This window comes from Ammospiza nelsoni, chromosome 8 (genome assembly GCF_027579445.1).
Source record: "Ammospiza nelsoni isolate bAmmNel1 chromosome 8, bAmmNel1.pri, whole genome shotgun sequence".
In the NCBI taxonomy this organism is placed as follows: Eukaryota; Metazoa; Chordata; class Aves; order Passeriformes; family Passerellidae; genus Ammospiza; species Ammospiza nelsoni.
The window spans coordinates 10353079-10424027 of NC_080640.1; the positions used below are offsets into that span (position 1 = coordinate 10353079).

The window sequence follows — 70949 nt, forward strand, 5'->3', positions numbered from 1 at the left end:
TGATGTGAAAATATCTTTTCTTACAAGATCATCACTCTTCTGGAATGAGGTTCCTATGCAGAATACCCATCAGTTTGTCATTATTAATTCTATCAGAAAGGAAAGCAAATTAGTCTAAATTTCAGTGCTCAATGAGTCAGAACCAGTTAGAAGTCACCTCTGGGTACAGAAACCTTAACAATGTGGCTCTGTAATACCAGGCACTCAGTAACAACCTAGAAGCTCTTCCAGACATCAATATTTTCCCTTCTGTTTTCCGCTTCCTTTAGCACATTTTTAGGAGATGGGAATGAAGTCTTTTTTTACCTTTATTAAATAAAGAACTTGATGAGGAAGACAGAATGGGAACACATTTTGGCCACCAGACAATGCAGTAAGGTATTTTTGAGTGGTGGCTTAATTCATTTTAAATTACATAGAGACATCAATATCACATTGATAGTCTGTCCACAGTGATGCTTGTTATTTCTGCCCTGAGCTGGGTCCAAGGTAGAGAAAGTTAATAAAATTCAATCCTCCTGGTTTGTTCTCCTCTCTTGCTGAGGCTGTAGGAGGAGGGAGGACAGACCTGCCTTCACACTGTAGTTGTTTTCCTTGGACTGGCTGTGGACAGGCAGAATGGCATCTCTAGACCTGGAGCAACTGGGGCAAGTTCTGTGAAAATGCTGAGCTTTCCCCTTCCCTGTCCTCCCCCTGGTACACTGGGATCTGCCAGCAGCTTGAGTATTTCATACTGTGCACGCTCCCCAAGTCACACTCCCACATACAAGAAATATTTTCTTTCCTCCCTGTATTTGATTGCCACTGCTCCCACGGACCATGAGCTAGCCCAAAGTGATATAATAATGATTTGCTGGTAAAAAATAATCAAACAAACAATTTCACTGGCACAGGCTGATTACCTTGTGTTTAGCCTCTGTCCTAAATTCAAACAAACTGAAAATGCTGCAGAACAGGAGAGGAGAAGGCATCCCCACTTGGAGAGCTGCAAAGGCATATGACAAATATTTGAAATGTTTTGGACTGATCCTTTTCCCTTCCCTGGGCTGGTGCACAGCTCTGGCAGGTGCAGATTTCCACAACCCTCTATTAAGAGCCACAGCCAAATTCAAAATCTAACCCCAAATTATTATTATTACTGTTATTGTGAGTCAGAGGAGGCTGAAAGGAGTATTTCACAACCCTGATTGGATTCAGCTGCAGAGTTCACCATCAGCACATGATGGTGATCATCGTGCCAATGTTGCACTGCTTTTAAAATGTCCTGACACGTGCTTGAGTATGAACATCACTGGATTCTGGCTGGTTTCCAAGAAATTAATCTCAGCAAATATTCTGCAGGGTGAGCATAATGTGGTCTGTAACACAAATGCAAAACACGGCTGTAGTTTACCCCGAGGGGGACACTGATGTGTGATGAACTAAATGGGCCTTTTTGGCCCAGACTGCCAGGATTGTAGGAGTCCCCTGTGGGCAAGGCTGAAAGATAAGGTGAGAATAATCGAGAAACAGCAATTAGCTTCACCCAAGGAGGTTAATGAGGACAGAAATTTTCCTGTTATAACAGTCCTGGTCACCAGCCTCTCCCTCCCCTCTCTCTTGTCCCTCCTCAGGGACAGTTTGCAATCCCAGCCCCTGCCAATGACCCTTCCCAATGCTGGGATGCTGGTTGCAAACAGACCTTTTATTCTCTTCTGTCGGATTACAAGTTTTGCTGTGCTGTGTTGTACCCTACATTGTATTCCAGGGATCTGCAGTGTGGAGCACACCACAGTTGCTGGCCAGGCCTGACTGCAGGGGAGCTGGAAATGCTGAGTCTGGAGAACAGTCTGAGAGAAAAAGAAGCCAGACCCTTTCCAGATGTGCACAGCAAAAGGTCAAGGGGCAAGCTGCAATGCAGGATATCTGCTTGGGTATCTGAAATAAACCTTTTTGCTCTAAGGTGGTCAGCGCTAGCACCAGCTGCCCAGGGTGGCTGTGCTCCTTTCTTGCAGATACTCAAAACCCAGAAGGACAGTCCCTACACAACCTTGGAGATACTCAAAAGCCCAAAGGACAGTCCCTATGCAACCTGCTCTAGCTTTGAAGCTGGCCTGGTTTTAGTAGAGGGCTGGACTGGAGACTTCCAAAAGCCCACTGCTGCAGGCAAACCCCTCTTGTCTGGGCACAGTCACAAAGCAGAGCTTTTTCTTTTGCTGTAGCTTTCTTGGTGGTGATCTTCTCACATCTGCATTTCTGTAACAGCCTCCTGTTTCTGTCAGTAGGGTTCAGTTACAGCTTATGATACTCTGCCAGGACAGAGCAGGGCCGTGGAAGGTATTTTCATTAGGAAGCATGCACGGCAAATGACCAGATTTTCACAGAATCATTGAATAGTTTGGTTGGAAGGGACCTTAAAGACCATCTAGTGTCAACCACAGGCACTGGACCACGTTGCTCAAAGTCCCATCCAGCCTGGCCTTGAGCATTTCCAGGGCTGGAGCATCCGCAACTTCTCTGTGCAACCTGTTACAGTGCTTCATCACCCGCACAGCACAGAATTCCTTCACAGTATGGAATTTCAACCTGGTGCTGGGGGAGCCGGTGTGCGCCCGCAGCCCCTGCTGTCCTGCCCCGGCTCCTTCTCCGCCCGCCTTGGGCCCGGGCCCGGGGCCGGGCGCGCTCGCTGCTCTGCCTCCATCGCTGCTCCACGCTGGGTTTTGGAAGTTCAAGGGCGAAGCGGATCGCGGAGGCGAGCGCAGACCGGGGTGTGGGACAGGCGCTTCGCTCCACTCCGGTCCGGTCCTTCCTTGACGGCTGCAGCGCACTCCGGTGCCCCGGACTCCACAGCGCCTTCCCCTCAGCGGGACACGGAGCCCCGCGCCCCGTCCGGACAGCGCCGGATGGGACGGGGGGTCACGCCGGGCAGCGCGGCGGTGGCGGTGCCAGGACTGATTCTGATTCTGATCCTGATCCCGGGGCCGGGGCCGGTCTCGGTGCCGGTCTCGGTCTCGGTCGCGGTCCCGCCCGCGCTCCGTGACATCGGCGGTGACGCGCTGGGGGCGGCCCTGGCGGCCCACGTGGGCGCTGACGCGGCGGCGGCGGGCGGGCCGGCGGCAGGTGAGGCGCGGCGAGCGGGGCAGCCCAGGGTGGGTGCCCCGGGCTGATGGCAGAGAGCGGGACCTGTGCCCGGGGCCCGGCCATGGCTTTCCCCTCCAGCCGGTCCCCGGCGGGTCTCCAGGCCCAGTCCGGGCGCTCAGGCCCCGCAGGGGATCCGGCACTGACAGCCGGGCCCGGCCGGGGTGGCCAGGCCCACGCGGCTCCGCCAGTCCTCTAGAGGGCTGGGGGAGGCTTTTAGCCCAGGTGGGCACGAACATCTCCCTTACGAGGAGATCCGGTGGGAGCTGGGCCTGTTCAGTCTGCAGAAGAAAAGACTGAGAGGGGATCTCATCAATGCATGTAAATGGTTTGAAGGTGGGTGCAGGAGGATGGTCCAGGCCCAGCGATAGGATGAGGAACAATGGCCGTAAACTAAAACACAAGAAGCTCCACCTCAACATGAGGAAGAACTTCTTTACATTGAGGGTAGCAGAGCACTGAACAGGCTGCCCAAAGACGCTTTGGTGTCTCCTTCCCTGGAGACATCCAGAACCCACCTGGGTGTGCTCCTGTGTTACCTGCTTCAGGTGACCCTGCCTTGGCAGGACTGGACCAGAGGTCCTTTTCTACCCCAACAATTCTGCCATTCTCTTTGGTGAGTTACAGGTGCAGCATGGTTCTGTGGAGAGGGGACAAGCAATGGGCTTGTCCCTCAGTGCATGGCTGCCCTGTGTGCAGAGCAGCCTGGCTTTGAGGTGGTGCTGCTGGCTCCCAACTATCCAAGCCAATGTGCTTATTTTGAACGAGATTGTTCATAAAAGAGAAAGCGGAGAGGAAGTTATCACAAGGACGAGCGTATCTGAAGAAAACATGACATAAACAGAGTCGTTTACACAGCAGCCACAGGCAGACCCAGCTGCAGCCAGAGCTGCTGACCTCGCCTCCCTTCCCCAGTGTGGCACTGGCACACACCGTGACACAGGATGCCTGGTGGCCCTGGCCATTGCTGCTGTCCATTTCTGTGCATGCATGTGGGAGGCAGGAGGACGTGTCTGCTTCCTCCAGCAGCATTTTCCTGGTTGCTCTTTGCCCCGTGTGTCTGATGGAGAGGCTGTCCAGGCAGGATCTGGTCTGGGCTCTTGGAGAGCTGCCTCCTGCAGTCTGAGTGAGGTGTAGATAATATATGTCTAGACAGTGGCAGATTTTGGGATCCAGCTCTGTCTCTTGTCATGCTGCAGTGGTACTTTGCATGTTAGTCCTGCTCTGCCTTAATTTCCCCATCTGCAGTATGGGGAGTGGCCCCTGATAGAGTGACTGAGAAGAAAAATTGGCATAAAGCAGCACACGCTTGCAAGATTTAATCATAAATCTTGACAAGCAAATGCCTGACCCTTGACGTTCCCTGTTCCCTCATGGTTCACCCTCAGTGCATCTCTAATCTTACCACCAAGAACTCAGTGTTCATGCATGTTCAGCTCCTGGCTGGGGCATGAGAATGTTTTATGGGCGGGCAAAGTTTGTTAGCCACTTCAGTTTTGCCCTTTGCTTTCTCCGGCACAGTGGAGCTTATGAAGGCCCAGCAAAGAGCTGGATGGTATTTTGTGTGAGCACAGACAAGTGACATCCAGACAAGGGGAACTGCAGAGACAGGTAACAAGGGAGCCTGGTACCTTGGAAAAAATTAGGGCAGGAAATGGGGGTGGTTCTTGCACTGCTACAGCCACTAACTTAATTAAGCTGTGTGTCATTTTTATATCTGTATTGATTAAATAATGATAGAAATAGTGATAGAGAAGCTGTTTTAACTTTGTAGAGGCTTGTAATGGTGGCCAAGGGAGGAAAAGTCACCTGTTAAGACTTATAGGGCTGACCACAGTAAATGGCTACCAACTATCTCTGAGAAAATGGCTTCTGTTTCTCTGGAAACTGAAGACAATTTTTATTGTGAAGTTTGTGATGAATCTTTTGAAGACCATTTCTTATATTGTGGGCGTTATCCAAGGTAGAAGTACTCCTTAAGTTGGGTTTTGTTGCTAATCTACCTTAGTTGTGTTTTTAATATCGAAAGCAAATCTTTCAACAGTGAGAATACTTTTAAAATTATTTTTTTTTTTGTCCTTTGTTATCTTGCTAACAAAACCATGGCTTGTCAGCAAGGAGCTTCATTAAAAAGCAAAGCCTTGTCATGCCTTGCCTATTTATATGAGACTTCTGGACTCCTGGAGACAAAGCACAGGCCAAGAAAGGAAGCTGTGTCCTTATGAGTTTGTAGAAGGAGATTCTTTTCTGCTGGCTTGTCACTATGTTGTTGTTCTCTCTCCTGTGTGTTTCACCCTATCTGAACATAAATCAGCAGCAATGTTATAGAGTATTACAGCAGCTCACTGTGGAGGACAAACAGAAACAATCACAGTATTATAAAGTTCAGTGTAGCTTGCAAACACTGTATAAAGCAATGACATTTGTGCTGGAAATAAATCTGAGGTGTAATCCCCTGCAAAGGGATGAGATACCAGTTTGAGGATACACTAGTATAGTGCCTTTTGAGATTGATTTCCTTTTTGTGTTCTGGGTTTTAAAAGACAGTTTACCTGTGTACCTGACTCTGTGGGCAGAGTCAGTCTCACACAAGTCTGGTGTGCTCTAAACTTCCTGTGATGAGACATGTGAATGGTTGTCTTGGGTTTTCTTTACACCTGAACGCACCAGATCTTGGTTCAGGTTGTGATTTGGTCACAGGGCTACTGTGTGACCTCGGTCAAATCAAACCTTGTGAAAGGGAGGCAGCTTTTCTGCCTTCCTGTTCAGATGGCAAACATCTCAGGGCAGGGACTGTGCCTTACTGTGCTTTGCCATAAGAGTGTAATGTCATCTGGGACTCCTGGTAGCTACTGAGGTGTAAATAGAATAAGTGCCTGGATAAGCAAAAAATGTTTGAGACTTGCATGCTGTTTGCATCTCCCCTCTATGACCTGTTTGTATATATGGCTGTGAAACGAGCTGTGAAATTAACTGGTCAGAATAAAATACTTCATGGCATGGCCTTCAAGCAGCACATAACCCACCTTGCTCTGGAAAGTGACAGCATTAAAGTTATGAGTTCTTAAAAATGTGAGAGGACTGGGGAGAAAACCAGGAAGGGGGTTATCCCACTTTGGGCATGCTTTGGAGATATGAGCAAAGAAAAAGGTGGAGAACCTCTGAGGTTTAGGCTGTTTGATTTTCCTAGTTTTTCTGGCCAGTCATCCTCTGCGGCCAGCATGTGCCTCCCACTGCAGCCATCTCCTGTGCCAGCACAGCAGCAGGGCTGGCACGTTGCTGTGCCGGGCGCTCACAGCGGGCACTGCCTGGTCAGGGTTTGGGGGAGCTCCTGGAGAGGCTGCTGTTCACTGCACTGCCAAAGGTACATCCATTGCAAAAACACACCCAGGGAGTCTGGCCTGTGCCCTTGGTTTTCCATCTTATCTGCTGTGTGCCATCCAGGCTGTGCCCCACCCCTGCCTGACACCAGCTGAGATCTGCAGAGCATTTGCCAAAGGTCTTTAGAGAACATTCCCATGAGCATCCTTAGTTGTCCTCTGGCAGTCACTTGTGAGAGCTCAATGGACTGTTCCTCCTGTTACAGTTGGGTTCTTGCTAGGTGAACTAGTCTGCAGCCCTGAGGTCAATGTAGCCAGTGAATACATCCCTCTGAATGTCCTTGGGAGCAGATTTCTTTTGTCTGAGTTAATTCAGTCAGTAGTTCAGGATGAAACTCTGGGCTACAGTAAAACCTCTAAAAGTTACATGTATAACTGGTCCATATCTGAGTTCCAGATGTGCATGTCTTCCTCTCCACAGCATCCCTGGCCCTAAAGTGAAAAGACTGAGAGTTTCTCTCAGTGCACTTGGTAGGTGGGGCAGTTCTGATCTGTGGGTACTTGGCTGTCATGCCAGGACCTTTCCTGGCTGTCACAGGTGCTTTGTTCCTGGTGCTTCCACATGCAAGAAGGGGTTGACCAGTGCATTATCACCACAGGGCATGCCATCCTTCACCAGGTGGGAAAGATCCTTTCCAGGACAGGCCAGCTTCAACTCTCTGGCCTTAACCTGCTTTCTTGTTCTCAAGAAATGTAGGGACAAGACATGTGAAATTCTGGTCTGAGAGGGATGATGTTGGCACAGTTGTCCTCAAGGGGAGTTTCTAGTGGAAACAGCTTCCTCCAGCCTGTGCACATGGGTGACCTGAGATGGCTGGGGAGACACTGAAGTTTTGTGCTTTGTTTTAGTTGCAGGTAGGAAGATGAGTCCGAAAATTACAACAGAGCTGCTGAAGCACCTGCGGCAGGTGATGAAGAACCCCAGATATGTACAGGAGCCTGTCCAAGCCTACATAGTGCCCTCTGGAGATGCCCACCAGGTATGGATGGATACATTATGGGAATGGTCATACTTTCATTCCCTGCAAAAAATAAAAGCCAGGTATAACTAAAATTGTCCTTTGTTTAACCACTTTAATGGTTCTAGCATAAAAGTCTGGGAAACCTGAGAAATATCATATTGGAAAACATTTCTGGGGTCTGTTCAGGAGATGGAGGTCTTTGTGTTCTTGTAACAAAACAGGGTGGATGTTCCACCAACAGCTTTTCATCACGTTGTCTTCAGGGAGCTCACACTGCAGAAAAGGGAGCTTGCCAGGGCACTTGCTGTGCCCATCCTGGCTGTTGGGAAGAATGGGTTTACTGGGGGAGAAACAGGCCTTATCTGGGCTTTACTTTCCCCAGTAGCATCTCCTGATCAATACATACTCTTAAGGAAGGTAGCAAAGGTTTAGATGCAGAGTTTTCTCTTTGCTGGATCCAGTTCTTGATGGAATTTGTTGCCTTATGCTAGAGCCCTTCAGATCCCAGATGAAGGGGCCTTAGGAGGGGCAGGGAAGGAACAGGCCACAGTGACACTTGCCTTTCCATGCTGCTCTGCATCACATTCTGTGCATTAAAGACAGGAGGCAAGTTGGGCCCAGGGCGGTAACCCATGGCAGTAACTGTTGTGTGCTGCTTCCACTCTTAGGAATTTTGTAGTCCGTGACATAAATTTTAAATTGCTGAACTGCCTTTTACCTCCCCTGCTTGCTCATGTGTAAGGTTCACTCTGTTAGGAGACCCAAGAACTGCTGAGGGTTTTCCCCTCCTCAGCTGTTTTCAGGAAACAAAAGACCTGAAGTTTTACTGGCACACACCCAGAGCTCCCTTTTACCCCGGGGTGCACAAGAGCAAAATGCAACTGAATCAGAACCTTTGCCCTTGACTTGGCACTGGGGTGAGCTGGGTCCAGACTTGCCTGTGCCCTGGGACCATATGTGCAGCATCGTGTTTCCTCATAGGGAGATCCAAACTTGGGCAGGTAGGGGGAAGGCGTTTTCTGCAGCTGCTATTGTCTGCTGCATTCCTGCCTCAAGCTGCCTCTGTCCATATATAACTCTGGTTTCATTTCACTAGACATTAAATGCTGTCATGTGAGTTGAAGAATGTGACCCTCAGGACTTCTGGGTTTTTCTGTTGCTTTCTTTTCCTTGACAAAGTGCAGTTAAGCAGAGAACCCCATGTTGCTATTTCCTGCCAGGCGAGTTGGTCAGGTTTCTCTGCAGAGGGAATCTATCTGAATAGGAACGATTACTAAAAACTGCTGATTCTGGTGCCTCCTGAATAGCTGGTGCAGGGTTTTTTTCTGTCAGGGTTGGAAATTGATGCAGTTTTTGCCAATGACAGAAACCTGTTGATCCCAGAACAGCCTTATTGATTCCAGGTAAGTTGTGATGACCTGTGATTTGAAACTTCTCCATGTTCCAAGCAAGGGTTTGTTTCCTGTGTGCAAACAAGAACTTTACAGCCTTGCAGTCAGATTTTGCTCTTAGGCACCTCCCTCCATGAGTCAGAATACTGTAGTTAATTGATACCCAAGTGTTTGGTGGCCTAAGCCATTTCCTCCCTGCAGTCCAAACAAGATATGTATTACTGTCCTTGCCTCTCTCAGCTATTCCTGAGGCTGTCCTGGCATCTGCATCACAGAACTTGTCAACAAATAGGGCTTTCCTTCCTGTGGTGTTGACAGGGTTTAGGTTGTGGGATTCTTTATTCCCTTCTGGGTTGCAAAGGAACCCCTGGATTGGACTGATGGTGCTACACCCAGATGCTGCAACTTGCTGACTAATTTCACTTTGTAACACTGGGGATGTTGATGAGCTCTGAGTTCTGTGATGCTTTTAATATTGGTTTTCCTGCAAGGCTAGGTGGCTTAGATTATCATGCTGCCAGGAGTCTTGCTACCAGTTGTATCCTTTGCTTTCCATGTTTAGTTGTGTAAGAACTGAAAGACTTGCAGAGCTTCTCAAACACACCTGCCTCTGACTCAGACTTTACCAAGGCTGCCTTGGATTTGTGGCTCTTGCACTCAGTCCTGGATGTTGGCTGGCTGCTTTAATTTTTGAAAACTTGGATGCTGGTGATAAGAAGTCAGAGAAACAGACTCTTTCCTTGGGGGCCAGGGTGGTCCAGAGGCTGATGAGAAAGGAGGACAGTCCCAGCCAAAAGTGGAATGAAACCCAAAGAGTCCCACTTCCTTCCGTGAGTGCTGGGTGGCTACAGGTGCCCAAGGATCATGAAGGGATGAAAAGCCATGCTTTTAGGAATGAGGTGCCTAAACCCTTTGTGGTTTGGCTTAAAATGTCAGAGCTTTTGGGATGTTGCAGTGGTAAAAGCAGGATCCATTTTTATGTAGAGTCAATGTGTGTTTACATTGAATCTGGAGTTTGCCCATATGGGACTATTCAGAGACTGGAAGAGCTGCTTCTTAATGGGAGGGAATGAGGTTTGGATTAGAGCTTGGGTTTGGAGCCAGTCACAGCTTAACTGCAGCTGGCTTCACCCTCCAGGCCTTGACTCAAAACAAATTTGGTCAAATTTGGCTGGTTGTCCACATGAAGGAAGCACCTGCCCAGCTTAGGGCCCCATGTTTGGCTTGGCAGAGGTGCTGTCTTCTCCTCAGGGCTGGCTCCTCTGACACACACTTGTGCTAAGCTGAGGAATCAGCCAGGTTATAAAGCAGGAGGTGGCTTGTGCACAGGTTGCTCTGGCGTGCTCCAGCTCTTACCAATGCAGTTTGGTTTTTGGCAGTGAATCCCTCCCTCCCTCCAGGTTCACTGCAGTGTTTGTTCTTTAATGACACCAGTGTCGTGCCTCTAAGGGTAGCCAGATGCACTTTGCATTGCTGATCTTGGTTGACAATAGACTAAAATGAGCTTCAACATGTTTACAGCACAACCATGCAGGCTCTGGGGATAAGCAGCACTGATTTTTGGGGGGTTCTTCCTGGCTTAGATGAGGGTTTTTTGTGATGTAGCCCCCAGTTTTGTCTGTGTGACTGACAGGTGCAGTGAGAAGCAGATGGGCAAGGACTGAGGAGGGCCAGGCTGAAGGCCATCAAAGCTGCAAGACAAGACCCAGGGAAATACCTTGTTCTCACTGTGCTGTGGTCTGTGCTTTGTGTGGCACACACAGGTGTTCCCCATGTAATTTTAGCTTGTGCAAAACATGGGCTCATCTTTACACAGTGGGGGTTGCTGCATGGAACAGAACAGGTGGGTGTGCAAGAATTCAGACTGACAGATGAATGAACTGTCTTTCCCTCCAGATCCCTGGTACTCATTTTTAAAGCCCTTCTGCCTCATTGTAAACACTCAGAACACTCCCTGGTCTGTGAATGGGAGGTTTTCACAAGCAAACTAGCCTGTAGTCTCTGCTGTGTTGGTCAAGAGAAATGGAAAATAAATCACTGCTCTCATTTATACTTAAGTACATCATTTGGGATGTATTTAAGTGATGTGATCCATGATGGAGAATTTCCAGGATCTCCTGTTGGCAGTGGACCCTGGGAGAGGATGTCCTACCTTTGAGCTGGGAAGTGTAGGAGATGGGAGTCATAGCAGTCAGCAGGCTGAATAGTCTCTAGGGAGTGTTGAAATGAGGAATCCTCAGGTCTGGCATCACTCTGCCTTCATGTTCTGTCCTGCTGCTCTGAGGCAGGCAGTGGGGAAACAGACACTTGATTCTGTTCCCTCAACAGCTCTGTCCACTCTGTCTGCTGATGCCTTTGCCATTATTTTAAAGAGGCTCACGGGGGGAAATGTCTCTGCTTGCTTGGGATGGGTCCATAGGTTCTTCCTCTTCTCCTTTTTTCCTGGTGGCCACTTTGGGAATGAAGTTGTTAGCCAGAAAAAAGAAAGTTCCTGTTGATCATGTGCTGTGTGGGGCTGAGGGATCCACCCCATCAGCTGGAGCTGTGCTGAGGCCACTCATCCTTTCCCAAGGTGGCTGTCCTGACCTCCCCTCTCCCCACAGGGGACATGTGACATGCTGAACATGTTACAGCCCTATGGGGCTGGACAAGAAAAGGCACAGGAAACTAACTGGGCCCTCATGGTCTCCATACCCCCCTCCTTTCTGCCAACTTTCACTAGAGTTTGGATAAAATGGAAGATTTCTTTGGGGTATGTACCAGGAATCTTCCCTGGCAATTTGGAGCAAAAGCCACTCGACAAGATCCTCTTTTGGGCCATAAGATTTGCTGTCCCAAGGTTCAGTTTCAAAATGTTAGTGGTAGATGGTTGCTTGGCTTCTCCCAGGAGGGGACAGACATGGCTGTTGTGGAAGGGGTTTGATGATGGAGTGATTTGGAGCAGAAATAAAGGTCCCAGGTGCTGTAATTTGTGCTGCTTGCTCACTCCTGTGCTTTGAGCCCTCTGTCTTCCTTAGAACCGTGAAGAGTAACAGATTTGAAGGGAGTATATTTTAACAATCAGGTGATTCTTTCACAGTAGGGACTAAAAGCACCTGAGAATTGGGCTGTGATTTCTTAGCTCAGTTCCTAAGATGTTTCTGTTGCCCCAGCACAGCTGGAGGCAGAGAAACAGACTTGAATTTCAGGCCATTTGTAAGGTACAAATCCAGGGGTTTTGCAGCTCAAACGTCAGTGCTGTCAGCCTGGATTAAGCTGATTTGCTGATTTGCACTAGTTCATTAACAGGCCTACTCAGCAGTTCTGACCTACAAACTTGCCAGAATGGAATCCCATAAAAAAGTCATGTGGGTCATGTGAAGGTTCAGTTGTTCTTTTAATTTTGGCAGTTCCTGTTAATATCAGGTGTCTGTGCATTCTCAGGTTCTTCAACATTTTGAAACGATGTATCCAGAAACACAGGTTGTAACAGGTTTAGGATGAAGATGGGCTCTTATTCCCTCTCATCTATCAAACCATGCTTTTGTGGTTTTGGCTGTAGTCTGATTTTGACTGGGCAAGGAAGAAGTGAAAGCATCAGTATCTATTTGTCCCAAGTGTTAAATTTTTTACAGTCTTACCACCTTGATGATTTTCTTTCAGTGTCACTATTGCAGGAAAAAAAAAAGTCTTAAAGGAATTCTTATAAATGCGTATAAAACGAGGGGACTTCAGTGGACATAGTGAATTTTACAGATTTTATGTGCTGATTACCTTAAGAACAAGGGGTGCTTCTGGTTTCCCTTCCCTTCACGTTGCAGCTTCAAAGGCATGATTTGTTTGTTGCTCAAAGGGGAGGCTGAATGTGAAATAAACGTCTGCAAACTCTGAAGCACTTCAGTGTTTACAGATGTTTGTGGGAGAAAAGTGCTGCAGCTTAAAAAAACCCACCAGTTAAACAAAAATACAGTATAATCACAGTGGGATAGAGCCCAGGAATTTTTAACTAATTTTCTTCTCTCTGTGGTGTCCTTTAGGAGAAAAAGCTTATCAAAGTATTTGTCATCAGCTGATTGTTTTTTTCCCCTGCTGCTATAAATAATTGCTGCCTCTTTTGTTTTCTAGAGCGAGTACATTGCACCCTGTGATTGCAGAAGGGCGTTCATCTCTGGATTTGATGGCTCTGCAGGTACCTTTCCAGAACTTGGGTTCTTGCACAATTTTCCTCTAAAGAAATAGTTCCTTTCATGGCATAGAGGCAGGATGGAAAAGAAAATCTATCCAGCTTGTTTGGACTGTTTTATTCCCATTTCAGCATCTGCAGAATTATGTCTTGGCTACCCACTGGAATTATGTAATATCAGCAGAATAACAAGTTTTCACAAAATGTTTGACCCCTAAATGAACCTCTCATAAAGTAAAATCCTGTTAACTGTTTAATGTGGTGCCTGTAACCTGTGGTCATTTCTTTTGATGTGCAGCCAGTATGAACAGATTTTTACGTTGCCCGTTTGGGCTGGGTGAATAGTGGATGGGCTTTAGCTGGCCTTTCTGTTTGAACAGAACCAGGGCCAGAAACTCTGCATTTGGAAACTGAGCACTGTGGAAAAGTTTGCTTATCTTGCCGAGACAGGATGTTTTCTTGGCTGTAGGATAGGTCTGTGTTTCAAGAGACCTCATTTTTACCCTAGCTCTACCCTAAGCTGTGCAAATTACTCTGTTCTGTGGTTATTGGAAAGTCACTTTAGTCTGCTGAAGTTATTTTCCTCTCTAATTGTATATAATTATAATAAATACTGGTACCTACGTTTGGAGGGTCAATTCATCAGTTCCTATGAGCTCTGGGGCCTCATTTGGAAGGTGATTAATCCAGGGCTGTGGCCTGCTGTTAATGGCTAACATGAATCTTGTATTAATTCTGCTCCTTCTGCGCAACGTCTTCATAACCTTCCTCTCTAATTGTGCCCTTGTTATGTACTTGGAAGGTCTGTTCCCAGCCTGATGCACAGTGAGGTTTCACACAGGGGCTCACCTTGTGTTTCTTGCTTCATCTTTTCAGGCTGAAGCAACTTAAAATGGGGTTTGTGTTGGGGGAATTTGGTAGAAGACAATGAGTTAATAATTGGAAACTCTGCTCTGCTAATCTGAGTATCAGTTTTTTTTGTGACAGAAAGTATTGTCAAGATGCAGACTCCAATGACTTGGATTCAGTTTCAGTTTGTGCTATGGTTTGTTTTGTTTTGTATTGTCAAGGGCAAAGCAGCTTGAGTTCCTTGTTGGGATGTCACTGCCCCTCAGCTGTCTGTTTGCATCCCTCCATCTGGAGTCAGTGGATTGGGACAGACAATGAAAGCAGCAGAAGTTTATATTCATGTTTCCTGTTCAGCCATCTCTGCTAGAGCTGTAACATTTGGGAAAGGGGTGCAGCTGACAGCTGGGGGTGATACCCATGTCTGCAGCCCTGCTATCAGCTGTGTTTTGTGGGTGGCCAGAGCCCAGGCTTCCTCTCCAAAAGAGGCTAGGATGGAATTCAGAGATGTACAGTATATGTTACTGTGACAGCAGCCAAGTTACACCACAGTCTCTGTTACAGAAGGTTTGGAAAGCCCCACTTACCCAGTTCCACTGGCTGGCTGAGATTTGCTTAAGTTGAGTTCATCTGAGGCAATTCATGAAGGTGCATCCTTGTGCATACTGTCTCCAGTAGGATTTGGAAGGTCACAGGGCAGGGGAAACAGTGAATATCTCCACTGGAACAGGAATAACTTTTGAACAGCGATCAGAGGTGCCTTTTAGGGAATTAGGGTGAATTTCAAACCCTGTCCCTGCTGTGTGTGTCTCTGCATGGTGGCTGCCCACCCTGAATCCCTTTCTGCCTCCCTGCCTAGGTACTGCCATAGTGACCGAGCAGCACGCTGCCATGTGGACTGACGGACGCTACTTCCTGCAGGCTGCACATCAAATGGATAGCAACTGGACACTCATGAAAATGGGTATGCAGGAGCCTGGGGTACTGCTCCACTGATCAACAGAGAACAGTCACTTCCCACTAGTACAGCTTGAGCTGTAGGGATATCCCATCATGCAGGGACTTTGGGACATGTTGCATACACAGCTTCTGCTTTAGTGTCCTGTGAGAACTCTTGCCTGTGGGTCTAGACATTCATTAGCAGACATATCTAATGCATTAGCTTGGACTTTTTGCATAGTGTGGGAATGTTTCAATGTGACTGCTTCTTTGAACCTTTTTTTTTTTTTAATCCTTGAAGGTCTGAAAGATACACCAACTCAGGAGGATTGGCTAGTGAGTGTCCTCCCAGAAGGCTCCAAGGTGGGAGTGGACCCTTTCATTATTCCAGCAGGTCGGTTTTACTTTATACTTATAACTCTGGGTAGTGCAACTGGATTTTTCTTCCTTTCTTCTCTGCCTGAGCTGTTGTGTGATGGTGTGCAGCTAACCATGTTTCAGATGTAGTGCTGGTTAAACTGTTATGCAAAACAGGCTGGATTTTTGTTTAGCCATATATCACAAGAGTTACGTTGCAGTGCATTGACTCCAAAGCACGAGGGATGAGAACTGCTTTCTAGGCTTGCAGTGACTTCACCTGAAAAGCAGAATTCTGATCACCTCTTTTTGTCTGTGCTTTGGCTTGTCATGGGCACTTCAGTACAAAGGTTCTGAATGCCTTGGTCAGCATGTGAGCCAGAACACCCAGGCACAATTCAAGCTGTTACTCCTGCTTGGTGGCCTTGGGATCTCTGCAGCTTTCCCTGTAGGAAGCACAGGGAGAAGTGTCATTTATATCAAAGTATCCATCTATTCATGCTTCAAAACATGAGGCACAATGCAAAGGTCGCTGGAGGCAAGGGGAGATACTTGCTTGTTCAGATGGATTAAGGACCTGTCTTGTGGCTGTGTGGAAGTAACTCTTATCTTGTCTAGCTTAGATCTAGCATGGTTCTGCACTGGGGAGAGGACACCCTTAGGGCAGCTTCTGCTGTGGCTTCTTCCAGAGACTTCTGTCTCCCAGCTGGAGCAGTTCTTCAGCTCAAGCATGAAGCTTCAGGACTGTGAGGTTCTGTACCTGCCACTGGCTACTGTGGCATGTTTGTGGAACTGTAACTTCAGTAGATTTTGCTGTCTTTCTTAAGGGAATGGGAAAAGGAGAGGCTGGAAGAAAAGGAGAAGAATGATTTTTGAGTTTGACCTTTGTGAAGAGAGCTGTTGTTGAACATATGTGCACTCCTTAAAGCCCCCACTCTTGACTTTCTTCCCTTTGACAGACCAGTGGAAGAGAATGTCCAAAGTCTTGAGAAGTGCTGGCCATGACCTTGTGCCTGTCAAAGAAAACCTGATTGATACAATCTGGACAGATTGTCCTCAACGCCCCTGCAAGCCTCTCATCACACTTGACCTGAGTTATACAGGTGAGGAGCTGAACTCCCAATAGACATGGGTTGTTCCTATTGCCCTAAATCCCCCTTTTGCTCTTCTCTTACAGAGGAGAGTTAAACAGTACCACAGCACAATGTGGTCACTGTGAATAATGACCCCTCTGTCCTCAAAACTTCAAATAACCATTTTCTAGAAGTTGAATGACTTCAATACAAATCCATGGGCATCTAGAAGGCAGCTCATTTGAGATAGTTCATATCAGTTATTAGAAAGGAGTGAGGAGCACAAGCATGATATGTTGGTCTGTGTTTACATCATCATCCCCAGCAAAGTTAGGGAATTATGTGGCTTTTCCTGTTGTGTTTTACAGGAGTCAGCTGGAGAGACAAAATTGTAGCCCTTCGTTCAAAAATGGCTGAGAGGAAAGTCATGTGGTTTGTGGTAACAGCCTTGGATGAAGTAGCATGTAAGTCTTTGCATCTCCTTTCTCTGTTCTTTCTACAAAATAAATGTTCTTCCTGGCCTGCAAAGGAAGAATCATGCCAGGGTGAGAGGCCCTTATGAAAGCATGTTCGTTAGACATCAATTAACTTCTTATCAAGTGCAGTGGTGGTAGCAGGTCACAAACAGCCAGCCTGTATTTCTGCACAATGCCTCATTACACCAGTGCAGCTCCTGAGTACAGTTTTGGCCCAGGAAATGCAGCAAATCACCACCTTTGAAAAACAGCCCAGGCAAAGGGAGAAGGTCACAAAGCCTGAGGCAGTGTGATGGAAAGAAAAAGACCTGTGAGATTTTCTGGCTGTTAAATATCCTGATGCTGCCTCACCCATTGGAAAAATGGAGACTGTTTTCTGCTGTGGAGTCTGGGCTATAAACAAAGCAGTGCAACATGTGGCTTTGTATACATAAAGCAAGGGTGGGGTACACCACATTCACAGTAATCTTCCTAATTGTCACAACTTCTTAAGTCAGTCTCTACCTCTCCAGTGTTCAGCCAATGCTTTGGTTAAAACAAGTGTGTCAGGGCTCAACTTGTTTTTCCAGATCATTTCAACCCAGGGTCTTGCTAGAGTCCCCTCTGTGTTTGGCTGGGTCTCTACACCCTGGCTCCCAGCCCAGTGTGTAGGAAGGGAGAATGGCCAGAAACAGCAGTGATTTCCCCAGAACTGCTGTTCCTAGGACTGTGTGTCCTTTTTGCAGAAATCACCAGTGCACACACTGCTGTAGGGGAATGTAACCCGGGCAGGGTGTGAGTGCTGCTCAGCCTGTGCCCCATCTTTGATCTGGAAAGATAGAAATGGGAGTGCTGTTTTCCTCACTCCAGCACTGCCAGCACAATGTCCCTGGCACTGGGTGAAGCCAACTTGATGAGGTCCCTGGGCTGTTCTGGATCTGGGGCACTGAGCAAAGAGCTTTTTTTGTGAAAGAACTACTTCTGAGAGTGGTGAATATGACTCCTCCCTGGGGAGGCCTGCATGAGCAGAGATTGTATGTCTCACCTTTTCAGGCACATCTCCAATTAAATTAATGATAAATTGGTGCCCTGAGGTGGTTTCAGATTAAATGTCTCCAGCAAAGTGAAGCTTGGTTATGAATCAAGAGTGTTAAGATGAACCAGAGAAGGTCACTAGAGCAGCTCATTTTCGGGTGCCTGGTTGATTTCTTATCCTACAGGGGGAAGGGGAGAAGTTGTTTTAATTTTATCTAATTCAGTTCTGTGTTAAACTCCAGACAAGTTTCTAGGGACAGAAAAAGAGCCACAAAGGAGATTGTTGCCTTCTTACTGCATTGGGAGTTGGCTGAGCGAGGAAGTTTGTGCCCATGAAGTAAAAAGTTCTTTGTGGCTCTTTCCTGCATTCAAGTGACCTGCTGCTTCCCTGGAGAGAATTAAGCTCTATTTTTACTTTCATGGCAGAATTTGCACAGTTCAATGAATAAAGTGCTGGGTTGTAATTTAGGACATGTTGGTTCTTTTCCCAGCTGTCCTGCTGGCTGGCCTTATTGGCTTGAGTAACTTATTTCAGCTAATTGGATACCCTGGAGTTTTTATTTGACCCTAAAATCTAAAATCAGGATTTTAGAGATGCTGGACATCTACTTCTCCTCTTGACTTTGTCTGGAGTTGTGTGGGACAAAATCTTTCTGAAAAATAGCTAAGACTGTACAGTCTGAATCTGAGATATTGGAGGGGCCCAAATAAGAGGCCTTTTTGAGGTATTGTAGTCTTGCCTATTGTGTTTTCCTCTTACCTCAAATGTCAAAAGGATTGGAATGAAATGACAATTTGTAACCTTGAAGTTTTCTGGTTGTTAAAAAGTGAGCTTTTATTGCATTGCACGGACCAGAAAGGACAGACCCTACCTTTGGTACGTGTCCTTGTCTTTCCTTTTCTGCGCCTGCTTTTTTCCAAGGCAGCCCTCCTTTAGAAGTTAAACACCAGTTTAAACACCCGGGTGTGTTCATGCTGTGGTTCTGGTGCCATCTCCTGGCATAAATTTAGGATTGCCAGAAATGAAGCAGGCTGTGGGATAGCTGCACATCACAGCCTGTACCTGCGATGTCTCATTGCCTGCCTGTGTTTTTGTGAGATTGTTTTTGGCTTTCTCTAATGTTGCAGAAGATGACCCAGGACTGTGATTCTTGGTGTTTTTATTTTTCAGGGCTTTTCAACCTCCGAGGCTCTGATGTCGAGTACAATCCTGTGTTTTTTGCATACGCCGTCATAGGAATGAACACAATCAGGTGCTTGTATTCCCTTCCCCAAGACGTGTTTTCTGGGGGAGAGCTGTTCTAGCAAAGTCTTTTCAAAACCACCTATGCTTGGTACTTTAGTGTCCTTTCTGAGCTCTTTTGTCCAACACTCGTTACCCTCCTCCCCTGATCAGAATTAGCTGAGAGGCAGCCAAGAGCTCTGCTGCACTCCTCAGCACCTTGGCTGGCATGCTGGGTGACCTTGGGCACGATGGCAGAGTCCTCTGTCTGCCACCCTGAGATAATGTGTAGGGCCTTTGGAGCTCTGGGTGAAATGTGCCTGGCCTGGACATTACAAACTTTAGGGAAAAGTCTAATTGCTGAGTCACTTCAAAACTGCAGGGACAGTGCAGGAAAGTTTCAGGGCTTATAATAGAAGGCTTCTTTCCTGTGACTGCCCCATATATTGAGCCTCAGCAAGCACAGTTCCTTTGCAGGCATCTGTAAGCTGCTGCCTAGATCCATCTAAGGTAAAACCTGGCTGGGTGGGTGAGTACAGGCTGTGTGAAGGTTGAGCTGAACTTTTCAACTCAGTGGAAGTGAGAGCAATGTGATACTTAGAACTACAGTAGCTTTTCTCTTTCCAGATGGTGCCCTTAAAAGTTAGAGTGGCTGTTGCTTGCCTCTGTTACTTTCCTGTTTCAAGCACAGTGATGGGATGTAGCCATTTTGACTGTCATACAAATAGAAATTCTGTCAGCTCTTTCCTCTCATTGGGGTGGTACATCCTAATTTCAAGCTGGGATTTAAACTGTGTGAAAGCTGGTAGTTAAAATGACATAGGACAAAGTAGAGTGCATAATTCATGATTTCCTTTCTCCCTAAAATGTTGCCAGAATGGTTTTTCCTTCCCTCCTTTATTCCAGCCACTGTTAGATGTGATCTCACCTATTTGATCTCTCCAATTTGTTTCTCAGGCTCTTCATTGATGGTGACAGGATGATGGACCCAGCTGTGAGAGAGCACTTACAGCTTGACTCCACCCTGGAACCCGAGTTCAAAATCCAGGTGATGCCCTATGGATCTATCCTGTCGGAGCTGCAGGCTGTTGGTGCAGGCCTGTCACCCAAGGAGAAAGTGTGGCTCAGTGACAAAGCCAGCTATGCTCTGACTGAGGCCATTCCCAAGGTCAGTGGCCCTAGCAGGGGAAAATGCTTTTCTCTTCTCTGCTCTTTGTGGTTAGCAAGGGTGTTAATGAGGGCAGCTGGCCTCAGTTTCCCCTCTGCAAAGCCCAGTGCAGGCTGGAGCTCGTGCAGAAGGGTTCCAGCCATGCTGAGGTATCGAGGGGTTGTTAATCCAGGGGTTGCTCCTGCTGGAGCTGCCCTTCCAACTCGCTAAGCCGATTTATCCAAAGAATTGTCAGCTTAAGATAAAACAAGTTCAGTGAGAGAGGGGAGGGAAGAGGCAGCAGGGTGAACTCAGGTCATTCTGCCCATGGGTGGAGCATCAGCCTCATGTGGACGAGCAGCAAGAACTGGTAACTTGCAGAAATTGAAGCAGGAAAGTTGAGCAGGACTTCTGGGAGAGTGCATTTGGCTTTATTGAGTGTCTGAGGGTGGTTGCCCTTATTTAGTTCAGTGCCTTGAGGATATCAGGCAATATGTGATGTCCTTTACTGAAGGCAGGAGGGAGAAGATGACAGTTGTTGTAGCAGGGAATCTTGTGAGGACACAGATAAAACCTGCAGGCACTGGTTGTCCATGCACTTAGTGCATCTGCTGAGGGGCAGTTGTAGCATCAGAATAATTTCTGCACAGCCATACATGCTGTATCTTGCTATCCTTTTGAACTTGCTGCCTGGGACTCCCTCTGTCCACCTAATATTCTAATAGGCATGAAAAATACCTGGGGAAGGAAGGACACAGCAACTGTGGACAAATGAGCTGGTTTCCATGCATCTTGTGTACATCTCTTGTTTGCTAGAGATCACATTCTCTGGAATACCATCCAGTTTACAGTGATGTCTAGTAACTAACAGATACTGTGAGTAAATATACAGGTTTTTGTCCCTGCCCAGGGTTAAATATTCAGACACCATCAGTCTATTTCTAGGCCTCCTAATACAAAATACTGACAACATAGTGTCTATGGAGCATTCAGGATAAATTGTTGTTCTTTTGACTTCAGAGTGGAAAGCTCCTTGCTGTAGTTGCAGTCAGTGGTCTATCCCCAGTTTGGGTAAGCTGCTGTAGTTGATTTATGTAGAGTATCCATATGGAGAAGTACAGAAGGGCTGACCTAGAGAAAGGAATATAATGAGTTGGAGTGACATTATTTACCCTGTGAGTGCTGGAAGTTTTGGCTGGTTCTGAGTCATTACAGTGCTGCATGCCCTGTGTGCAATGGGGAGAGTCCCTGCCTCAAGGAGCTCTGTGCAATAGAAAGCAGGCAAGCAGGACTGAAATGTCTTGATTAAAAGCCACTTAGAGAGTCACTGAAAGAGCCAGAGTTTTTCTAGTTCCTCCCTGGCTCTCCACCACTTCAAAGCACTCCAGGCCAGCTGCTCAGCTGGTGTGAAGAACACCAGTGCTGGAAGTCCATCTACTGTCTGTCTCCATCAGAGCCAAATATTGACACTGGCAAAAATCCATTCCATTATTAAACACAGATCTGCAAACCCTTTACAGATTTGTTTACAGCTGCATGTAAATATACTTTTCACAAAAGATTATTAGTACTTACCAGTATCTATAAAGGGCAAGCCAAAATAAGAATCTGACTATTTATTCTGACTGATAAAAGGACTTTTCTGACTTTCTTGTGACTTCTGTAATTTAGTTTCTGCATTATGTAGTGTAGTTGTTTTGCTGTTTTTAAGAATTTGGAAATTGTAAGCCTGTAGGATTTATGTGAATTTAGTCTTTGCAGAGGATCTACTGGGCCTTTCCTTGAATTTGAGGGATATATATTTGTATGCTGATGCATTTAAAGTGGGAAACAACATGTTGCTTGGGCTGTGCTTCAGTAGGTGCTCATCCCATCTCCTGATATGTAATGGGTAGAGCAGAGAACTGAGCAAAAGACTTGGTTCTTCTTCTGATGCCAAGTGTGATGAGTTTTGGGCAAGTCACCTCAGCTGGTGAATTTCTGAAGATGTGCTGAGACCAGCCAAGCATTCCTGCTAATCTAAGGACAGCTGGTGTTTGAGGAAGTGTGCAGTAGTAAGGGATCAGTTACTAGTTGTTAATGCAGGGTCACCCCATCCAAGCACAGGAGAGCTTTGTCTCAAACCACTGATGTAAGCTCCTTTCAGAACTGACAGCGTGTAAAGCTGAGCTTTGCAAAGGCCTTTCATGTTTCCTCAGTTCTTGATGTGTTTGTCAGTGCTGCTGATCACTAACAGTGGTGATGCTCAGTGCTTGGTACCTGGGCTGGGTACCTTTGCTCCCTGCTACTTGAGGGTGGCTGTCAGGTAATTTTAGGTCATTTCCACAGCCTAAGTTCTATCATAGCATCAGGGATTAGTGTTTCTCATTGGCCTCTGGGCCTTTAGTGTCCATCAGCAACAGGAATCTATGGCTCAGGCATTGATATAGATATATGATATTTAGGATATCCAGGACTTCACCCTGCTTCATGACAAGCTGTTGTTTAGTTCTTTGGATTTCCCTGTGGCTGTTCTTCCTTCAGTCAGGGACTGTTTCTCCTCTCTGTTCCCCAGTGCACTAGGCTGACTGTTGGCAACCAGCATCTCACAGTGCTGAAGGTTGAGAGAGGCTGCCAAAGTACAAATTGTGGCCAGGCTGAGTTATAAATCTGTAGGATTATGTAGTCTGACTAATCCACAAGTAATCCCTGTCCTTCTGCTGCAGGCTTACCGATACCTCACCCCATATACCCCCATCTGCATTGCAAAAGCTGTGAAGAATGCAGCAGAAACAGAAGGCATGAGAAGAGCACATGTAAGTGAAGCCTTGAGTGTCTCCTTGCACATGGCAACAGGTTTGCTTTACTTTGAGGGAAAGAAACAACATTTTCCTTTCAGTTTTAATGTTTTGGATAAAAAGCAAATAAGAATTTGGATGGGAGGATAAAAAAGGTCTTCTGTCAGACATCTACTGCTGTTGAAGCAGGTTTTTTGCTTGTTTTGCCTTCCCTTGAAGAACAACATTTGCAATAGTGTGAGGAAACAGCCTTGCTCTGTGGGAAGACTGTGCAGACTTGAGAAATGTTGTTTGCAGTGTGGGCCCTTAAAGGGATGCCGTTTCCCCTTTGCTAGTTCTGTTGTCTTTGTCAGTGGAGTCTTTAAATTGTTATCACTTGAATAAACACAGCCTAAATAACACACAGAAATTCTTCAACACATGGTGCAAAGCTCAGGCCAAGATGCTCAGAAGCAGCCAGTGTCCTCAAAGCACTCTCTTAGTCTTGTCATTATGACACTGGAAATGAGGCTGATTTCCCAGGAAGCTTCATATTTTCAGGCAAGGAATCTGTCTGTGAAACAGGTTCATGGTGGGGCTGAGCTTTTCTCTTGTTTATCTCCTGTTAGTTGTCAAGCAGCACTTTTCACAATAAGAGAAATGTGCCAGTTGAAGCAGGGCTGGCAATTTTGGGCTTGTCCCATATTTTCTGCAGCTTCTTGGGAACCAGTACTTTGTATTTCAATGCTTTTCTCTCCCTGTTAGTTAAAGGAAAGTAAAAATAGTTGTACTGAGAAGAGGCACTTTGTCACCTGCCACCTGGGGACAAAATTGTGCCTCATTCTTGTACACATCTCCTGCTTCTTGCCCCAACATGCTGCAAGCATGCAGAAAAAAAATGGAACAAAAATGGGGGTCATAAGGTAAGAGAGCCAGAAGCTGTGTGACAGAGACTGTGTGGTGGCTGTGTGCCCAAAGGACACATTCCCCTGTCACATCACCAGATGTGTTGTGTGTTTGCCTTCTGTGGTCTGAGATGCAAGATCTTGGCTGCTAAGGGAAAATAGTCTTGAAAGTGATGTGTGGGGTAAAGCCAGACTTCACACAGTAATATATGTCCTAACAATAATTATTAACATTCTTTTAACTCTCCAGGTAAATTTCCAGTGTTCATATTAATTACAAGGTGCAAAACCTGAAAATACCTCTTGGATTATCTCTTAGTTTGTGATTCTGAAACTTACAGGTTGAATGCTTTTGCATCAAAACCTGTTTATACTGAGGCTTGATAAATCTTTCTCCTTCTCAATTGCCTTTTTTTGTGCCTATTTTAACACAGATTAAAGATGCTGTTGCCCTGTGTGAGCTCTTTAACTGGCTGGAAAAAGAGGTATTGTATATCTTTTTTTAACTTGAAGGTTCTGTTGCTGTTTAAAATTATTCATTGGCATAAACTTTTTGTTAGTCTTTATAGTACCTTTACTAAAAGTGGGGAAGCAGTTGGGGGTTTATCTGGTGGTTTGTGTTTTTTTGTGAGGATTTCAAACATGCTTTTGTCCAAGGCTGAATTAATTTTTTTGAAAACATTCTCCCATTCATTTTATGCAGACAAGTGAGAAATTACCTGAGCAGGCTTAGTGTAGTGTTAATGCTGTCTTGTGCTGGTTTGGTAGTGTAAATCATGAAATAATATTCAGCTTCATACAATACTTGGGAGTTATTCTCATGATAATCAGTGTTGTCTGCCAGTATGAACAAATTTGGCATTTATGAATGGGAGATGCAGTGAAAATGGGATAAAAACAAATTATTTTTGTATTCACTGGATTAGAAGTACTCAGTGGATGTGCAGAGTGCCAGGTGTTACACAGCAACTTACTAAGCCATGCCACTGCATGTCTGAGTCTATTGACTTTATTTATGGAGAAGGCTTGATGGCTTCCAGAAGGTGCCTTTTTACATGTCTGAGTACCTCAAGAAGTCATCCTCAGGGGTTCTGAAACCTAGCTCTTGCCTTGCTTTGCTTGTTTTCTAGTCCAGGGGAAGTTGGGTCACAGGTTTGAATTTATGCCTAAATGTAAATTTATGCCTAAAGTAAAATTTAACACACTTTGTTTTTTCTGCCACTGCTTCCATTCCTGATTTAAAAGCATAAAATTTCTTACAGCCTGGGCTGCTAAAGAGAACTATTTAAGCTTAGTGTCACCTGACTGTGAAGGGATGCTGCCTGTGCACATGTCAGTGAAGTTAGTACTGCACTAACTGCTCCCTAGTCAGGGTTCAGCAGTCCTGCTGTGACCATCTCCACCTCCTCCGTCTCAAATGCCCTGCACAGTGTTGCTGGGTTTGTGTTTGTCATTACTGAGGAATGAGGACAGAAAAGCTGGAAAGAAGCCACTTCCAGGGTTTCATAAGGCACAGACAAGACCCACTTTAAGCATACAGGGTTTTCTTTCCTTGTTTGCACTAATCCAGCCCATGTCCTTGTCCACCAGGTCCCAAAGGGAACAGTAACAGAAATAGTTGCTGCAGACAAAGCAGAGGAGTTCCGCAGGTAAGAAATAAATCTTCTCTGAGGAGGTTCTCTGGATGGCTTTTTTATCCATTGTTTTTATTTTATTCTTTAGAAATTCATCTCACTTGCAGATATATATTACCTGAGGAACTTTACTAATGGATTTATTTGAAAACTTGAAAGAGTTGGGAAGAATTTGGTCTCTTGGGAAATAGAAGTCCCAGCCCTCTGCATCCTGTCCACTCTTTCCTTTTGAGATAGCAGTGAGGAGTACTGCAGGTTAGGACACTTAAATCCAAGGCAGTTGTTTCCTTACCACAGAGAAATGCATATTTCAAAGTCAGATTTCTTCCTCTTCTCATAGAGAAGGAGCACTATTTATTTTGAGAGGTACTCCCATCAGCAGGACCTCTAAAATACCTTGGAGTAAATAAGTAACAAAGTAGAAATTGTTCAGCACATCTTCCTGGGTGATTTGGGTAGAGAATTTTCTTCTTCTAAGGAAAGAGTAGATCTGGAAAACAGATGGCTGGGAGATGAGGGCTTCAAATTGTACATTTCTTCTACCCAAATTTGCTTGTCTAGGTGGCTTTCAAGGCCGAGGGGAAGGCTGAGGTGATGTGAAATTGAGGATGGGGCACTCCTGGTGCCCTAGGTGCTTGGTGTGCTCCTCTCACAATCTTTTCTTTCAGTCAGCAGAAAGACTTTGTTGAATTGAGTTTTGCTACCATATCAAGCACAGGTCCAAATGGAGCCGTCATTCACTACAAGTAAGAGAAACACAGCTTCTCCTTTCAATCTTCAGCAAACACAGTTGGAATGAGCTGTCTCACTTCCCCATGGAGTCACAACAGAGTACTCCACGGAGATGTTGCTTGCTATCTTTCTTTACTCCTTACTAAGTAAAGTTCTTCCCCTGCTGGCAGCATGCATGTATTATGATGCTGATCTCCTCAGGGCCATAGAAAAGGGCTATTTAGGGGCTGGAAGTCTGGGAAGGATGAGTATGAAGTGCCACAACTGTTCTGAAATACATCCAGAAACAGATGTTGAGGGTTTTGCTGGAAGCAGCAAAGCTCTGTACTGTAGTGCCATTTGCTGTATACAAATCCTCTCTTCAGTATGATCCCTGGCTCAGCATGTGTGGGATTTCCATCACTGCCACAAGAAATCAGAGCCAACACATCCAAGCTTGTAGTTAATATGGTTTCTGGGCTGCAGACGTGGGCTGGAGACCTTAAAACTGTGGAACAAAACCCTTTGTGTTTAACTGAGCAGGCCAGTTCCTGAGACCAACAGAACGCTGTCGGTGAACGAGATCTACCTCCTGGACTCAGGAGCACAGTACAAGTGAGTGCATGAATGGTGCTCAGCTGCCAGGTGTTCTTTCCCCATGGCCTCTCCAGGGTCAGCTCACATTTGCCTTGGCAAGCAAGGCAGTGTGGAGCTTTGAGTAGACAGATCAGGGCTGCTGACAGGCCTTGCTGGAGTCAGGGACAAGATGTCAAAGCACAGGTCCCATCTGAGTCCCATCCATCCCCTGTGATGGGAGCTGTGCTTTGGCTGGTGGTTTTGGTATTAAGTTGCAGGAACAGGGAGCAGCCCTGAGTGCCCAGGCTTAGCCTTGGGCTGCCTGCTCAGCAGCCTGCACAGCTGGTGAGGCATCTACCCTGCCAGGATCTGCCTGTGGGCAGATTTGACTGATGTTGAGCTCAGGACAAGGTGGGGTGAAGAATCAGGACAGCACTGCCCTGTGGTGCTCTCTGCCTTTTCAGAGAGACTCAGAGTCAGGATTCCTCATCCCAGTGGCCTCTTGGGTATGTTTTTGGGAGGGCATCATGTCTGAAAACTCGCTCAATGCTGTTTTGACAGTGCCATTCAGTGGCCTCAGTTCCTTTACTGTGGAACTCTTGACTCCATGGAAAATAAAAGAAGTGATGTTTTTAACCAGTGTAAATAGATGAGAAGTGGCTTGTTCTGGAAGATGCAGGACAAGCCTGGCTGCTCCTTTGAGATGGGCTTTGTCTTTAGAGCTGTGCTTTTTTTGTTATGTCACTCAGGAAGAGCTTTGAAAAAGAACCATACAGACATCCTTTGATAAGATTTTTACAAGGAGATCTTTTTTCCTCCCCTCTGATGGCCTAATTAAGGATTTCCTTAGTGCCACTATGAAAAGGAGCCCTTTGGATACAATGTAAGCTGGACATCAATGGCACTTAGCGCAGCATTGTGACAGGGATGCTTTGCTTGTCCCTGCTGAGAAGTTAAACCGCGAGCTCTTTGTGCCCAGGGCCTGTGTGTGCTGGGGAAGAGCACAGGGACAGGAGCAAGTTTCAAAGGGAACTCGTTATTTCAAGAGCCACTGTGTTTTTGACAGCAGGCTCAAAATGCTATTTGCAGAAGGAACTTAGAGCCAGTTTCTGATGTGTTAGATTAACCCCTGTCCAAATGCAGGATGATTTGCAGAAATCTTAGCACAAGACATCCTGAAGATGAAAGGGATACTATTCCCCCTTACACTTCCCTTTTCTGAGCTGGTGGCTGTCATTTTTGCACAACTGTGTGTTTTAAAGCTGTTGGTGAACTGTCTTCCATACAAATAGGCTGAATTTGGCCTGTTCTCAGTGGACAGGTACCTGTTGCTAAACCTCAAATTAGCATCGTTTTTATGAGCAGTTTAGATTCTAATTTGGGAAGAGCTTTGGGATACTTGTGATTGAAAGATAACAGTGGGAATTGTAAATCATCATTGCTACATCTGGGGCATTGTGTTCAGGAATTTTGGAGATTAGGAGCAGTTACATCATCAGCCTTGTGTAGCACAGAGCAGATGAGTTTATCCATTTATGAGCTTGGTTGGTTTGCTGCAGTGTGACTGGTTTTCCTGTGCATTCTCACTTTGATCTTTCTTTTCCCCCCATCCCTTTGGTTCCTGCATCTTTGTTTGCTTCTGAAGAGATGGTACAACAGATGTGACCAGGACAATGCATTTTGGCACACCATCAGCCTATGAAAAGGTAAGTTGGGATCACAGTGTGGTTTGTGATCAGACCCTTATTATTAGAGATGCTTAAATTAATAATGTGCTCTATTGCTATGCTAAGTTGTCTATGGAGTTACCATTTATTTACCAGTGTGTGGCAGCATTTGGATAAGGACTGAAAAGGAGACTGTCATACTTCAGACTTCCAAAACAGAAACTCTTTTACAGAATTGACACCTTTCTATCTTAAAATGCAGAGCTCTCATCTGCAAAATAACTTGTTTCCTCTAATAAATAAGACAATCAGCAGATTGGTTTGTCCAATAAGGGAGCCAGAGGAGTCTGATTTAGTGCAAAGCTCAGTGTCTGATGCAAGGCTCCAGTCAGATTGTGCCTAGTGTATCATATAAAAAATCAGTCTCAGACTTACCTGAAAAGGTCTGTGTTGGAAAGTGAGCAGTGTAATTTTGTTTATTTTAAATTGCTTCTTTAACTTTTTATTAACTAAAACTAATTTCATTATTATAGTTCACTTGGTGACAAAAATAAGCTGTAGGATATGCCCAGGAATTAAAAGTACAGCCACAAAGAGAATCAGTCATGTAGATCAGGGGAATGTTGCTGCTAAACCTGCACTCTGAGTTTGTGATAGTCTCTCTGTAATTACTGGAGAGGGATCTTCAGAGTGATGTAAACTCCTTCTGCTCATGGTTTGCTTTGGCATTACCAGCCACACAAGGGCATGAGCAAGTTTTTCCATATCCTTTGCAGTTGGCTACAAGATGCATCTTCTCTTTCCTTTCTTGGGGAATACAAAGCTTTTCCTTTCCCTCTTTACTTACGGCACACATTTCTTTGACAGGAATGCTTCACATATGTCCTGAAGGGACATATAGCTGTGAGTGCTGCCATCTTCCCAAATGGAACCAAAGGTGGGTTGGTGAGTCGGAGTGTTTTGACCTCTGAAGAACCATTAAGTGGTCTGAGAACAGCATTATGATTGACAGGTCTAGGCAGATCAGGCAGTTGATATAACTGTTTCCATCACAAGACTGTGGATTCTGGATTACTGATGCCTTCTGTCTCAGCATCAACCAGTGCTGAAAATTCTGAGGCAGGCAGTCTGAAGGATTTTGTGAGTGCTCTGTTTCTAGGGTGATAGTGACTTTCATCACTCAGTGGTGCTCTAACACATCTGCTTGGAGGTTGTCTTTATTCTTTACTAATGGCTCTATCAAAGTGAGAGGTCACTCTTCAGCTTCACAAGGACTGGCTAATTCTCTTCCAATTACTGTGGAATCTCTTGTATCAGTGGGAAAACACATGGGAATATGACACACAAAGGAGTTGTTATTTTGTGCAGGAAAAGTAGTGACATATCATCCACCTCTGGATGATATTTTCTCCCTGGTCACACCTTATACAAAACCAGCTCTTTTTAGAGATTTCTTCAAGTTTGCATTCTTGGGTAGGCAAGGTAAAAGCAGCTGCACAGTTCTATGAAAAACCCAAACTGAAATTGAAAAGGGTATCTGAACTTGCATGCATGGGCTTGGTGTTCACATGCAGGCAACAGAAATTCTGTGCCCTGTGGTTGAAACTGTGTGAAATGAGTGGCCTTCCAGGAAAAAAGCCTGGCTGATTAGTCTGCCAAACACAATTGGCAGGTCTCCTATTTTCAGTTCAATAAGTGCAGCTCCTTTTAGGACAGGTACTGAATTCTCTGTGGGACTTTTAACCATTAGATTCTTTCCTGAAAATGTCAGTAGAACAAGCAGCAGTGCAATGTTTCTGTTACAAGCATCTCTTGAAGACCTGTGTAATGGAAGAGAGAAGGGCTTTTCAGCTGAGAAAGGGATTGAGTGTCAGAATTGCCAAATCTGCCCTGTAACTTCTAGCCATCCAATGACTTGCTTTCTTTGTGGGTGATGTGGCTTTTTGAGGGGATGTTGGTAGGGTTTTTTTGTTTGGGGCTTTTTTTTTTTTTTTGCATGTTTTCCAGGTTTGAACCTTCAGAATGATTCTCAGTGTCTCTGAGGGAGCCTGACTTGATTGAATTCTTTCTCCTTGTCTGTCTGCAGGTCACCTTCTAGACTCCTTTGCCCGCTCTGCCTTGTGGGACTGTGGCCTGGATTACCTGCACGGGACAGGACATGGAGTTGGCTCTTTCCTAAACGTGCACGAGGGTCCTTGTGGCATTAGCTACAAAACCTTTGCAGATGAGCCCCTGGAGGCTGGCATGATTGTCTCTGATGGTATTTAGCACTGGTGATTCTCTCTGGTCACTGGGGAGGGACCAAGCTCTTCAAGATGCAGAGGGAATAAATGTGACTGATGTGAAGGAAAGGCTGGATCAAAAGCTCTGGGCCTGCCTCCTCAGCTTGCTGGTTTAGTTGTCATTTAAGCTCTCTAGGTAAAGACCCTCACATCAGCTTTTCACCTTCCATGAAGCACCTTTGCCATGGGGTGCTGCAGGACTGCTTCCTGCCCTCTGCAGCACAGCCTCAGAAGAGCTGTGCTGACCAGCTGGCTCTGGCATACTCTGGAAGAACTGGCTGCAGTACAAGGTGGACACCAAGCTTTCAGGAGCTAATGCTGTCTTTGCTATGGGCTATTTGAGGCAGCTGTTAAATCTTTGCATGCCTTATTCTTCCAGTAGTAAATTAACAGCCTGATGGGGTTTGCTGAGAGACTTACATCCCTTCAGGGCTGCAAAGTCCTCTCAGCAAGTCAGGGAAACAGTCTCTAAAAGAGTGTTTTGAGGAAGGGGTTACCTGCTCACGAAGATATTAATATTTTCAGAGTTTCTGGTATTTGAACACAAGTATTCTGTGCTCTCTTGAATTCCAAGGAGATTCTGAAGCTTGAGGGCTGTCTGTCTTGTTTCTTCTCTCTTTGAGAACTTCTGCTGTCACCTTGCTCGGGGCTTCTGTGCAGATTTAGCAGCATCAGAAATTTGCCTCTGTGGTTGCCTGATGTCAAGATTGCTTAGTGACTTCAGTGGACTAGAGACATAGAGGGGAAGTTTGGCCATAGGGAATGAGTACTTGCAGAGTGCAGCAATGTGGCTTAGTTAATTACTGTCTGTTTCTGCAGAGCCTGGCTATTATGAAGATGGGTCCTTTGGGATCCGAATAGAAAACGTTGTCCTCGTCATCCCTGCTGAAACCAAGGTGAATGACCTGCTCACAATGCACCTTTCTCCATGACTTGCTGCTTATAAAACTTAAAGTACTGGAACTTGATGTGGGGCTATGCTGCAGACAGTTAAATCCTACTCAAGATTCCTGGTCTCCAAACCCCTTATTGATGAACACTGGTTCTAAGTCTCCCCTCATAATGGGAGCACAAAAGGCAGTTTTGCTTCTGCATAGTTTCCATGGGTTGAAATGTGTGTGTGAGAGTTGTTTTAAATTGTCTTCTGTCAGCGTGTTGAAGCAACTTTATTAATTGGAGTTATTGCTGTAGAACTGGTTGATCTCATGTTGGGATTTTCCTCTGTGGTAGGGAGCTGACAGTGGCAGCAGAAACAAAACTACAGGCAGATTTTGACATTATAGTTGCCAGTCTGGCTGGGTTATGCTTTTAGAAATACCAGACTGAAAATGATCATGTAGTCATCAAGCTGAAGTCCTGTACAATTTTCACCTTTAGAAAGGAACCATTAAAAGAAGTAACTAAGGTTTATATCAAGATTCTTTGCTTGAGCTGTAAGAAACATGCTGTAAGTTGCTACCCTCTCATCTGAATGTTACCTTGGTTATTCTGTAGTGATGACATAACCAAGGAGTAAGTGTGATCAGGGTGGAGCTGTTTCTAAAATTGTACAATCTCTGTCTCTCTGCTGCAGTACAATTTCAAAAACAGAGGCAGCCTGACCTTTGAACCCTTAACCCTGGTTCCAATCCAGACAAAAATGATTGATGTTAATTTGCTGACAGAAAAGGAGGTAAGTAAAACAGGTTTGCATTGCCTTCTTTGCCCTAGAACCAGCTTATTTTGTTCTGTTTGCTAGAACCACTGGCCATTGTTCCATTTCATAGATCCAGAGACAAATCCTGAGCACTCTGACTTATTTTTAAGCTTGTCCCACTTTGAAGTGAGGGAGTAAACTAAACCAGCTTTTCAGACATCCTTCCAATCTACATTATATGGTGAAGACATTGAGGATTCCACCGATTATGTTGTTTTGGTAGTTCCCTTAATATGATACTTGCTGCTATCATCTCTTTTCCTACTCCTGCCTTGATTTGCTTCTGGCAAATGTCTGTCTTACCATGCTGTCTCCCCAAGGACAACATGATGACTGTCCTGTCTCATTGTGTGCATCTGCTTGTGACCAGTCCCATTCAGGCACACCCCACTGCTGAGTACACATGAACTCTGAGCAGCCTTCTCTGATACCTGCTCAGCAGCATTTATTTCCTGAACAGCTTCATGCTCTTTCTTTTAAGTCTCCCACTACCCTCTCCATGGCATATTTCATCCTGTTTTTCTACTGTACTCCTTATTTTACCTCAGCACATCCTCCTTTTTGGAATGATAACCCTGTTTTGCATTTCCATTTGCTGAATAGGGCTGTGAAGGGTACCAAGATCTGCCCTAGGGTTACCTGTTCAGATCAATAGGGCAGCTTGTGCCTCAGGAGTGCATTGTCCAGTCACAATTTTGCAAAGCTTTTTATTAAGCTGTGCCAAGGTAGCTATTCAGACTTGCTGGAGGCAGTGATTTGCAGAGACTTTACTTGTCAGCTGAACTGACCCTTGGCTCCTCTGAAAACCCAGGACGAATTCCTTCAGTTCCTACCCACATCAAATGTACAAGTCCCTTCCACATAACAAGAGACCTGTCTCTTCAGGACAGGATTCCAGCTCAGACCTAAGGAGCACAAGGGCCTACAAATGTTTTTGGCTGTACATATCGTGTAAGGTCATGAACTCTCCTGTGTGTTCATGCTGAGTGTGCTGCCCCTCCCTTTCTGCAGCGTCACTGGGTGAACGAGTACCACCAGCAGTGCAGGGACGTGGTGGGAGCAGAGCTGGAGAGGCAAGGCCGGCACGAGGCTCTGCGCTGGCTGCTCCGCGAGACGGAGCCTCTGGCCGCGCTGCAGTAGCACCAGCGCTGCTGTGCACAGCACCGGGACAGCTCCACGGTCACCTGCGTCTTCCTGGAGCTCGGCACCGCTGGGAGGACGTTCTTCAGTGAGCATTTGGAAATCAGGAAGGGATTTTGTGTAGTGTTCCTTGCCCCACAGCACGTGTGGGCAATGTGGGGCTGAGGAGGGTAACTGTCTGAATAAGTGTTTTGGGGGGAGGGGTTGAGCATAGAAAACAAACAATAAATAAGCACGTTGCCTTTGAAACAGAGGTCTTATTTCAATAATGGTTCTAAGAGGCAATACTGGAATATTTTATACTGTCTGGTTTTTCACTGTGAAAACTCAGTATTTTTGCATACTTGGGTTCCAGTTGCTAAGATGTTACCCACACAGCAGGACTGATTACTGAATAAAAGATTCCAATCCACTGTTTGCTCCATCTGTCTTCTCTTGCCGTCAGTGATGTGTTGGGTTTGGCAGCTTGAAGAAGGACAGGAACCTCATCTTTCTACCCTTATGTGTGCATCTAACTCAGACAGGGAACAAATATGTTTAGGACTGCCTGGTGCCTGGTGCTGGGCAGAGGTTATGGAGAGAGTTGGCAGGAGCAGTCAGTTCTGATTTGTGGCATGTCCTGGAAGGATATGGAGACACTCAGAGGTTTGTGTGTGCAGAGTGCCTGGGCCAGTACTTGTGTCTATTGTTATGTCTTACTGAGTGCTTGTATAGCCCGTGGCGGTGCAGGATGCGTGGGCAGTATCATGGAATTGCAGCTCTTCCTGGACACAAAGCAATTAGTAAGTTAAAATAAATAAATGTGCCCACAATGGACAAAGGACGAGCTCCGCGGTCGGGCCTGCGCTGCCGGCCGGGCGCAGCGACACCTGGTGGCCGAGCGGGGCAGTGCGGGCTGAGCGGTTTTACAGGGATTGCCGCGCTCGCTGCAAGTGTTCGATCAAAACTCCAGTTTTGATCAGTATCAGATAGAAAAGGCTCCTTTTCGGGAACAGCAAAACGAATTCCTGATCTTTCAAAGGAATTTTCTGAGCAAATGTAAATGTTTGTGTACATAGTTTTCTTTCCCTCTTCCTCCTGCCCCCAGCTGTTTTTTTTCCAAAGAGGTGATAAAGCAGAAGTGCAACAAGTGCTTTAAAAGGTCAATATCACCTCCCAGCCACTGCAGACAGGTACATGTATTTAAATAATGAAGTGGTTTCTCTCCACCCGGTGGAAGCAGCAGTTTCAGCTCAGCTGTGTCTGCGGAAGCCCAGCTCACACCTCAACCCCTCCCAGGTGTCTCACGAGGATGTGCTGCCACTTAGAACGGGAAGTGGCAGCACATCCTCATGAGACACCTATTAAGCCCCACCTTAATACCTCTCTGCCGAAGGAGCCGGTTGTCCCTGGGTACAGGGTCAAAGGACAGGGGAGGGATCTCTGCACACGCTGTGCTGTGACACGGCGGCTCTTTCCCAGGAAAATCCCTGTGTTCGGTGGGGCTGAGCTCTCTCCGCCGGCAGCCCGGCGCTGCAGGCTCTCCCGGATCCCTGGAGCTGCTCGGCAGGGCAGGGCTGGGGCTCCGGCAGGCTCTGCTGCTCGCTGCAGGCCTGCGGGGAACGCGCTGCTCACCCGGGGGCTCCCGAGGTGATTCAGCATCCTGGATCTCCCGGCATGGAGAGGAGGACCTCCTGGAAAGGTCTCTATTCAAATGTAAGGGCAGGTGTTTCCACAGGAAGGTGGAAGAGGAGGATTTCTACCAAACAGAGAAACACAGAAGCCAGGAACGCTTTTGTCCCTGCAGCCTAAAGCCAGTGTAGGTGGCTTGGACATTGGTGTGAATGGGGAGCACAACACCAAAAGGAGTTTTCTAGGTTTGAATAGCCTTATTAGACCTTTTCCCGCCTCAATACCCTCCTTGCAGCCAGATGCCACCCTGGGACCATTCCCACACAGATCACAGAAATCCATGGCTCGTTCCCATCCCAAAGCCTGCACAGGGTCAGAGGTAGGAAACCCATACTTGTGTTCTCCTCTAGGCCTCAGTCCTGGAGCCTCAGCACATCCCTCCCACCCTTCAGTCCCCAGCTCATCCTCCCTCACCACACAGCCCTGTGGGCTTGCAGGGAATCTGACACCAGCTCTTGGTCACAGCTCGGAGATCTGTGCCCCTTTCTGGGGTTTGGCACCTCAGCAGGGACACACGGTGTTTATAGGGCAGGGCACACATTCCAAACTAAGGCGTTTATCTCTCTCCCTATTCACTCCTTGAAAACACAACTGCCTTTTGTATCCTGCCCTGTCTGAGCTTTAGGTTGCCAATGGAAATTAAACTTGGATTCTCTTCTTTTCCTTTTATCAGGTTTTCATTTATTCCATTAGTGCCTGCTTTCCCTGAGTGGTTTCTCCCTTCCCCTCTCCTGGTGGAAAGAAAAAGTTAAGGAAGAGAGAAGCAAGGAAAAATTGAATGGAAACCAATGCCAGGTTTAGGGATTTTATTTTTTGTGTGAATCATCCACAGAAATAGCAACAAAATTACGTTATTCAAATGAAAAAAAATTATTTAATTCTGGAAAAAAAAATAAAGCCCATAAAGGCTTTTGTTGTTGTTGTGGGAAAGCAAGAAGGAAGGAAGGAAGGAAGGGGCATTTTCAATAACAACATACTCAGTGTTCTATTTTCAAACCATTTTGTTTTGCAGTACTTTTAACTTAGTGGGCATTTTGTACCTTTAGATCATGCTGCAAAGCACATTTCTGAGCTGTGAGAGAGCATCTCCTGCAGGGCTGTTTGTGGGTTCAGCCCATCCAGTCCTATCCCTGCACCAGCCCAGGAGCTTGGTGGCTGCACCTCACCACCAGCACATGATCCTGTTTGTACCCTTGGGACAGGACCTCAGCAAATGCAAACCATACTCAAGGCCCATGTGGCCCCCCTGCTTGATGTCACCAGAGCACTGCCCTCTCTGTCCCCTTCCCAGCTGTTTGTTAATGTTTGTGCTAGAAATTTCCAACTGTGCTATTGTTGCGTTCAGGGGCTCTGAAATTCTTTGTTCCCTTGGACTAAAAATGTTACAGCAGGAGACAGACCTTATTTGCCAATGAAGGAAAACCCACCTCAGCTGCACAGTTCCATCATGAATCATGATGCACACATTGTTGGTGTACAAGGCTTTGAGGCAAATAAACCATTTCTCCTTGAGCAGAGGGATTAATATTTATTCATCACCAGGAACAAGTGTTCCTTGCCTCCATAGGCCAGGTGACAGCTTGGCTTCTCCAGTCATCCCTTCTTCCTCAATCTGTGTGTGTTACCTTAAGTGTGCTTGGTAGCAGTAAAAATCAGTTGTTTTTAACTTAAATGGCTCTTAACTCACCTATAATCTAAACCCCACTATTGTTTGCATGACTATTAAACTGGTCACTTCCCACAACAGCTGTTGGAGCAAGTTTTGATTTACAGTGGTAGAAAGAAGAAAACTTTTGAGAACACGGTCACTGAGGGCCTCCTGAGCAAATCCACCAAACCAGCCTGATGTGCAGGCTGCACACAGGAAAATGATTGCCCAGAAGCACTGAAGGGCTGGGGGTGTTGTGAGGCATCGGTATTTGTTCCTGTGCTTCCTTCAGCAGGGGACAGTGGGAGCCAGGTGGTGGGAGCAGATGAATATCAAAGCTCTCCTGGGGATCTAAAGATGCTGTCTCTTTCCTTTGCCACTTCTGTTCCTCAGGAGTCTCCTTTGGGTGGCATGAGGCACAGGACAGCACGGAGCATTTTGGAAGATGTTCATGGCATGCTGAATAAGGCTCCATGGTCATTCAGGCAATGGATAAAACCCCACCTGCTTGTTGATGCCTGCAGAAGCCCTGTCTTTGCCCAGCACCATTTCCTTTTGGCACTCAGTGGGGTCACTTGGCTGCTGGTGCTAAGGATTGCTGACATTAATTTTTGTTGACTTGTAGCAATTCACACCTTGTTCCTGGAGTCCTCTGGCTTGTTTTTGGAGAAGAAACTGCAGGCCTGGACATCTGGCAATGGTGTCTGGAGATCAGGAGTTAAATAACTTGCATGGTGTCACTGCCCTCAGCTTGTTTTACATGATTAGGACAAAACTCCCCATGGCTTTGGATGTAATAAGAAAAAAAAAATGAAACAAGAACCTCTGGAGGGTAGAAATATGAACTGTGTTAGTGCTTAATTAAGTTGCCTATTAACAGTTGTGTAGTGGCCTGGAAGAATTTTAATGTACCAATTAAAGCAAGGAGCTATCTCCTCGGCTTTCCACCACCTCTGGGGACACTGTCAAGAGCAGGGAGCTTGCAGATCAAGTGTTGTTTATTTTGTTGCTTCCAGCTTGTTAAAAATCGTTCTAAATTTGGGAAGTGGCTGATGCCCGTGGATGTGTTTGCTTCCACGAGGCAGCAGTGATGTCTGTCTGATGGGGATCCACATGGTAAAGAAGCAGAAAAATGCTGTCTGATCCCATAAATCCCCTCCTGTTTCTTAGGGTTCCTCTGAGTTGCTGCAGGAGGAGGGGGCTGGCAGGCTTGGGCAGCTCTATGCTAACAGTGGGGTGTGCTGGTTTGGCGCATCCAACCTGGACATCTGGCTGTCCCAAGCTATCCTGCCTGTTCCCTGGGTGTGCCAAACTATCCTGCCTGTTCCCTGTCTGTCCTATCCTGCCTGTTCCCTGGCTGTCCCAAGTTATCCTGCCTGTTCCCTGTCTGTCCTATCCTGCCTGTTCCCTGGCTGTCCTATCCTGCCTGTTCCCTGGGTGTCCCAAGCTATCCTGCCTGTTCCCTGTCCCATCACTGTGTCAAACCTTTCAGGAGTTTCCCCCTGATTTAAGCCACAGGGATGGGAGTTCCCCCTCCAGTCTTGTGTGAGGTGGTCAGAGAGTGTGGCTGCTCCGATGCCTCAAATGGCTCTGATTTACAGCCAGAAGGTACTTGAGGCTATTTTAGTGCCAGCAGACATCAACCTAAGACATATCAGCAGACAGAGAGAAATGCATTTTTTAAAAAATTAATTTAAATTGCTTGTATTTTACTGGCTTGAGGGCTTGTGAAGGTTGCAGGGGAATTGGTTCATCAGGGCTGCCCACTGCCATGGGCTGCTGAAGAAGTGTTGCCTTGCTCCCACGAGACACCATGTGCAACCTCCATTCCCACGTGGCATTTGAATTTTAAAAAATCCATTTCTGTCCATTTTGTGTGTCCCTGTGGATGGATGGCTCGCTCTGGTTCCTGATGTCAGGGCAGGGTTTTCCCTACAGAGCCTGAAGGTGGATGGCCTCCCATGTGTGTGCTTGGCTGTGAGCCTTTCTTGCAGCTCTCAGAGCCTGTGACTGCCATGCACCAATCTGCATTGGGCTGATCCTGTTTAGGAACAAGGCTGGGGCCAGCAGGTTGTAAACATCTCCCAAAGCAGCACATGACCCAGCAGAAGGGTGCCTGTTGTGTCCCATCTCCCAGAGCAGAACATGGCCCAGCTGAAGGGTGCCTGCTGTGTCCCTTTGGTATCCCTCTGTCACCCCTGTCAGGCTCCCCTGGCTGGGCATCTCTGGAGCTGGAGGAAGTCCCCACTCACAGCAAGCTGTCCCTCTGTGCATCCCCTCTCCTGCACAAATGCTGCTCTCCCCTTGTGGGAGCAGACAGTGTCCTTTGCTGCCATCTGCCTCTGGAACACATCTTCCAATAAACACATCTTCCAACAAACCACATTCCTCTTGAGGCCTGAATGCAAAAATGAGCTGGAGAGTTTCAGACAAATGTAGCAAAAGCTTGGAGCACCGTGGTCTTCCAGGAGGGGATTTAAGGAGCTTAGAGTGGTTGTGAGAATATCTGTGCTTCAAATCCAAACAGGCAGCTTGGTAAGTGCAAAGTTGAGGAATGTGTCCTCTTCTCCTTGTATTCTATTAATATTTAGGCCTGGGCTTCAATTATTCATTCCTTCAGGGTGTGCTTTTATCATCTCAGTGCTATAGCTTTAGCTTGTGCACTGTCTCTGGGCATTCAGAAAAGACCTTTTCATAGTATTTGTGAAATTTCATATCTGAGAGGCCTTTTGCAAGCAAAATGTATGCCATGCCATTAGTCAGAAAAAGCAAATCTTCCTCATCCCCACCCAAGGCTTTTCTAAGCCCACACAGGGCTCAGCCTCAGTAGATATATAGGAGATGGCCTTGGCTGGGGATGTGCTAATCCAGCACTTGTTGGTTAGAGGTTATTTCCCATTTTTTTGGGTACAAACCCAAGGATGTATATAATGACATTAGACCCAGACCAGTTCCATACACACCCATGACCCTTGTCACAGGCAGCTTGTGTGTCTGAGCTGAGGACAAATTGAAATGTGCTGTGATTAAACACTCCAAATTGTTGACATCTGTGCTGTAAATACCTGACTTGTTAACAGCCCACCTTCCTGCTGGGGCACAAAGCCTGACACTCAGTTTGCTCAAATGAGGATAATCAGATCACATGTTTCTGAGTGCAGCTTGATCAGGGAAGGGTCTGGGAAGAATGCTTCCTTATTTGCTCAATATTTGGGCAAGAATATTTTTATTTCATTAAGTAAAGCCAACCATGAAATTAGCATTCACTTTCTCCCTTCAAGAGGCTGAATGCCTATGGGAACTCAACAGTGCAGCAATTTGAGACAAGGGACAAACAGAAAATATTTCTTTTTTTTCTGCCTTTTGAAAATATTTTGTAGGTCTATCTTGTTCTGGGATGAGATTATAAAATCATGAAAAATTTTTTTACAATAAACCATGGAAAAATTGATGAGCTGAAAGAGTCACATCCATAGAATATTTTAATTTTTATTATTATAGAGGTGTTTTGTAAATACTGGCCATTCTAACTAAACTGAAAAGATTGGATTAGTTTTCAGAGAAGTAGAAGAAATATTAGTTAGAGGTTTTTTGTTGGAACAAGGTAGTCTGACATTTTTTGAAACAGTGCGAAAATATTTTTTGACATAAACCTGATGAAGCCTGGCCCTAAACTCCTGTGCGGGCTGAATTTTGAAGAACTTGAACTTTTCAGACAAGAAACACAAAAGCATAAAAAAATCCCCTGAAGTAAAACATTTTGCTGAAAATCTGCTAGAATGATTGCAGTGCTTCTGAGACAGAGGAGTATGAGCTGAGACAGCCAAGTGTGGGTTCATCCTGCCAGGGCTGTGACCTTGTGTTTGCACAAGGAGCAGCTCACCAGGCGAGCAGCTCACCAGGCTGCACCTTGCTTGTCTGGGCATCCCTGCTGATGCTGAGAGTGCTGTGGGGTCTGTGGGCAGCCAGCACAGAGCTGTGTGCCTCCCCCTCTGCTGCCACAGCTGAGCTGTGTCCTGTCCAACCCCTTGCCCGGGTTATGCAAGGCAGTCTGAAAGGGCTCCCACCTGGGGCCGAGGCAGCAGGTGCTGATACTGTCTTGGGTTAGGGCCAAATGTTTCTGCTTGGGAGCACAAATAACCCTGGGCATTGGTGCTGCTGCATTTCCCCTGCTGAAGGCTGTGGGTACCTGCACAGCTGGCAGTGCAGGGGATGGGATGGGATGGGATGGGATGGGATAGGATGGGATGGGATGGGATGGGATGGGATGGGATGGGATGGGTTGGGTTGGGATGGAGATGTCTCCTGCAGTTTGCCTTGCTTCTGCTGCAGAGTGGAGGGGATGGGAGGCACATGTCTGGGCCATTGTTTACAAAATAATCCCTCTACACAAGTGCACTCTTTAAAGAAAAGTGTAGTGGTTTTATCATTGCCACAAGAGTAAAGTTCTGTGTTTCCATGCCACCATGACAGGTGAACTTGTGTTTGCCCCACAATAAGCAGAGAGTCAGCAACACAAACCTCTTCCTGGGCAGCAAGCAACAGGTGAGACTGTGGCTGTTTTGGGGTAATTAGTCCCTTATGTAGCCAGGCTGAAACACAACCTCACCTGCAAAAACTCCTGTGAAAGCATTGTGGTAACGTGAGCAGCCTGATGGAGAGATACCCAGCTCCCTCACCTTTGTTCATAGAGTCTTTCCACCAAAAACTGCAAACCCATTTTATATCAAAGGTTCTGCATGGCTACAAGGAGGCTTAGTGTGACTCAATTTTTCTTTGTGAAATGTCAGCAGAGACAGCTTTTTTGCGTGCTCTCTCCTGCTCCTGCAGCAATGGCTATAATTTCTTACCAGCTCTGGATTCTTCAAGCAGCTCAGCTGAGCACCAGGGAGGTGCCAGTATTAAAGAGGGAGCAGTGCGGGCCCTGACACCAGGGTGGAGAGCAGGAATGGTAGCTGGCAGTAAAAGCTGACAACCATAAATTATTGCTGCTTTTAAGTATCAGCTCTCAGCAGAAATAAACCTTGAATCCTACCGGGCAGAGCTGTAAAATTGCATGGATCTCACTTTAATCACCAGCTGAGCACCCTCCACTCTCTGCTGCTGTCTTGGGGAGGGTGGCACAGGGCCTGTCTGTCCCATTTAACAAAAAGTGGAGATAATGTGAATTGAACACTCTAGGAAAGGGTGTTGGCACTGTCCAAATGTGGTCTGTCCCCAGGGAACAGCCTGGTCCAGGAGCATTCCCAGTTGTACCACTGTGGCCTGCTATGTCCTGCCACTCCTGTTCTTGACTGGAAGATGAGCTCCAGGGCAGGGCTCACCCATCCTCTCCTGCCTGTGCTCTTCCTCCTGAGCAGTGCAAAGCTATCTTAACAACAGTTGGGACACCCATCTTTTCCTTGAGCCTGAAGATATGAAATCAATCATGCAACGTGTGTGATCACAGGCTGCTGTGCAAGATCTGGATAAATGCAAAAGCTTCTGAAGAAGTAGGAGGCTTTCTGCAAGAGAAAAGTACAAATGCTGGGACAGAGGAGGCTGTCTAGAAGGTGTTCCAGCTCCACTTATCTAGTTCTCTTTGTGCAGAAGGACATCACTCAATCACAGCTCAAATATTCTTTGTAGGGTGAAACACTGGGGACAGTTGGACCTGCAGCAGGAGAAGGGAGTTCCCAATGTGGGGTGGAAAAACTGTAAAAATTCAGAAAAATTCCAGCTGCTGAATCAAAAGGAGACATGCAATGGCACCAGATAAGCAGCAGAGTCCCAACCTACCTGGTAATGACACTGAGTAGAGCAGGTTCCCTTTACCTTTAAAGAACAAAGCAAGGGAGTGTTCTGCTGCTACAGCCAAGCACTTAAAAGTGCATTTCATAAACATAGAATTTTTAATACACGCCATCCCACCATTAATAACAGTCTGTCAGCATTACAAATTGTACAGCAGATACATGGTTTTGCCAGTTTTGAAACATCAGCTAATTTAGTTTTAATCTGCTGTAGAGCAAGAAATAGTCCCTGTAAGGATGACACTGTTTTGCATTCAGTGCATTTCTTGAGATGAGAAAACCAGCAAGCATTAATTTAAAGTGATTAATTCAGTAACATGCAAATGTGAAGGCTGTGTGGAAGCAACAGATCACATGCTGCAAGCCAGAGTTCAGTTCCTTGGCTCCCCTGGGTTCACCACCCCAGAGCAAACCTCCTGCACACAGGGAGAGAGAACACAGTCTGAAGGAAAAGTGCTGGTACCGAGGGGGAGTCCAGGATGGGGTTTGGGTTGGCAAAAACCCATCCAGGAGGGTGGTGGGCAGTGATGTGGACATAAGCCTGGCCAGGTGGGACACTGTGGTCCAGAGGCTTCATGCACAAGGGGCCTGAAAGGAATCCTGCCCAAAGAGAGTGCAGGGGATCTCCCTGGGGGAGGAAGGCAGAGTGACCTAGCCCTGCTGTGTATATTGCATATTGAGCATGACTCTCAGCTATCTGTGACATTTTCACAGGACTCAACAGTGCCAAGAGTGCTCTGAAAAGAGAGGAAACAGCCCAAGAAGAGGAGTCTTTCCATAGCCCTCATAATTTGGTGGAGAGTGGTCAAAGGACCTGTGAAACCTCTGCCCTGGTGAATGGGGCAGCAGTGGATTCAAGCCCAGCACAAACTGGTCTCGTCTCAGTTACTGCTCGTTCCTCAGGCTCAGGAAGACTTTTGGATAGGTGGCAGCCATAAGTCTCCTCCATCCATTGGGGATCCCCTGCACCCTGGCTGCAGTAAAGGATCCACTGCAGTGATTTGCCTTCCACTTCTGAGCACCAAACTTGGCTTGGTCTGTAACACACACGTTCCAGCTGGCAGAGACAAACTGGGTCATTAAGAAAATAAAAACAGCAAACGTATAGAGAAACATGAAAAAATGACCCTGGGATGCATTCACATTTTATGCAATTACTGGGATAAAACCTTGAGTCTATAATATTAAATCAGAATGTCAAAGAGATAGCTTATGCTAATTTAATTAAAGGCAGCATCCTGGTGCATATGGGTAAGGAGCTGAATTAATATTGTGCACCACCCACTAATTTTGCCTGCCATGGGTGTGCTAAGGCTGGGTTGTCCTGATGTGCTCTTGGCTTTGTTATTTCTGGACAGGATGAGTATATCCCTGCACACACATGGTCTACCAAACTGGTGCAGAATCAAATTTAACACTTTAAAGTCCCAAAGCTCACTAAATCAGTGATAATTGCACTTTTAGACACCTGGGCACTAATTTATCCACCTGTGCTAGAAAAGTGAGAGATCTTGCCCGCCCTTGCTTTCTGTCAGGGGAACAAGAGAGGGGTTTCTCAAGGAAGCCTGAAGTTAGGTACTGTGAACTCCCACCCTTTCCCTAAGTATGGAACAGGATTGAACTCTTCTGGAAAAGAAATCAACTTAATCAATTAATGGAGTTTGAGACATCATAAAGGTACCATAAGCCTTCAGCTTCACACTTGACATGCCTATATCCTAATTTTGCTTTGGGCATATTCTCTTCCTTCATATGTTTGGGAAAATCATCTTTCAAGAGCCACAGCAGGGCGTGATTTCGGAAAGTTTGACCTTTACCTAGGTGCCAAGATAGAGCTTCATTAGCTCTATTTAGCTTTATTAGCAGGGACAGGGGCTGGTGAGCTCTGTCTACCCTTTGGGTGGAGAGATGCACCCAGCCCCTGCTCTCCCCCCTTCCAGCCCTGGCCTCCCACTCCTGGCAGTTTGAAATTACAGGCGTGGGTGTCCCTGTTATTTATACAACAGACACATCTTAAATCCACAAAGCAGGAACAAATACCTTACATCCTCATATGCTGGACCTTATCAAAAGCTAGGTGACCATTTAGGAGATAGTCTCTGGGTGCAACTCAAACCTCATCCAAGCTAATGGGAAAGTTTTGGTGGGCCTCAAAGGGATATGGATCAAATGGATCCTTGTCCAGAGCTGGATGCAGAAAAGAGCTTATGGCTTCTTTGTGCAGCACACTGCAATGTGCTGAACTTGCAGAACGTGTTGAACTCCCTCAAAGTTTCTTGGTAGCACCAGAGCTGCCAGACAGCTTCTGAACTGCCAAGTCCTCCCTCCTTCTTCTTTGGCATGGTACTGCTTGTGAAACAAACCTATTTTTCTTTCCCAGCCTGGGTTGTGAAAAGGGACAACAGGCAATTAAAACATTGCTGTATGAAACCTGGTTATCAATCCATAATACTGATTTCCCATTTGGATCTTCACATCTTCTTTCAAGGAGGTTATTGAATGCTTTTGCCCTCTGCAAATCAGGCAAAGAGCTTGAGTCCATTGCAGATGGAGCTAACTGGGGCTGAACCTGCAGACTGATTTGAGCCCATCAGAATCAGAGGCAGTGTGTTTGTCAGTTCCCTTCACTGGGGCACAGGCACTCCTCCAAAGTGCTTGCTGGTTAAGAGTGCCAAGAAAGTCGAGTTTCATTAGTAAGTGTGAGAACTGTGGAGGGAAGTGCATCTCTGAGTGCGTGAGGATTGCCTTGCTGGGGAATATGACTGTCATTATAAGCTGGGCTAGGAGCAGTTTTGATGAGAAGAAAGTAAAATAGGAATAAATTGCAGTGTAAAGTTTCCTGTTAGTGCTCTTTTCCCAGGCAGAGGAAGCACTAAGCATGAGTGCACTGTAAGGCTGCAGTAATACCTTCTGCTGATAAGTAATAAGAAGAGCAGAGCATTCTCAGGATGGCACCTGTACCTCCTCTCTCTAGGCTAGAAATGGCTTAGGGCTGTGTAAGTGCCTTTGCAAAGGAAGCTGCTGGTGTGCAGAGATGTCTGTGCTCTGCAGCACACTCGGTCACAGGGCCAGTCCTGCCCATTAGCTGTGAGCATCCTGAAAAGAGTTATCATGGAGCAAAGTGTCCAGCCCCACCTGAGGGGCTGGGACAGCTCTCAGACAGTCCAGGTGTCAGTGAGAATGAGGGACATTAGGGACATTAAGATCAGGGACATTAAGATGGGACCTTTCTGGAGTGTGTCACTGCTGGAGCAGCAGTTTCTGTGGTCTGTAGAGGAGATGCTTCAGAGCCTTCTGAGCTGCCATCCTCCCTGGTTTATAGAAAACCTTACTGCTGCCTTAGAGCACTGGCAGAAAGCTGGCACACTGCCCCTAGAAAAGGTGCAGCTGCAAACATCTGCATTCAGCAAACATGAGGGCTTTTTTTTCTTCCATTAAAACTGAGCTTCTCAGGTGATAAACCCCTGTTATGGGTAATATGGCAAACCAGAAATGAAATCTGAAATACTTGGGACTTGGATTGGCACTTTAGTTCTGCTTCCCACTAAAGGGTGTGAATGAAGCAACTTAATACCTTACTTGTCTGAGGAGTATGTAATGTCAGACCCCCAGAGGAGTTGGAAGGACTCCTCTCACCCCTCAAAATTTCCTGCTGGCTACCAGGAATTCTTTTATCACTACACTTTAAAGTGAAAGCACTCTACGTTATTCTCTATGAACTGTATTGCTGAACATGACTTGGGAATGACCTGAATAGGAAGGTCTGACAGATTGGTTTTTCTAAAGGCTCTTTGGGGAAAAAAGCAGACATGACCCTCTGCTAAATTATACCTGTGTTAAAGTAGTGTATTGCCACTGCTATTGACAGCTTTGCACCTGGCTAAATGACTGTGAAAGAAGGATTGGGACCAGTATCAAATTATTTTCCACTTAGTAGAATTGCAATGGTCTCCACTAAGCCCAGGGGAGTTTAGAAAAACCTCCTTGGTTCTGACCTCCTTGCCCCAGGTTTGACAGGGCATTAGAGCTGGTGAATCATCCATATCTTCAATACAGTGATTTGAGACACTTAAAATGTAAATAGTGTTCTAAATAAGATTTCATTATTTTGGACTACATCAGTGGGAATGTGGTGTAGATGATTTGTGAGAAAAGTATTTGAAGACAATTTGTTGGGTACAAGCTGCTGAACTCATGAAAATTGCTGTTGGTCCATCCTCTGCCTGCTGCACTAAGATCATTCATCCTTTCCCCATTCTGCCTTCTCTTCCTGTGTGGGAATTTGGAATTTGTACCTGTGTCCCTGTTGAGGGGAGGACTTCGAGATTCATTTCCCTAAGGCTGGGGATGAATAGTGTTTTCCAATCATGAAAGTTCAGACTATTTGGCAGCCTGAAAACCTGAGTGCAGGCAGTGCCTTGTTTTGTGTTTGGGTTGTGACCTGCTGATCCCCTCCCTGCTCTGAGGTGGAGGACAGGATGCTGTGGGGCCACACTGCCACCTGCACTACTGTAATCCTATGGCCCTGGGAGTATCTGCACTGTCCTGGTACTTTGCTGCCTGCCCCAGCAGGCTGAGCACCACCATGGGATCAGATATCACATAGCCAGGAATGAAAATCCCACCTTAAAATCATAGAATCATGAAACTGTTTAGGTTGGAGAAGACCTCTAAGATCGTTGCGTCCATTTACCCATTACCCATCCCTGCCAAGACCACCACTAAACCATGTCCCTAATTACCACATCTGCACTTCTTTCCAACACCTCCAGGGATGCTAACTCCACCACTTCCCTGGGCTCCTATTCCAATGCCTGGCCATCCTTTGTGCAGAGAAAATTTTCCTAATATCCAGTCTAAATGTTTCCTTGTGCAACCTGAGGCTGTTTCCTCTCACCTGTCACTTGTTACCTGGGAGAAGAGGCTGACCTTCCTCTGGCTGTGCCCTCCTTCAGGGAGTTGTAGAGATGGACAAGGTCTCTCCTGAGCTTCCTTTTCTCCAGGCTAAGCACTGCAGCTCCCTCAGCTGCTCTTTGTATGATGAGTGCTCTAGACCCTTCTCTGCACACCTTGCTGCTCTTCCAGTAATGAAAACAAGCACAAAACCAAAAGTAGAAAACTGAGTCCAGTGTTGCTGGGCTGGACCAGGGGAGCAGGCACATCCCGGGCAGAGTAAGTGATGTCTGGGGCTGTCAGGGAGCCAGCACATCCCGGGCAGGGTGAGTGATACCCGGGCTGTTCAGAGCCAGCACATCCTGGGCAGGGTGAGTGGTACCCGAGCTGTCTGGGAGCCAGCACATCCTGGGCAGGGTGAGTGATACCCGAGCTGTCCTGGAGCCAGCACATCCCGGGCAGGGTGAGTGGTACCCGAGCTGTCTGGGAGCCAGCGCATCCTGGGCAGGGTGAGTGGTACCCGAGCTGTCTGGGAGCCAGCACATCCCGGGCAGGGTGAGTGGTACCCGAGCTCTCTGGGATCCAGCGCATCCTGGGCAGGGTGAGTGGTACCCGAGCTCTCTGGGATCCAGCGCATCCCGCGCATCTCCGGGCAGGGAAGGCGCAGGGGCATCCCCCGCTCCGCTCCGCTCCGCTCCGCTCCGGCCGCCGCCGCCGCTTCCATCGGCAGAGGGACCCCTCGGACCGGCCATGGGGAGCTGCCGGCCGGGGACACATCCCCCGAGCCCTGCGGGAGCGAGCCGACGTGGGAAAGACCTGCGGACGAAGGAAAAACAGATGAGGCGGAAAGGAAACAGCGAATAATCAAGTTTTCCCCGTTACCTGCTGTTTTTTCAGCAGTTTTTGTTGACAAAGTGTTTGAAATTATGAAGGTAAAATAGTCTTGATAAAAGTAAGGCCTTCTGCTACCAAGCTTGTTCTGTAAGTCTTAATCATGATTTTGTGGGCCTTAAGACAAGTAGGGAGTGATTATGGGTTTAGGTGGATGCAGGGTGCAGGTGTCTTTGCTTGGAGAACAACATTTGCCTCTGCTATGCTGCTGCCTCAGCCAGTGTCAATCCTGTCTCCATCCTCTACCTCCAAAAAAAAAAAGGAAGAAATGTCCCATCGATGTCCTGGAAGTAATTAATAGAGTCATAGAATCATTAAGGCTGGAAAAGATCTCTAAGATCATCAAGTCCAACCATTATCCTAAATTAGCAATAAGAAAAAAAGCAGAGCAATCAAAGGGCATCTGCTGCATCCTAAGAAACTGCTGGGCTTCACTGTGCTAAAAGCTGTAATTATTAATGTAACAGATAATGGGGTTGATTTGAAACCTTTAGTGAAGTCAGCTGTAGCATTTCTTTTCACCCTATCAAGGCTAAAATATGAATTATGCACTTGTAAAGAACAGTTTATCTTAGAGGGAGTGCAGCTCCTGGTTTTGAAGGAGAACAGAAACTCCCCAGCCTCAGCTCTGTCTGAGAATGGCCCTTTGGAGAGGAGTTTGCTGTGCAGCCCGAGGCCCGTGTGCTCAGGCTGCTCCAAGAGCTCCCTGGGCACCCCTATGAATTTTGCCACTGAAAATGCCTCAGAACCTTCTTGTCTTTCCACTGTCCTTCAGAAACTGCCAGCTGGAGGGGGAAGAATTTTAAGTGCGTTGATCAAGATCTTTTCAGGAAGCCAAACACTTTTTTCAGTGTCACTCTTGCTTTCTACGGAGGATTCCCTTTCTTTCATAATTCCCAGCTGCAGTGCTGTAGGTGTGCCTAGGAGGTGCCAAATACAGGTTGGACAGACCTGAAGCTTTGTACCCAGCTGAAGTAGAAGTTGGGTCCCTGTCCTGGCTGCTTGAGTCATCTGTATTCATGTGTGGTCCAATAATCCTTCCTGCAAAGCCAGCCATGTGCCTTCCTACAGCTGCGTGACTAATCCTTAAGTAATCGTTTATTTGGGGAATGTCACCTCTGGGTGTGCAATTTATTGGTCCATAACAGCACATTTTGAAGGGAGCAGGTTGGAATAATCTAATTAGCATTTCCTGAAGGGGGATAGGACCCCTTCCTCTTTTCTCCTTGTCCCCAGCAGAGTACAAGGAGTACATGGTGTGCATGTGAAGAGATGGGAATCTGAGTTTCAAGGAGATAAGGGGTGTCTGAAGGCTGATTGCAGTGTGAAGGACAGACTGGGGAGGAACAGGCAAACACAATGTGAGAAAAGCTGCTTGGCCTGGCTGCTGGAGCAGTAGGGTCCCAGAGTGCTTTTTGAAGATGTGATGGGAACCACAACACCATGCCTTGTTGTGGGATGCTCTGTGGCTGGAGAACACCGGGGCTTTTCTGGCTGAGGCCTCATCATGGCCTCAGTTGTATTGTAGCCATGTGTTGTATCAGTTGTATGCAGCACAGACATTTCTAGTTCTCCTGAAATGCCCAGGTCATGCCCCTCCAGGTGGAGAGTTCTCTGGTGCTGGTCCCCCAGGAGCTTTGGTTGGGCTGCAGGAGTGTAGCTGGCACACTCTAGGTGTGTCTCTCCTGCTACAAGCTGCTACGTTGGGAAGGTCACAGCACTGGCAGTGAGTCTTTAAGGGTGCCAGGAAGTCTGATGGCCAGGATGGATGTTGTACCTGGAGCCAAATCCCATCCCAGCAGCCCCTTGGAGTGGAGAACTTGCCCTCTCAAAGGCTGGATTCTGAACATAATGCTCCAACTTTCATGTACTGCTTAACACCAGTGGAAAGAAAATTTGCAGTCCAAATTCCTATTTTTTACTTTTTTTTTTCTTCTCTTATAAGGCAACTTAGGAACTTACCAGCTTGAAAAGGAGGGTGCTGGCAGTCCTTGGGGCTGGCTCCTTGCTCTGGCCTGAGTACCAAGATGTGATTTGAGTTGTTGATAGGACTCAGGGAAAATCCAGCTCATTGCAGGACTGGTTGCTATGACATTTTTTAGATCACCATATCAGGAGCTATTGGTGTAAGGGTAACCTACATTCTGCTTTGTGTCTGATTAAAGCCTTTTTGACAGGAACTCTATGTGTTTGACATGAATATGGATGGTTTGGGCTTCATAAACCAAAAAAATCTCTATTTACCCAGTGGTGGTAAAGCATAACTCCTGTGGGACAGCTTTGGGGTCCTTATGCCTTTTAAGGGATAAGTTAAAAATAAAGCTATTATTATTCATCTGTTGCTTCCTTTGGCAATAATATTCATTGCTTATATTTTGGCATGGTGGAGAAGAATTTCTAGGTGAGAATTTGATCTGAAAAGTCAGAGGAAATGTTTCTACAAAAACTGATTCCCATAAAATAAAGAGTGGGCTGGTTTTTTCCTCTTCTATAAGAGAGATCAAAACTGGGCACTTCCAGACAAGGCTGAAGGTGTATTTCTGTCCTTCTGACTAAAACGTGAAGATTGTCAATGGGTCCTTGGTATCTTGTCCCAGGGGCATTATATGTAAGACAACTTTGCTGACTTTCAGTCAATGTCCTTAACACTGCTGCAGTGGAGGAAAAAATAGCTGGTTCAAATGAGGACCAAAATCAGGATGTCTGGTTCCAAGAAGACTTTTAAGGCAATGCAAATGTTTCTTAAGGCTATTTTTTTTGCATTCTAGTTCAAACTGCTCTCTAATCCTGTGTAGCATCTGGTACTTCAGTGGAAGGAAGGGAAGAATGAAATGAAACCTTCCTGTATCCAGAGTATGCAAGAAAACTGCAGTTTTTCTTGTCTTTAAACAAGATTAACAATCATTAAAAGGACAATTGACAGAAGAAGAGTGCGGGGCTGTGGTCATTTCTGTGAAGTTATCAATACATCCCTGGGCATGAAATCTTCATTTTCAGTGCCTCCCATTAAAAACCCAGCTCAGTGGGGTCACCATGAGGTCACTGCCATGACGTGCAGTGGTTGCTTTCCCCAGCTGATGCCATTACCTATTTTGACTTTGCCCTTTGGCTTGCCTTTGGCACTTGAGCTGTATGAACCACTGGTGATATGAATCAGCGCCCAGGACTAACAGACTCAGCCACTCAGGCAAGCTGGAGATGTGCCAAATAAATAATCAAAGCTCCTAATGAGGCTGCATAATGCTGGGGGCTTGCAGGGAGCTTTCTTGCGTTGTGGTTGTGTCACAGTCATTTGAGAAGAAGAGGAAAAAACATAATGTTTGTTACAGCAGAGAGAAAATCCAGCTAGAATATTTTAAGTCAAGTGATGAGCAGCTATGGTGCTGTTTAGATTTTTCTTGCCACATGGCTTATGATGTTTATTATTTATGATAGTACTGTTGGAGCTGCAGTGATATGAACAGCAGAGCAGAAAGATTTTTAGAAGTAAAAGATCTTAGTTGTAAAGAAGCCATTGCTTCTATCTAAACCCACTTTTTTCATTGTTTTCACATACGTGTCCACATCTGCAGAGTGATTGTGCAAATTGCAAGCAGATCATCTGCTCTTTTTTTTTTTTTTTTTGCTAGAATGATTCCTCAATATTGCATTTGAAAGCTATAGGCTTATCTCCTTCAGGAATTTCCATGTGTTAAAACATCAATTATCACCCGGGACTTGTGGTAGCCTATTGACTGCTGTGGTCACCGAGGAGAATGCTGCTTCTGCACTTCAGATTTACCAGGAGAGTGGAAAGAGGAGATGCAGAGTTCGCATGCAGCCCTGGGAACAAATTGTAGCCATCCTCAGTAACCTTCACCACTGGAACCTGCTGTTCATTTTGTGGAGGGCCAACATGGTCAGGTCTTGCTGTAACAAACTACCCTGAGCACATCTTTCCTCATCTGGCCAGCTGATCCCTGCCTGTCCTCAGTTTTGTGCCGTCTTGCTGTAAGTCATGGCCAGGGAAGGAGGAGAGAGTGGGAAGCTTGTCCTTTTCTGCCCTGTGCTCTAACATGTATTTTCAGCCTCTTGGTCTTTCTCCCCACCAGAAATGAAGTGGAGGGGGAAAACCTGATTTGATAAAGGTAACTAGAAGAGTTTGCTAGATAAAAGCCTGTGGAATTGCAGGCACACTTCACCAGTTCTCTGCAGGAACTTCTCATCACACTTTGAATATTTCTGAGAGTCCTTTCCTCTTTTCCCATCTTTCTAAATGCTGAGTTTGGAATTTTCCAGCCCTCCTTAAAAACCCCCCAAACAACCAGATGTGCTATATGGTCCCTTCCCTCAGCCTCTTTAAATTTGCACAATTTTGATTCAGTCACAAGGACCATGGTCCCTCCTCACTCTCCTGCTGGGAGCCTGCCAGGGCTGTGACTTCTGAATCCACCTTGGTGCCTCCATGCATTGGGAGGGATGGAGGACACAGCACATGGGACAGCCCTGGTCTCAAAGGACCTGATACCATTTTGCCTGGCTGATCCAGGGCATGTTGCCTTTGGGAACAGCTGGAAGAGCCCAGACAAGTGAGGCAGAGCTACCAACCACGCTAAAATCCTCAGGCACCGTATCCAGAAGTCAATTAATTATGCCCCAGCCTCAAAATCATTAGTCAGCAGTGACCATTTTTCCTTTTAATTGCGGGGTTTAAGGGATTACTGTGAGTCATTACCCTGAGGCATTAATAGCTGCATTGCTTCTGACACGGTTCAGGTGAGGAGGTGGTGCAGCAGCTGCACCCAGGGCAGCAGGGAGCTGGGAGCACGACCCTTCCTTTTAGTGTCTAGGGCAGATCTGGAAGGAAAACATGCCCTTGTGTTAAAAATTCAACTCATTCCACAAGCTTTTCACTTTGTCTCTCGAGGGGTCAATTAAAGCTTCACGTTCTTTCCTGCCACACTGGCAAAAAAAGATCTTCATCTCCCCTTCCTTTGATTAACTGTGTTGTTATAAACAGACGATGCAGCAGAAGCAAGGCAAACTAATATGCCTTCCCCCTAGCCAAGGTCCTTGTAAATGAATCCATTAATTTGAACCAGGGCACCCCTGTGCTCGAAAAGGTGCAAAGCTGGCACACAGCTACAATCCTGCTGAATTCTAGGTGCTGTGGGGACAAGTGGCCTCAGATATGAGAAGCTCCCCCTGCACACACAGACCTCACACAGGCGCCTGGGCAGGAACTTGCTGGAGTGGTTTGCTGCAGATCCTTCCCCCACTTTGGCCTCTTGGTTCCACAAAAATGATGCTCAGAGCAGGCATTTAAATTTTTATGAAGTGCTTGCTTTATTATCTTAATAAATCCTTGTTTGGTTTGCAGAATGCATCCCCATTGAAGTTAAGAGTTTATATGAAAATTAAAACAGCACTGTATCTTCTTAATTAGACAAATGTACAGATAAAAAGAAACAAATGTCAGCTGGCACTGGAATTTAGCTTTGCTGGGAGGGCTATTTAATATTTCTCTCTCAAGATGCTTGCAGAGGTTAATGCTGTTCCTGCAGGCATTCAAAGGGACAGGAAAACTGCCCCTTATCAGTAGGCAAAACACAGGTACAGTCTGCTCTTCTGTGTTGTGACTCTCATCAGTGCTGAATTATTTACTTCCAAAAATAAGTTACATAATTGTTATCACATAAAAATTAAGCATATTTAATTTTCACAGGTGAACAGCCAAGGCTGAGCCCATGAAACCTTTGCTCTGGCACATTATTTAAAGTGCACTAACTTACAGGCTTAATTGGCGAAAAATGGTGGGAGAATATTGATCAATTAATTTTTTATTCAGATTGTTTTTAGCTTTCAGAAGCAGGACACTTAAGAAGGAGGTCACAATTACTTCTTACTTACATCTCCTAAAGGCTCCAGCTGTTAATCAAGGCAAGTCATCCAATGTTTTCTACTTTTTTTTTTTTTTTGAAACAGACAGGAAGCAAAATTAAGCTGAATTGTGGGAACAGTTTTCTTCTAGCTCAGAGCTGGCTGCAGGGTGGATATCAGGCTTCATTTGCTCTCTTAGCTACACATGCCAGAAGAATATCTGGTTCTCAGAATGGAATATAGTGGGAGAAGCTACTGGGTTATAATGTAAATTCTTGTAGTTACTGGCTCTGATGTCCAGGGTTTCAGTAATGAGTTTTGTTCCATGTGATAGGTTGGGATAAGTGATATTTTGCAGCAGATCTCGTGCAGCAGAGATGGGCCAGGCTACAGAGCTCCTTATCTTCTCTCTTGGGATGAGGTGGATGGAGACTTGGCAGGAGGCATCAGTCTGGAGATGTCCCACCAAATGGTTCTGAGACACTTGGTTGCACAAGGAGCTTCATAACCCTGCCCTGAAGCAGGAAGAGACATGGCAAAGCTGTCATTGCAGTGACTGAAGTAGGGGTAGAAAGCAGGGAACAAAAATGTAATACAGAATTTAAAGGCATTTTCTTAAAGCAGATCAGATACTTTCTGTTTACTGCACAGTTTAAAACACTATTGTCAATCAGCTCTGCTTAAAAGGTTTTTTGTTTTGACTTCTCTCTGTAAAACTTTCTAAAATTGGGAAATTGTCCTGCTTCTAAAGGGAACATAACAGACTTGAGGAGACTTTCACACTTATAGAATGAAACCAAGACCATGAAAACAAAATCCTTGAGTGGGGCAGTGTTTTTGTCTAGCAGAAGTCGCAGGAAATTTATTACAGTCTGGCAGGCTGAGATGAGACCTGCAAATGTCACTGTGCCATGGGGGGCACTGGTAAATCATCAGCCTCATGGGAGCTGGGGCCAGTTCCACAAGCACTGAGTGTGTGGGCAGGAGTCATTGATCTGCCAGCCCTGGGTGCCCCTTGCCTTGGTGACGAGTTCTGTCACTGCTGAGGGGTGAGCAGGGGCTGGGACTGCTGAGCAGGGCACGGTGCTGGACCTGAATGAGCTCTGGGGAGCTTTGTGCTGAGCAGGGCACGGTGCTGGACCTGAATGAGCTCTGGGGAGCTTTGTGCTGAGCAGGGCACGGTGCTGGACCTGAATGAGCTCTGGGGAGCTTTGTGCTGAGCAGGGCATGCTGCTGGGCCTGGATGAGCTCTGGGGAGCTTTGTGCTGAGCAGGGCACGGTGCTGGGCCTGGATGAGCTCTGGGGAGCTTTGTGCTGAGCAGGGCACAGTGCTGGACCTGGATGAGCTCTGGGGAGCTTTGTGCTGTGCAGGGCATGGTGCTGGGCCTGGATGAGCTCTGGGGAGTTGTGTGCTGCTGGACCTGGATGTGCACTGGAGCTTTGTGGTCGAGGAGCTTTTTGCAGGAGAACAACTCACCTCAAATTTCTCAGATTTTGAAGTGTTGAGCTGTGACTCCTCTTGCTGGGGCTGGGCAGGAACTGAGTGTATTTGCTGCCTGGATTATCTGCCCTTCTACTCCCCTGGAAAATGCAGGATAGAAGCAGCAGGATTCACAGGGAGAGAAACCTTTTGGGGGAGATATCCTCTCCTAGGCACACAGCAGCAGCCATCATTAGTTTTGTTGCAAGTGTATCTTCCAAATGGGGAGATCAATTCTGAATATTTTATGGCTTTAATTACACCACCCTGCATGTGATGCAGAGAATGGGTTATTAGGCTGCAGGATGCTAATTTCCTTCCAGGATGAGGTTTTTTTTTTTTTTTTTCCTCATGCTTTTCCTGCTTTAGATGGCAAAATATTGTATGCAAGGAGGCAAAAATTGATGGCTGCATTGAACTAGCGGTTAGGCTTAAAACAAGAGCTGGCAGAGCAAAAGGTCTCCACTCCTTTCCAATATGACTCAATAGCTGAGTTATCAGCAGCATATGGATTTCAAAGGGCAGGGAAGGAATTATTTATCACCAAGTCATTCATATCTGCTGCCAGAGATTCTCTGCAGTTCAATCAGAGTCCCTGTGTTTGGATCCAACACCCAGGAGACAGGGATGGTGCTCAGGTGGGGGAAACCCAGGCCAGTGGTGCTGCCTGGCCCTTCCATGCCTGGTTCAAAGAAAGGCACCGAGCTTGCTGCTGCAAGGTGCCACCAGTGTCACTCTTAGCAAGCACAGCCAGAGCCTGGTGATGGAGATACACGTAGGGCTGGGTGGAACAGCAGCAGTGAGATAGCAGCTTACACAGGGTCTGGACTCTCTCTCTGAGCTATCTCAGCTCACCCACAGGCAGGTCAGTCTGTCCATGCAGGGTCCGCAAGCCCTGGAAAGGCCAGGTCCAAGGAAACCATCAAGACACTGTGAGCTCAAATCAGAGCTCCAATGAAGTTTGTCTTTTCCCATCTGAGCCATCTGTCTGCCTCTCCCCTGGTATCTTCTACCAGATCTTTCAAAGCCATTTATTTTGACAGTCTGCACGATGACATGATGTAGCAGAGGCTATCTGCTCCAGCAAGTAATGACTTCAGATATTTTGCTTTGCATATGGGTGCAAAAGGTCATTGCCCTCTGGTTGGATAGGTTGGCCTATCATCACCTCAAATCTCATAAATTAAACAGGATTGAAACACAGAATCATCAATTGTTTACACTGAAGAAGACCTCTAAGATTGTCATGTCCAACCATTAACCCAGCACTGCCAGGTCCACAATTATCTTGTCCCTAAGTGCCACATCTACACATCTTTTAAATACCTCCAGGGCTGCTGACTCCACCATTTCCGTTGGCAGCCTGTTCCAGTGCTTGGAAACCCTTTTGGTGAATATTTTTTCCCCTAATATCCAATCTAAATCTACCCTGATAATCTTAAGACCTTGTCCTAGTGCTTGTTACTTGGGAGAAGGGACTGAGCTAGACCTCACTACACCCTCCTTTTTTCTGAGTGTTATAAGGTCTCCTCTGAGTCTTTTTTGCTGCAGGCTAAACACCCCCAGCTCCCTCAGCTGCTCCTCATAGGATTTGTGCTCCAGACCCTTCACAGCTCTGTTGCCCTTCTCTGGACATGCTCCAGCCCCTCAATGTATTTTGGTTGTGAGGGGCCCAAAACTGAGCCCAGTGTTCCAGATGTGACCTCACCAGTGCTGAGCACAGGGGGCCAGCCACTGCCCTGCTCCTGCTGGACACACCATTGCTGACGCAGAGCAGGTGCCACTGGTCTCCTTGGCCATCTGGGCATACCTGGCTCATTTTCAGCTGCTTTGACCAGCACCTCCAGGTCCTTTTCCCCTGGGCAGATTTCCAGACACTCTGCCCCAGTCTATAGAGCTGTGTGGGGCTGTGTGACCCAGGCACAGGACCTTTCACTCCCCTTTGTTGAACCTCATACAGCTGTCCTTGTCCCATCAATCCTGCCTGTCCAGATCCCTCTAGGCTGACTGCATCTTAGCATCTTCCACGGGAATGGATCTGGTGATTGCAGGAACCATAGAATCTCTCCTGAGACTGAATTCCTGGTCCTGAAAAGCCTGAGAGGGTCTGCACAAGCACATTTGTTCTGATACTTCCAGCTGTTTGAACATACCCACACACTTCTGGGCAACCATGGGTGTTGAGTTTGCGGGGGTCCCCAGGATGAGGTGAGAGATGAGCAAATCTGACTCCATGTTCCTAGAAGGCTGATTTATTATTTTATGTACTTATATTATATTAAAGAATGCTATAATAAAACTATACTAAAGTAAGAGAAAGGATACAGACAGAAGGCTTAACAAGAATGATAACGAAAAACTCGTGGCTGACTCCTCAGAGTCTGACACAGCTGATGGTGATTGGTCATTAAGTAAAAATAATTCACATGAAACCAGTCAAACAACGAGCAGTTGGTAAACAATCTCCTGACACATTCCAAAGCAGCAAACACAGGAGAAGCCAATGAGATAATATTGTTTTAATTAATATGGCTTTTAATCTTCCCAGGAGTGGAAATCCTGGTGAAGGGATTTTTCAGAAAATATTACAGGGACCCATGGGTTCCTGGGGCATGGTACCAGCTCCTGCCCATGTGTGAGTGCTTGAGCTGCTTTCCCCTCCACAGCAGGCTATGCTGCAGCCCTGCTCTGTTTGAAAGGCCCAGTGCTGCCCTGGCAGAGGCTGTGCTTCAGAGGACAATGCTCTCAGGATTGGAGGAACTGGTTATGGCTGGAAAATAGCTCTCCTCAGTTCCATCATTTGTCAATGACACATTGCACTTATCTTCCCTGGGACTGGATTTATAGTCTGATAAAGTAAATGGCAGTCTCTTTGTTGACTTAAGAGGATTTTTGGGTTCACAGTTAAGACTTGATAAAGTAAAAGTATACTGCCTTTACAAGTCAAGGAAAAATAACCCATATTAGACTAAATTTTACTTTCCTAAATAGTCTGCATTCTTGTTTTTTTGGCACTGTTTCACATAACTGCTATATGAGGATATCTATTTTGTAATTGTGCAGAACAGATAGTTCTTTTCTTCTCCAAATAACTTTCAAATACATCTTTTAGTTGTGTTTTTTGCTCTTCATCCAGCACAGGCTGGATTCACCTCGACCTTTAGCAGATCTACCTTTTTAAGACCTGCTTGACTTCTTTTGTAACTATTCTTTGTGGGGCAAGAAAATGACACTTTTCTTATATCACCTCCCATAGTTGGGATTTCTGTGAAGTATGGGGTTTCTTTCCTTTTCCATTAAACCTGTGTGCCCCCAAACCCCTGTGAACACTGAGGGGTCTGTGTGTAAATCAGGTGTTTCTTATGCACGTCTTTAAAACCCTCAGTCTTTTTCTTTTTCCACATGGTGTTTTTTCAGGTTTTTTTAACAATCTTGGGTGAATTAGCTGTGCATTTGGAAGCTGAGTTAAAAAGCTTATAGAGAGTAAATCTTTAACAATTTGCAGTCTGAGTTCTAATCTTGGTTACAGGGTTGAGGGAGGGGGAATTCCGGAGTGTTAGCAGAAACCTGGGAAGTTTTCTGAGAAGGAACCTGGACCAGTCTCTTCCTCCCATCCTTCATCTTACCTCCAAAGGGCTTCCTACTTTGGTGCCTATGAGAAAACCATGATTATTATTTCTTACAAACAGAGAATCAAGATAACAGGGGGGTTTGGCAGCATTCCTCATTCCCAGAATAATGTAGTTTCTCTTTTTTGTTAGAAAGAAGATTGTCTCTCTCTGTGAGTCCCCCCCTCTCTTCATTGATCCCCTGTTGTGGTGCGGCCAGGGGAGAGGAACAGCTGCATTTGCATCAACACAGATCATCTTCTCACATCTTGAAAGTTTTCCCTTCCCAGCAGAAGAGATGATCTCCACCTATGCTTATCTTTCGTCTCATTCCATTGTCTATGATTCCTTTTGTGATTTCATTAAGTGTCCCTTATGCTTTTCTTGGAGAAGTTTAGAAGAGCACAGAAAGATCCATGTGATGAGGAGGTGATGAGAAAGTGTGCTCTCAGGGGTACAGAGGAGGTAGGGAAGAAATAATGATTGCAAGATATGTGAATACTATTGCTATGGGGGTCAGAGTTAAGGTTAATTAAATGTCTTCATTGTGCATTGTCTTCCCCTTAAGGTGTTTGAGAGCCTTCTAAGAGAACCATTAACTCTGAGCAGCCAAGGCTTTTAATGAATATTTTTATTGATTTTGCTTGCAACAGGTTTGCTCTTAACTTACCTCTATGTGTTCCTCATGTATTTTGCCTTGAAACTATATTTAAATTTTCCCAATTCAATATTACTAACTGGTACATTTTAAATCAGATATGGCATGTAAATATTTCTACTTTTTTAGGAGAAAGACATCAAAGTGTATATAGTCCTTTTTTTCAGTCTTTTTACAAACATGATACGAATAAAATATTCTGGAAATTACATACAGATAACTAATGTGGCTCCTACTGAAATAGGCAATTAAAACATCTCCATATGAATTGCTTGGTGATATGCAGAAGTATATGTTTTAGCATTTCCTGCATTATACAGGATTTAAGATTAAAAAGAACATTGCATCTAGATAAAGATCTGAAAATTGTTACGTCTCTTGTTTATAACCTACATGTTGCTGTGAGAGATTTAGGTGGATATTAAGTATGAGCATTTGTGATTCATTTCTTCTGTATGTATGAGCATTTCCTTTCAAAATGCCTGCTTCTCATTTTGCATGAAAACTACTCTTTCGCTGCCATGGAAATGAGAAATTGTGAGAATTAATGGAATGATGAATCTCCATTGCTTGAAGACTTTCAATCAAGGCTGGCTGTCTCGAAGAGTTATTGTTCTCAGTGCAGGAGAAACTAGAAGAGGTACTGACCTATGTCTTTCTTTAAGGCTCTTTTCTGGCCCTAAAATGATGTTTCTGATGCAAATTTCTTTTTTTATACTCAGTCTAGCCAGATCCTCTGGAGGTCTCAGCTCCTGCTGACAGTGTTGTGTGTGTCCTTAGGAATGCACTTGACCTGACACTGGTTTGGTTACAGCTCACTTAGGACAATGCTATGGGTCTCCTCCATGATATTTTGGTTTCTCACTTTCAGCAAATCTTCAAGTGGCTGCATTCTGTGTTTAGACTGTGGGGCACATGACATACACAGAGATGTCTAGAGTCCCCATCACTGATTCTCCAACCTGAGGATCCAATTGGAGCTTCCAGGCTGTTCTGTGTCCCTACTCAAAAGAAAAGTGGACTGGGGACAGGGAGAGGGAAGTGGAATTTTAAACTTGCTACAGGTCTTGTGTGTCTTACCACAAGTAACCACTGTGTGCTACTCATCTGAAAAAACTCTCAGGTCTCTTCTGTGTTTACAAAAGGAAATGTTCAGTTCTGCTCCTGCTCAAACAATCTATCAGCTCTGTGTTATAAAATACAACAGTACAGATCTGAGACCATTAGTTAAAGACATAAAGAATCACGCCCAAAGTTGTAAACATAAATTTCTGTGAATTATTTTTTTATTGAAGTATGTTCAAGAGATTTGCATATAGATTAAACCCTAAATATACCAAATGTCAGTCTGTTTACATCCTGATGCCTTTGTGTTGCTGCTGTGAATGGATTGCATTCAGAGCTGGAGCATTCTCCTCATTGCCTCTCTAACTAAAATCCTGCAGCAGTGAGGGTTACAAGGGATCCTTACAGGTCACAGACATGCTTGGGAGAGCTTTGACTTGCTGGGACTTTGGCATGAACGTGTCACAATTTTAATGTATGTTGCCTGGAAAGCTAATGAGGCTCCATCTGGAGACTTATAACTGATTACAGGCTCAATTATTTCTCCTACCTGAACAGGTCAGTCCTTTGTTCATACTCCTATAAAAACAACAGCAGCAGCAACACAGCGACATCTCCTCATCAGAAGGAGATATCTTTTGCTGGAAGCACTTATTCCATGGACTTCTACTCCATGCACACAAGTGTCTTTTTTTTTTTCCTCCTTTTTCTTTGTCTTTTCCCCCTCTAAATTTAATTTCTTGGGCATTTTAAATGCCTCTTCCCTCAAGGTGATCTTGTAGTGGTTAGCAGTTCATCAGGATGGATGTACAGATGATATCGATATCCTTGCCTTCACAGATGGGGCAGGCTAATCTAATAGCTGAGGCACCTGAGGGGTCAGAGCTGTTGGGTAATTTAGAGTGATCACTTCTAACTAAAATGTGATAGCACTGAAGGAGAAAAGAAAACCTTATGGTGCAAAAGGTAAAAAGTGCATTTGAGTTGTATGTACGATGCTATAACAGCAGGAATATGTCCACCAAACCTTGGTGACAGAGCCTGGCTGTCAAGGAAAAGGCTTTGAAATCTGCCTTGTGGACTCACTATTTTCTGCTGCAATCCTCTTCTTTCATATTTCTGTCTGCATCTGGAAAGGAGGAAATGAGGCTATAATCTGACAAACAGAGGCTGTGCACAGCACCTGGTCTGTACAAGGTCAGTGCTGTGTGGATCCCTGGGTCACAGAGTGAGGCTGAGCAGAGATGATCATGGCACCCTGGCTATGTGGAGCAGCTCAATGCAGGATTTGTAAACCAGAGGGAATAGAGGAAGTTCCTAAAAAGGTTTAATAACTCAATGTGAATTTCTGTTGTTGTGTTTAATCGTCCATCAGTTTGAGGGCTTCTGAGCACTTCTTATGGGCACTTTTATTTTGCAGTGTACCACTTGTAACATTTTCTTTCCTGTCCCTGTTGCTTTATTCCCATGAGCAGTAGCCACCCCGTTCTGGTGGACAGGCTCCTCTCCAGTTCAGTAGGGATGGAATATCATCACTTCTGCAGTGAATTGGGCTGGGCCTGTGTCAGCCTCTCTGCTGGTTATTCCAAGATCACCGAACCATGGCAGGCTGATGGGGGGACAGGCTGCAGTTAGCAGCTTCAGCCATGCAGAAAAATCCAGAAGATCTGTGTCAGTGAGGGAGCAGGGTCTGCGCCATGATGAGACAACAGATAGAGCCAGATGGTGATGGTGGTGATGATGAGGATATTAGGATCTGTGTCCTGTCTCACGGGAATGTAAGAGGGGTTTTTGACTTGCTGGGGACTGGAGGAAACGATTCTGTGCCAAGAGCAAGTGCTTTGAAACAGATGAAAAAGTTTTCCTTGCTTGGCTAAAACATCCATCTGAGATGGTAACTACCTATGCCTGGCTCCTGCAGACAGCCAGAGAAATGTCCCCAGGTCTTCAAAGCAGATGTGAAATGAAAACTTTCTCCTAACAGATGATACATTCCCCTTATTAGTTACAGCCCGGTGGCCACTGTCAAACACATACTAATTATTTCTCTATTTCTTTTCTTTTTAGCACCTGCAAGAAGCTTTTCCCTTCCATAAGCAGCTCTTTATTGACCAGAAGTTTGTTATTGATTTCTGTATTCAATAAAACCCGTGGTAAATGAGGACATTAAATTACTCTAGAGCTATCACTTTTAAAAATGCAAGAGAAAATAGGACACCATGATGTGTTATGTTAAGAAATGCAAGATAGAAGGAGAAACTTCGCTGGACTGGACTGCCTGAAATTTGTCTGGTCTGGTTACAAATAGACAAAATTTGTTCATTGCATGTGTGAGTACATGTGAATACATGTGCAGAGAGAATCATATGCACATGATTTTCTTCCTGAGAGAACTGTAAGTTGTCTCTCATTTGAAGCCCAAGCCCATTCATTCTCATTTGGATGAAAAATAATTTGTGAGGCCAAATTATGACATTCATTAGGCAGGACTTTGAGAACACTATCTCAGTCTATCAGACCAGTCATGAGGTGTGATGTGGGGCAGGAGTGGGGAGCAAATCTAGTTTAGGTTATGACACTGGTGCCTTTTGTTCCCTGGGTAAAACGAGGCCTCTCTTTTCCTCAAGTTTCCTTTCTAAGTGATTCACAGTTCAAAGTCCCTCTCTAGAGCATCTGGACTGTGCTTCATTTTCTGGATTATTTTGTTTTTTCTACAAACAGGGAGATGAAAAGTGGGTCAGGTAGTGTAAATGCAACTAAGCAATCTGCACAATGGGCAAAGTCAACTGCAGGACAGGGGCGTCTCTGGGGGCCACCCTCAAGTCATGCCCCTTAATCCAGTAAATTTAGGACTGGAAAAAGGAAAAAAAAAACCCCAATAGTGCTCTACCCTCTGCTTTATTTTTTTCCTTTTAGCACTCTGACAAAAAAATATGCAACTCCCGATTCTCCTTCCATGCTTGTGTAGTCAGGACAAATTGATTTCGAGTACTGTGGAATTACATGGGAATAGGGGTAGGGAAAAATGATGTTTCTTATTTTCCTGCTCTGGTATTCTGTAATTCTTCCCAGCCACTGGATTCTTGGATTTGAGTTAAGGAACCAGCTGTAGTGACCTGGCTTTGCTGCTACACAGAAGTGGGGATGAAGGGTGGGGTTTGTGCCCTGGTAGCTCCACAAGCTCTGCAGCCCCAGCACACTTTAACCCCTCTCCTGGGGCTTGCACTGCTTCTCCATCTTTCCTTGAACTGGAACCTTGAGCCTTTTGGGCCATTTGTCATTTTTTATGAGCACACCAACTCACTTGCAATGCTCCCACACTTCTTCCTCCCGGCTCTCTCTCGGTCCGTTTGGTTGATTGCCGCACGCTCCTGTTAGTGCCGTGTTGGGCTGCTGATGGATGTTTAGTAACTCTCTTTAGTAGACTTGTTCTAAAAAAAATAAAATACAGTGCTAAGAATTTCTGACACAGTGAGCTGAAGATATGTATTTCAGGGTGCAGCCCTGCTCTTGGCCTCCTGCTCCCTCATTGACACTGCACGATGGGATTGACAATAGAAATTTTTGTTCTGTGTCCCTGCATTAAGGTGAGTTAAACAGGGTTGGGTGTTTGGCAGTTAATTATAGTTTAGCAATCGTGCTTTGTGATGATTGGAGCAGCTCTGCATATAATAGATGTACTCAGGTAATTACCTTGTCTGTTTAAAAAGGCCTCATGGACAAATAAATTTCTGATTCTCTTTTTTTTCCCTCTTTCTGAGAAGAGGGCAGGAGAGGAATGCTGAGCAAACAGGGGGTGTATTCTGATGGAGCCCTGACCTACATCACACCCAGCTGGCACACGGGCACGCAGAGGAGCAGCTCTGGCTCTCTCCTGTGCTGGGGTTGTGTGGTCAGACCCAGGATTCCCACCCTGCAGTATCTTCACGCTGCAACTGCACTAAGTAATAGCAAAGCCTTTTAATGGGTTACGCTCGCTGCTTTCATGATATGAACCCGTCAGGCTCCATTTCCTTCCCACACATATTGTGCTGTTTTACAGCTTTCTCATGCCTTGGATGAGAATAAGCTTCCTCTTGCTCTCAGCTTCAGCTGGAGAGCTATTTTATCTCTCTCTTGCAGCACTCCTGGGCAGAGAGGCTTGGCCGGCAGCTCCCTGCTGCACTGGGGCAGCCCCACCGTGCAGGGAACGAGAATGGCACCAGCAAGGAGGGCACTGTGGGCAGGGACAACACCACACAGGGCTGGGTCTGCGGGCACTAAATGGGGTCACACTGCTCCTGCTGAATGATGGCTCTGCTGGTGGTGCGGGGAAATTGCTCCAGGCTGGGTTTGAAAGGGAGGGAGCTCCTCTGTGCCGTGGGAGGGAGCGAGTGCCTCGCTGTCCGAGGTTACCTTTGAAAGGGCTGACCTGTGCCGGCAGGGGCTCGGATCCAGGCACATTCCCATCCTCTGGGTCACTGGCACTGCTGAGCAGCAGCAGAAGTCATGCACAGAGGATGCTTTGTTACACACCTCGTGCCTTACACCTGTGGCACCGTCCATGTCATGGGCTGCCAAGGGAGAGGATTGGCCAAAAAGCTTCTGCTAATTAATGCAATAAGTCATTTTCTACATTCAGTATAGCCACAGATACAATATTTTACATCTGGGACTAAAAGAAATCATTTGCTGGAATTTGTTTCCTTATGATGAAACTTCTAGTCTTGAGGTCTCCTTAGGAAAAGGAGTAATTATGAGAGGTCATTTGTCAAAAAGGGTTCATGCATGTGATTAGTTTACTTCACTTCAGCAATTTACCATGTATCAGCTGGAAGATGAAGACTATTTGTGTGTGCCTCGCCCTAAGCAATACATGGGGCTAGGCTAACATGAATTTACATAATAATACATTTCTATGCATGAATTTTCAAAACTGTAATGAAAGGCTGGAGATTTTTCTGGAATCACTTTTATTTTTTTGTCAATTACTGTTCTATTACTGTACTGATACTCTATTACAGAGCTCAAACTGTAACCTGGCAATATTTCCTAAAGGTGGTAGTGCTGTTGTTTAAGTTAATCTTCCCTGTAAGATGCTTTTCAAGCCATATCTTATTAACAGATGAGGTTTTGCCTCCAGCTGTCAAACATTTCATCCATGATTTCATGAATTCTCTCTGTCCAGAGAAATTCTCAGTCATAGATAGAGTAAAATTTTTACTACAATTAATTTTGGTCCTCAGCTAGTAATGAACAACACTCTTCTCAATGTTTAATACCGAAGAAGTTTTTCTCATTTCACTAAATTTATTTTGATGATTCTTATGCAATATATGTAATCAAACGCCTTGTGCAGGGTCATTCTGGGACAGTTGTGCAGTGAATGAGTGAAGGCACCATCAATACAGTTCTGCTGAGTTCACAGAGCTTTTGGATCCGTTCCTAACTTTGTGTCCAACTCAATTGACTTCAAGAAATTCCTGTTGTTCTTTGATGTTAGGAGTTCATACAGCTTTTTTCCAAGACTTTCCTTTATGTGTGGTTTATTTGCAGAAGGGGGGAATGCTGGAGCCTGATAAGCCAGCAGTGTTGTCCTCTTATTTCAGGTGACCCATTTGAGTCCTCAGGTCAGAGCAGCCCTTGGAGCTGCCAGGAAGGCCAGGAGCCACCATCAAATGGTTCATTTTCAGTGGACTTAGAGCCATACTGATAATGGGGGACATTATGCATTTCTAGCATGTACTTTTTTGTCTTTCAGAGTGTTGTTTTATTGCTTTTATGTATTTTTATTGCAGCAATGACTAAATACCCTCCAGTACTGGGAGATGACCCAAACAATGTGCATTCTAATAGGTAAAACAGAGGAAAAGGAAATATGGTTGTGCATATTTTAAGATGGTGAACTTACTCACAGCAAGGTTAAGTGGCCTTTCCAGTATCAGGTAAAAAGTGAATAACGAACAAGGAATAAACTGAGATATCCAGAGTCTCAGGCTGGAATTTTAATCACAAGACCATCTTTCCTGGTCTAGTTGCTCCCCAGAAGTAAGAAAATTTGCCTGAACATTTAGAAAGCTCAGGGAAATTTTGTCCTTGTCACTCCATACAGGAAAGTATTTGCACTCAAGTGCTTCTCTTGTGTGGTGGTTTGGATGGGAAGAGTAATCTCAGCCTAGGACTTTTTTGTATCATTCTCCATAAATTTTCCATACAGGAAATGGAAAGTTCTCCCAACCCTGTGGGACTTGCCTCTCTGTTACAAGGATTAAAAACCCAGCAGTGTTGAGTCCTTGTAAATTGATGAGGTTTTACCTGCTGGAACTGCACCTTCCCTGTGCACAAGTACCTGTACTTCTCAGTAAAACAGCACTTACTCCTGCTTTAGACCAAAGATTGTGCTTGTACTGAAATGCCATCAATGAAACCTGCCCAGAAGAGACTTAGGTTATCCTGTAATTGCCCACTCCACCTTCTGCAATGACCACTACTGGATGCAGCAAAAGGCTCCTCTGTCACCTTTGCTCCTCTTACCATGTCCCCTGAAACAACCACAGGAGATGAGCAAGAGGATGGGGAAGCCTCAGGCAGAACATCTTTGGGACTCAGAGCAGCTGCAGCTTTTCAAGCAGGGTTGTGAGATGTGGCTAATCTTCCTTTGAGCTTCTCCAAGCTCGACCCAAATGGGAATTAATTGGAAATGTTGATGATGTAAGGTCTATTTTACTCATCATTTGACAGCGATGCTACCAGGTTTTATTATTAAATAATTTTGCACCACTTCCGAGTTGATTGGCTTTAAGACAGGACACCTGGTGGGAAGGGCTTAGGATTTGATTTCTCTTGGTGAAATAAACTTCCACATCCTGCAGGGTCAGATATCACATGCATAAAACGTGCTGCCTAGGGCTTTCAGCTCCTCTCTTTGAGCTGAAAGGCCAAGAAAAAACATGCACACATGTGTGGGAGGCTGAGAGGGTTTAGCAGAGACAGGTTTGAGCTGTGTAAAGGTGAGGACTTCCAGGGACTTCCTTCCAAGGCAGTTACCAGCTCCTGCTCATCAAGTCAGAAAGAATTGCTAGATGAGAGTGGCCTTTTCTGGTGCAGGAAAAGAATGTTTCCCTGTTTATTGCTCTCCCTTTTTCATGAAGCAGAAGCCAGCTCAATTAGTTGGAGGAGGCTGGAAGCCTGCTGGGAAATGTGCAAAGCTAAAACCAGTGTTAAGAGAGTACTTAGATAAACTGCTGAATGTGCGCTCATTAACATGGAACAAAAATGCTTAAGCATGAGTTTAGGCATGATAAGCTTAAGGGACTTGTTAAATTACATAAAACCTAGGGCTGCACAGGCACTCTATCTCTCTTTGGAACAAAGATGACTGTGAAGATACCAAGCAGACAATGTTATTAAAGTTCATTTGTTGCTTAGTTGTATCAATCATACTATTTCTTGACATGAAAAAGAGCAAGACATTTCAGGACTTTTTGGTTTATATTTCTCACACCTCAGAGGCTCAACATAGAAGTAAAACTTTGCCTTTTGAAGCAAAATATATGAACAAAAAGACAAAAATCCACAGTCAGGATTTTCAAAAAGTCTTTTGAGGACATCATAGAGCTAATGACAGGCTCAAAGGTTTTCAATTTTCACTATAATTTTGCAGATGGAGGAAATATTATTAGTTCAGAGATGACTGAAGTCCCAACATTATTGCATTATTATTTCACCTAATACAAATCCAAGATCCCTGTAATCCTCTTCTATCCCTTTCCTCAACAAACAGGAAGAGCAGGCAAGGGTGGTGGAGATCTGCAGTTATGAGCAGACACAGAGCAGCAGGGTTGGGAATTCAGTAATTTGGTGTCTGTGCCAGATGTTAGCAGGACGTTGTAGGCAGTGCAGGAATCCCATGCTTTCCCCCCTTTTCTGGGAAGGTAAATCCTCATCTGACTGTGAGTGACTAGATCAGTGCTTTGCTGCCCAGGACACTTCACAGGTGAATTGTTCTGCCTGCTGCTGTGGCTCTGGGGGATGAGTCAAGCACCACAGCCCTGCCTGGCTGGGCCAGTCCCAGAGGGGGCTGTAAAAAACCAGCTTCTTGTTTTCAGGCCAGCAGATGTAGCAAATGAGGCATTCACTGGATGGTGATAAAGCTGGAAAGCATCACTGTGGACAGACCATTGGGAAAGTCAACAGGTTCAGCTGGACCCTTAACACGAGAATCCTGACAACACTGGATTGAACCTAATTCCTGGGACTGTTCAAACCAAACCAACACAGCCAAACAAACAGAAAGTATGCAAAAAGAATGGTTACTAAAGTGAGGAACAGAGACAACAGAAGTTGTTTACCAAAACAGAGCAAAACAGTCTCAAAACAAAATGAAACAGCAAATATGTTTGTGCGTATATTGCAGGATGTTCCCTTGTGTGCTCATTTCTCCTGCAGCCTCACCTCTGCCACTTAGATGATGGCACATGATCTTATCAGCAAAGAGGATCACACACCTGTTGGAAGTCACCATCAAATATCTTCACTGTGATATATTACTGTTCTGAAGGCAAAGATATACTATGGCAGCAGTGCCTTCATTTTTATCTTTAAAATAAATAAAACATTTATGGAGTAATATTTATAGGCTTGCAATTTTTTCTTATTTCAGTTAGCTGCAGTACAGAAAAAAAACTGTACCCTCCATGTTATGCGCCAGGAGGACTTACCTGCTCATGATCAGAAGAGACATTTGTCTCTTTTATTTCTCAGTAAGCTCATAAAATTGCAAATATTTTGGTCTGCCTGCTAAGTCCCTATGTAAAGACATGTGTGCATATTTGTATTTAGAGTTGACTGAGTAATTGGAAACAAATCATTTATTTAACACGTTTTCCTTCAGCTGAATCTACAAAGAAATGCAGCATAATTGGGAAAGCAGCTTTGTGCCTCCCAACACAGAGAGCCTTTGAGTAGGATTGATGGAAAAGTTGTCAGAAAGCAATTTCAGAAGAAAGTGTCCTTATCAAAAATCAGGGAAATGAAACATGTTTTCTGTTTTACTTTCATTCAAGCAAAAGACTTTAATGAATTGTCATTTTATTCATTTTTTTGAAAAAGCATCAGGAACAGGGGAGTGAGAAGCAAAACTAAACAATTCATTTTCAAAGGCTGGGACAGGGAGCTGTTGCAGCAAGGTAGAGGGGACCCAGCTCTGTAGTGAAACTCCAGACAAGCTGTAATGTCCTGGGGCTTGGGACAGGATTTGGGTCCCTCCTGTACAGCCACTCAAAAGAGATCCTCACACATCTCTGATAGGGATGTGACACTTGGCTTGGAACACTGCTTCTCTCTGGTAAAACACAGCCCTGAGAAACACCTCCCACAATACTCCATTAATTATAGAACTGAGGAAGAATATATTTGAGGAGTCACCTTACATCATCGGTGTCTAATGACAGAAAAACCAGCTGTTGGTTTAAAGCACTTCTCAGCTCCAGTGGATCATTTTTTTACTGGGAATTAAAACTCTCCATCCCACACCAACAAATATCTGCTGCTCTTTGATAACAGGGTCACTCTTCTGTTTCACTGCCAAAAACTGCTGCAGGAGCTGTTGACTGGATGGTCCTATCAAGTTGCTAAATGTGGAGCTCCACAGAGAGTGCACAGGATAAATGTGACTGCTAATTCAGTATCTCTGCTGGTTTTGAGCTTCCTTCATGTTGCTTTTACCTGGTCACGGTCCTTCTCATCAGAACAATATCACTTCATTACAACAGGACAAAATTAAATATTTATGTGTTTAGAAAACATAGCATTGAGTGTTTTATGCATCTCACTGAAAGTTATTTGCCATGCACTCAATTGTCTAAAAAATTTATTTGGAATGATGATTATGATAATATCTCTAGGGGTGCATTCATCATTCATGCTTCTGAAGCAAATCCTGTGGAAAACA

General features: G+C 45.6%; 1 protein-coding gene across 2 annotated transcripts; it reads left to right on the forward strand.

Moving 5' to 3' along the window:
- The first annotated feature begins 3074 nt into the window (after positions 1–3074).
- XPNPEP1 (X-prolyl aminopeptidase 1) lies at positions 3075–33866 on the forward strand. Of its 2 annotated transcripts, none has more exons than XM_059476769.1 (20): positions 3075–3099; positions 7347–7477; positions 12955–13018; positions 14718–14822; positions 15099–15191; positions 16114–16257; positions 16596–16691; positions 18889–18970; positions 19897–20107; positions 22792–22881; positions 24182–24232; positions 25338–25396; positions 26050–26127; positions 26636–26707; positions 28314–28374; positions 29203–29272; positions 30422–30595; positions 31437–31513; positions 32191–32289; positions 33325–33866. In XM_059476769.1, the coding sequence occupies exons 2-20, from the start codon at positions 7361–7363 to the stop codon at positions 33451–33453; spliced, it is 1872 nt and encodes a 623-aa protein (XP_059332752.1). In that variant the 5' UTR covers positions 3075–3099; positions 7347–7360; the 3' UTR covers positions 33454–33866. The 2 variants fall into 2 exon arrangements, with proteins under 2 accessions (XP_059332752.1, XP_059332751.1); XM_059476768.1 differs by lacking the exon at positions 3075–3099 and adding an exon at positions 4632–4728.
- The last annotated feature ends 37083 nt before the right edge of the window (positions 33867–70949 follow it).

Coding starts and splice junctions, on each gene's coding strand:
- XPNPEP1 (XM_059476769.1), top strand. CDS start 7,361: ATGAGTCCGAAAATTACAACAGAGCTGCTGAAGCACCTGCGGCAGGTG. Junction 31,514..32,190: donor TCATCCCTGCTGAAACCAAG/GTGAATGACCTG, acceptor TCTCTGCTGCAG/TACAATTTCAAAAACAGAGG. Junction 32,290..33,324: donor ATTTGCTGACAGAAAAGGAG/GTAAGTAAAACA, acceptor CCCTTTCTGCAG/CGTCACTGGGTGAACGAGTA.